This window comes from Eleutherodactylus coqui, chromosome 6 (genome assembly GCF_035609145.1).
Source record: "Eleutherodactylus coqui strain aEleCoq1 chromosome 6, aEleCoq1.hap1, whole genome shotgun sequence".
NCBI lineage: Eukaryota > Metazoa > Chordata > Amphibia > Anura > Eleutherodactylidae > Eleutherodactylus > Eleutherodactylus coqui.
The window spans coordinates 75284084-75356172 of NC_089842.1; positions in this window are offsets into that span (position 1 = coordinate 75284084).

Sequence of the window (72089 nt, forward strand, 5' to 3'; positions counted from 1 at the left end):
CATGGGTGGGTGCCAGGAAGCCACCAGCGGTACATAAATATATCCCATTGCATTGCCCAACACAGCTGAGGTAGTAATGTCATGTTTAATGCAGGTGGGCTTCGGCCCACACTGCATGCCCCAGTCAGACTGGGGTTCTTTAGAAGTGGAAACAGATGCATTTACAACTCCCTGTGGACCCACAGCATGGGTGGCTCCCTGGAACCCACCGGCGGTACATAAAAATATCCCATTGCATTGCCCAACACAGCGGATGTAACGTCAGCTGTAATGCAGGTGGGCTAAAAATTCATTTGATTACACTGTAGGCGAGGGCCCACAAAAATTGCTGTATCAACAGTACTAATGAACATCCGAAAAATTGGCCATGCCCAACCAAGAGGGCAGGTGAAACCCATTAATCGCTTTGGTTAATGTGGCTTAATTGGTAACTAGGCCAGGAGGCAGCCCAGTTAAAATAAAAATTGGTGGAGGTGAAAGTTTCAACGCTTTAATGAGCATTGAAACGTATAAAAATTGTTTAGAAAAATTATATGACTGAGCCTTGTGGGCCTAAGAAAAATTGCCCGTTCGGCGTGATTATGTGAGGTTTCAGGAGGAGGAGCAGGAGGAGGAGGAGGAATATTATACACAGATTGATGAAGCGAAAAGGTCCCCGTTTTTGATGGGGATACAGAACGATGCTTCCATCGGTGGGTGCAGCCTACCTATTGCTTAGGTATCGCTGCTGTCCGCTGGTGGAGAACAGAAGTCTAGGGAAATCCAGGCTTTGTTCATCTTGATGAGTGTTAGCCTGTCGGCACTGTCGGTTGACAGGTGGGTACGCTTATCTGTGATGATTCCCCCAGCCGCACTAAACACCCTCTCTGACAAGACGCTAGCCGCAGGACAAGCAAGCACCTCCAGGGCATACAGCGCGAGTTCAGGCCACGTGTCCAGCTTCGACACCCAGTAGTTGTAGGGGGCAGAGGCGTCACCGAGGACGGTCGTGCGATTGGCTACGTACTCCCTCACCATCCTTTTACAGTGCTCCCGCCGACTCAGCCGTGACTGGGGAGCGGTGACACAGTCTTGCTGGGGGGCCAGAAAGCTGTCAAGGGCCTTAAAGAGTGCTGGCCTGCCTGAGCTGTACATGCTGCCTGATCTCCGCGCCTCCCCTGCTACCTGGCCCTCGGAACTGCGCCTTCGGCCACTAGTGCTGTCGTATGGGAATTTTACCATCAGTTTGTCCGCCAGGGTCCTGTGGTATAGCAACACTCTCGAACCCCTTTCCTCTTCGGGTATGAGAGTGGAAAGGTTCTCCTTATACCGTGGGTCGAGCAGTGTGTACACCCAGTAATCCGTAGTGGCCAGAATACGTGTAACGCGAGGGTCACGAGAAAGGCATCCTAACATGAAGTCAGCCATGTGTGCCAGGGTACCTGTACGCAACACATGGCTGTCCTCACTAGGAAGATCACTTTCAGGATCCTCCTCCTCCTCCTCCTCAGGCCATACACGCTGAAAGGATGACAGGCCAGCAGCATGTGTACCCTCACCAGTGGGCCAAGCTGTGTCTTCCCCCTCCTCCTCATCTTCCTCCTCCTCCTCCTCCTCACCGCGCTGAGATATAGACAGGAGGGTGCTCTGACTATCCAGCGACATACTGTCTTCTCCCGGCTCTGTTTCCGAGTGCAAAGCGTCTGCCTTTATGGTTTGCAGGGAACTTCTCAAGAGGCATAAAAGAGGAATGGTGACGCTAATGATTGCAGCATCGCCGCTCACCACCTGGGTAGACTCCTCAAAGTTTCGAAGGACCTGGCAGATGTCTGCCAACCAGGCCCACTCTTCTGAAAATAATTGAGGAGGCTGACTCCTACTGCGCCGACCATGTTGGAGTTGGTATTCCACTATAGCTCTACGCTGCTCATAGAGCCTGGCCAACATGTGGAGCGTAGAGTTCCACCGTGTGGGCACGTCGCACAACAGTCGGTGCACTGGCAGATTAAACTGATGTTGCAGGGCGCGCAGGGTGGCAGCTGCAGAAATGTGCGCAGAGCCGGCGCACCTTTCCGAGCAGGTCTGACAAGCGTGGGTAGCTTTTCAGAAAGCGCTGAACCACCAAATTAAAGACGTGGGCCAGGCATGGCACGTGCGTGAGGCTGCCGAGCTGCAGAGCCGCCACCAGGTTACGGCCGTTGTCACACACCACCATGCCCGGTTGGAGGCTCAGCGGCGCAAGCCAGCGGTCGGTCTGCTCTGTCAGACCCTGCAGCAGTTCGTGGGCCGTGTGCCTCCTATCTCCTAAGCTGAGTAGTTTCAACACGGCCTGCTGACGCTTGCCCACCGCTGTGCTGCCACGACGCGCGACACCGACTGCTGGCGTCGTGCTGCTGCTGACACATCTTGATTGCGAGACAGAGGTTGCGTTGGAGGAGGAGGAGGAGGAGGAGGAGGGTGCTTTAGTGGAGGAAGCATATACCGCCGCAGATACCACCACCGAGCTGGGGCCCGCAATTCTGGGGGTGGGAAGGACGTGAGCGGTCCCAGGCTCTGACTCTGTCCCAGCCTCCACTAAATTCACCCAATGTGCCGTCAGGGAGATATAGTGGCCCTGCCCACCTGTGCTTGTCCACGTGTCCGTTGTTAAGTGGACCTTGGCAGTAACCGCGTTGGTGAGGGCACGTACAATGTTGCGGGAGACGTGGTCGTGCAGGGCTGGGACGGCACATCGGGAAAAATAGTGGCGACTGGGAACTGAGTATCGCGGGGCCGCCGCCGCCATCATACTTTTGAAGGACTCCGTTTCCACAACCCTATACGGCAGCATCTCCAGGCTGATAAATTTGGCTACGTGCACGTTTAACGCTTGAGCGTGCGGGTGCGTGGCGGTGTACTTGCGCTTGCGCTCAAACACTTGCGCTAGCGACGGCTGGACGTTGCGCTGAGAGACATTGGTGGATGGGGCCGAGGACAGCGGAGGTGAGGGTGTGGGTGCAGGCCAGGAGACGGTAGTGCCTGTGTCCTCAGAGTGGGGTTGGATCTCAGTGGGAGGTTGGGGCACAGGGGGAGAGGCAGCGGTGCAAACCGGAGGCGGTGAACGGCCTTCGTCCTACCTTGTGGGGTGCTTGGCCATCATATGTCTGCGCATGCTGGTGGTGGTGAGGCTGGTGGTGGTGGCTCCCCGGATGATCTTGGCGCGACAAAGGTTGCACACCACTGTTCGTCGGTTGTCTGCACTCTCAGTGAAAAACTGCCAGACCTTTGAGCACCTCGGCCTCTGCAGGGTGGCATGGCGCGAGGGGGCGCTTTGGGAAACAGTTGGTAGATTATTCGGTCTTGCCCTGCCTCTACCCCTGGACACCGCACTGCCTCTTGCAACCTGCCCTGCTGCTGCCCGTGCCTCCCCCTCTGAAGACCTGTCCTCAGTAGGTGTAGCAAACCAGGTGGGGTCAGTCACCTCATCGTCCTGCTGCTCTTCCTCAGAATCCTCTGTGCGCTCCTCCCTTGGACTTAATGCCCTTACTACTACCTCACTGATAGACAACTGTGTCTCATCATCATCGGCCTCCTCACCCACTGAAAGGTCTTGAGACAGTTGCCAGAAGTCCCCAGCCTCATCCCCCGGACCCCGGGAACTTTCCAATGGTTGGGCATCAGTGACGATAAACTCCTCTGGTGGGAGAGGAACCACTGCTGCCCAATCTGAGCAGGGGCCCGAGAACAGTTCCTGGGAGTCTGCCCGCTCCTCAGAATGTCTCATTTTCATGGAGTGAGAAGGCTGGGAGGAAGGAGGAGCAGCAGCCAGAGGATTCTGAGTTTCAGCAGTGGACGGCGCAGAACTCTGGGTGGACGATAGGTTGCTGGAAGCACTTTCTGCCATCCATGACAGGACCTGCTCACACTGCTCATTTTCTAATAAAGGTCTACCGCGTGGACCCATTAAATGTGCTATGAATGTGGGGACGCCAGAAACGTGCCTCTCTCCTAATCCCGCAGCAGTCGGCTGCAATACACCTGGATCAGGAGCTCGGCCTGTGCCCACACCCGGACTAGGGCCTCCGCGTCCTCGGCCGCGCCCACGTCCTCTAGGCCTACCCCTACCCCTCAGCATGCTGTATTACCAGGAATGCAGAAACACAACACTGTAATTAAATGTGCCGCTTATTGGCCTGTGGTTGGAGGCTGAGTTCACTTACGGAACGACAGGAAATAATTTGGCGCAAGCCTGCTGTAACACTTAGCTGGCTGCGTATTTATTTTGAGAAATAGTACCCCCAGCAGACACGGACCCAGAACACTGAGCAGAGTGACAGGCAGGCCAAATAGATTTTTTTTAAATCTTTTTTTCAAAAGGACCACTGCGTATATTCAATCTAATATGTCTTCTGGCCCTGCCTACACAATTCTGTCCCTGGACTGTGTGACGGAACTGCAGTGTTGCACTGTTATTAAGTGCAACAGAGCGGTGATTTCAGAGCCAGGAAATAATTTGGCGCAAGCCTGCTGTAACACTTAGCTGCCTGCGTATTTATTTTGAGAAATAGTACCCCCAGCAGACACGGACCCAGAACACTGAGCAGAATGACAGGCAGGCCAAATAGATTTTTTTAAAATCTTTTTTTCAAAAGGACCACTGCGTATATTCAATCTAATATGTCTTCTGGCCCTGCCTACACAATTCTGTCCCTGGAGTATTACTGCAGGGCGCAATGTTCTGCACGGCCGATATAGCAAAAAAAAAAAATGTGCAACACTGCTAACAGCAGCCTCCACAGTACTGCACACGGTTAGATGTGGCCCTAAGAAGGACCGTTGGGGTTCTTGAAGCCTACACTAACTCCTAACACTCTCCCTACAGCAGCTCCAGCACGATAGCACTTTCCCTCAGCTAACTCACACGGCATCTGAGGCGAGCCGCGGGAGGGGCCGATTTTTATACTCGGGTGACACCTGATCTCCCCAGCCACTCACTGCAGGGGGGTGGTATAGGGCTTGAACGTCGCAGGGGGAAGTTGTAATGCCTTCCCTGTCTTTCAATTAGCCAGAAAAGCGCGGTAACGTCTCAGAGAGGAAAGTGAAAGTAACTCGAACATCGCGTGGTACTCGTTACGAGTAACGAGCATCTCGAACACGCTAATACTCGAACGAGTATCAAGCTCGGACGAGTACGTTCGCTCATCTCTAGTCATAAGCAATGCTGCAGGTCAAGCAAAATCAACAGGTTACTTTTATTGATTGAACAATTGATTGATTCATTGCAAAGTAGCCAAAAGATGTGACAAAGGGAGCATAAAGGTGGATTTGGAGCAACTAGTGAAGAGACTGTAGACATTTTATGCATTTAAAGTTGTGGCTTTTGAAAAGTGGAGATGAAAATCCCCCCCAAAAAAATCAATGCATCCTTATGGCTAAAATAGACCATGTCCTTAAGTGGTTAAAGAGACATTATACATAAATATGAGGACCAGCTTTTCTAAGAGACTGTATAGGATTGTTAAACCCTATGGGGAAATTGTGCTATAAATTCCATACCCAAACATTGCACGAATCAGTGCTGATCATAGTTGGGTTATTGATATAGCTCTTTCAGAATTATTTCCTATTGTGCACAAAGTATTATCCTTAGCATCCAGTTAGCCGTAGTCAGCGACAAGTGATTCAAAGTAAAAAGGTTAAATTGTACAACCATTATTGATATACTAATATTCTTCATTTCTATTTCTGTGTTTTTCAATAAACACCGTAAACTTTGGTTACTCCATCTGCTGCATCGTATCCTAAATCCACCACCAACTGCAACAAATATAGCATAACATGATGGCAATTCAGATAAATGACCAGCAATGTAATACATGAATGGCTTTAGCTCACCATAGCAGTAACTCTCTATAAGAAGTCTACCGTTCAGGGGCTCATAGGAGAGAGGCTAGACCACGCCATATAATGTCCGCACATCCGAAATGGGCATATAGACATGATTTGTCTTTATGAGGAAATACATTTAATGCACACTTCTTACATCGCATCAGTATTATCTGACTTAATTGATTAAATAGTTTCCTTCACATAGATAGACTTCAGCCTTAGTAAACATCTGGTAAAGAATCTGTATGAGGAGCCCATTAACATTCTGCATCCGATGCACAAAACAAGCACTTAAACATGTCATTGAGTTTCAGAACAGTTGCACCGAATGACATTCTAGCTCGTATATTCCACATTTACCTGCGTTCACGATCATTTCCGTTGCTCGAATTAAAAAAACGGCTCTTACCTCACCTCCCTGAAATGAACACAAGCACTTGCCTACGAAGAGAGAGACTATGAAGGACAACGGCTAATAGATATCGCACTTAGGTTTAACGCTGTACATAATCCATTTTTGAAACATAGTCACAAACCCCGGTAATTTTAATTATCTCTGAAACAAATGACTCCTTTTCTAGGACTCTTCGGAGTATAAGCTACTAATTATTATCTATGAGACTAATGACAGCTTTATAATTACAAAAAAAAAAAAAAAAAACAATTTACCTGCAGATTTCAAGAATGACAAATCTGCCAAGTGACTAAAGATTACGCAGGCCTCGTGAGACATATTGGTTTCCAAGGAAACACTTAAAAGTTTAGGATATTTGAATAAATTTGTACTTGTCGAAATTTTCGAAGGTGTCAGATAACTCCATTAAGAGTGTTAGTCACATCGTCATCCTAAAAGAGGTTCGCTTCTTGAGCGCCGTCAGGTATCCCGTGATCCGGTAAGACGACGCGGTGTTTGGACTATGTGTGACTTCATTTCGGATGTCGACCCTAGAGAGCCAAGGAGATTTAATAGTATGCTCAATAAATTAATTCCCATTGAGCCATAAAGCCAAGAGAGATAACTTTCTCAGCAGAAAAGAGCGGAAGTTTTATTTTCTCTTTATCACCAAGTTTTACTGCGGATCTCTCAATACTTTCAAACTGGAACTCACCCAACATCACCAATAAAATGTCCATAAAGTAAGGAAACCTATCATGACAGCCGTTCTTTCTGAATTCAGTGTCAGCTGTCTGCAGTTTGTGGTTATCTTACGCCAACAGGCTTCAATGTGATAAAAAGCATAAATTTTAGTGGGTCAAACTCCGACTTATTCGGAACTAGTCGTATGGTGCTGTATATAAAAAAAACTAGACTGAGCTTGCATCTTACAAATGTACTGTAGGAGCTTCCCATTGACATTATTATGGACTAAATACACTGAGACGCTATAAAATGACCATCCACAATTGCAGCGAATATGGTCTCCTAGACAGTTTGGCCCCTTGAAAATCCATCATTCAAAAAATCTGGTCTGGAGAATGCTTTTTTGGGACTGAACAAGGAGTGAATAGCATCCAACGGGTATATAAAAGGCAATGTGTATTTGTAAGAGGGGCTTGATGAGGCTGTGGTTTTATGTTATAGGTTTATGTTTGTAGAAAGGTATTAGTACATAATGGAAATATATTGTGTTATTTACTTTAACTGATATTGTACCTCCTGGTGCCGGACACACGGGTACATTAATGCCAGAGGGGCTCAAGGGAGCATGTGAGCCATGTAAAAATGGTGTTGCATGAGATATAAAAGATCCAGCAGGGAAATTACGTAATTTAGTAAAGTAGTAGAGAGGGACTCACCTAAATGTGAAAATATTCGCTTGTGCGAGTAAATATTTGTACAAGTGTAACAACTATTTGTAACTGTGCTCACATCTACAAAGATCCTCCTTAGGGCTCCTTCACTCAACCTTGTTGTTACAGCATATTCCGCAAGCGGGTTTTGTGCATGTAATACACTGTACCAATCTTCCATAGGCTCCTATGCTGCCAGTCATACATATTGCACAAAAAACGCATGCAATAAAGATCGCAGCATTCTTATCTTGCCGCGTATTATACACGGAAAGATAGTGCATGGAAATCGGAGGACCACAGAAAGTACGCAATGTCATTGCATACTTGTTGCATGCTGCGTGACTGTTGCATGTGGGATGCATGCAGCAAATTACGTTCATGTGCAGCCAGCCTTACAGATAGTCAAATCAGTCTGATGCCTCCTCTGCCAGGGAGGCCTTTACATATTAGTGATAACTCACTTCTTAAGTCATGTGATGCATGCCAGCCAACAGCAGCCCTCCATCCATTGACACAGATTTCATCCCCTTATTTAACCCAATAAGGACCAGGCACGGTAAATATACGGCGCCTGGTCCTGGGCTTAAAGCACTGCCGATAGTGAAATTAAGGCGGCGCTTTAAGCCTCCTGCTTCTGCAATCAATTAGAGGCAGGACGGGTTATCAGCTGTTAGTGACAGATGATAACCTAGAGGAGAAGGTAGGTGGGGTTTTTAATAGAGATGAGCGAACACGTTCGGCCCCGCCCCTTTTTCGCCCGAACACCGAACTTTGCGAACACTTCAGTGTTCGGGCGAAAAAGTTCGGGGGCCGCCGTGGCAGCGCGGGGGGGTGCGGCGGGGAGTGGGGGGGAGAGGGAGAAAGAGAGGGCTCCCCCCTGTTCTCCGCTACTGCCGCCCGCGCCGCCGCGCATCTCCCCGCCCCCCGGCGGCACCCGGACCTTTACGCGCGAACACTGCAGTGTTCGGCAAAGCCGGTGTCCGGGTGCGGATGTGTCCGTAACGGACACGTTCGCTCATCTTTAGTTTTTAACCATTCCTGCCTTTTCCTTCCCCGTGTACGCAGTGCTCAATGAGCACTGTGTACTAGAAAGTAAAAGCAGAAATGTAGCTTTCACTATGGGAGTCGGGGGGGGGGGGGTCAAGTGACCACTGGGGTTCCCTGCTACAGCAGAGCTGGAGGGTCTGACTAGACCCTGGCCAGCTCTCCCAGTGATTAACATCACTACAGGGGTTGCTTTCCCCTGTAACTGGGGCTCTTATGGATACCCCAGCTAAGTGGGAAAGGGTCAAATTAAAAAAAAAAAATGAATGTCCCCCAGAGGTCTTACATGACGTCATGGTGGACAGAGATAGTAAAAAAACATAATTACATTCAAAAATTAAACAAAATTACAGAATAAAACAACAATAAATACATAAAAAAGAAAATAACACAAAGCCAGCGCCAACCAAAACCGTTGCTATAAGCGCCCTGTAAACCAAAACCACACGTACTATATCTCAAAATGTCCAAAACAAATAGAGGAACCTATTCCCATACTTTACTTTAGCACAAATATACTAAATTTAAAAAAAATATATAAATGTTAAAAAAAATCATTTATTTTAGCATTTTACCCCCTAAAAAATGGGGGAAAAAGTCAGTGAAAAAGATATTTAAAAAATCACCCAATCGTCACGGGAAAAAAAACACAGCAAAGTTAATTTTGGTACCTTAAGAAAACAAAATAGGGCCGTAAAACTGCCACATGGGTAAAATCCCTAAAAAGTATCTGGTCCTTAAGGTACAAAAATAAATAAAGGGGGTACAGGTTGAGGGGCACTTGGGGAACAGTGACCACAATATAATCAACTTCCAGCTGTCAATCAATAGGAAGCCTTATCAGGGAGCGACAAAGAAACTAAACTTTAGTAAAGCAAAATTTGATGAGCTTAGAACTACTATCGGTAACATTAATTGGGACAACATCCTCAAAAATATCAGTACGGAGGAAAAATGGGAAAAGTTCAAAAGGATCCTAATCGCCTCATGTGAGCAGTTCATTCCCTTTAAAAATAAAAGAAACTCAACTAAAAGGAAACCAATGTGGCTCGACAAGACGGTAAGAGGGGCAATAAACGAAAAAAAGAAAGCGTTCAAACTACTAAAGCAAGAAGGCAGCGAAGAAGCGCTAAAATCGTACAGGGAAAAAAACAAAATATGCAAAGATACGATCAAAACTGCCAAGGAGGAAGCAGAAAGACGGATCGCCAAAGAGAGCAAAAACAACCCGAAGCTATTTTTCAACTACATTAACAGCAAAAGGATTTGCAGGCAGAGCGATGGCCCTTTAAAAAACAATGCAGGAGAAATCATTGATGATGACGAAGGGAAAGCAAATCTACAAAACAGTTTCTTCTCAAGTGTATTCACAAAAGAAAAGGAAATGCCACACGAGATACAGGGGAATAAAACGAACCCCTCACAAAACATCTCATACCTAACACAGGAGGAGGTGCGGAAGCGTCTAAAGAAAACTAAAATTGATAAATCGCCGGGCCCAGATGGATTACACCCAAGGATACCAAGGGAACTAAGTGACGAGATAGCTAGGCCACTATACCTAATATTTCTAGACACTATCAAGACCGGTGTAGTACCATTGGATTGGCGCATTGCCAACGTGGTTCCAATTTACAAAAAAGGGATCAAAAGTGAGCCTGGAAACTACAGGCCAGTAAGTCTCACTTCAGTAACGGGAAAAATTTTTGAGGGGATTCTGAGAGACGCCATCGATGAGTACCTCAAGGAAAACAAGGGAATAACTCCTCACCAGCATGGATTCATGAAGGGTCGCTCTTGTCAGACAAATCTGATCAGTTTCTACGATGAAGTATGCTCTAAGCTGGACCAGGGAGAATCTATTGATCTCGTATATCTGGACTTCTCTAAAGCCTTTGACACCGTGCCACATAATAGGCTAATATACAAAATGAGGCAGCTCAGACTGGGCGAAAACGTGTGTACGTGGGTAAAAAATTGGCTCAATGATAGAAAGCAGAGGGTGGTAATAAATGGTGCGTACTCTGATTGGACCATAGTCGCTAGTGGGGTGCCACAGGGTTCAGTTTTGGGCCCCACTCTGTTCAACATATTTATCAATGACCTGGTAGAGGGGCTGCACAGCAAAATATCAATATTTGCAGATGACACAAAATTATACAATATAATTAATACAACGGAGGACAATGTGCGGCTGCAAACGAACCTGGGCAAGCTGGGGGCTTGGGCAGAAAAATGGCAAATGAAGTTCAATGTTGAAAAATGTAAGACTATGCACATGGGCAGGAGAAACGGATGTCACAAATATTCACTTAATGGGGTACCGCTGGGGAAAAGTGATATGGAAAAGGATCTGGGGGTATTAGTGGATAATAGACTAAACTGGAGTAACCAATGCCAGTCAGCTGCTGCAAAGGCAAATAAAGTCTTGGGGTGCATTAAAAGAGGTATAGGGGCGAAGGACGAGAACATCATCCTTCCATTATATAAGGCACTTGTCAGGCCTCACATGGAATACTGCGTACAATTCTGGACACCGGTGCTCAGGAAAGATGTTACGGTATTGGAGGGGGTTCAAAGAAGGGCAACTAAACTAATACATGGAATGACGGGACTGGAATACCCAGAGAGGCTATCCAAATTGAGATTATTTACTCTAGAAAAAAGAAGGTTAAGAGGCGACCAAATAACCATGTATAAGTACATGAGGGGACAACACATGGATCTCTCCCGCAATCTGTTTACACCCAGGACCACGACGGTAACAAGAGAACATCCACTACGATTAGAGGAAAGTAGGTTTCATCACCAACATAGAAGGGGATTCTTTACTGTAAGAGCAGTGAGACTGTGGAACTCTCTACCGGAGGAAGTGGTGATGGCAAAATCCATAGAGGAGTTTAAAAGGGGACTTGATGTCTTTCTGGAGAAGAAGGATATTACAGGATATAAATATTAGGTGAAGTGTCAATCCGGGTATACAGGCAGGTAGGAACTATTAGGGGTTGATCCAGGGAACAGTCTGATTGCCATTAGGGAGTCGGGAAGGAATTTTTTCCCCAAAAGGGCTAATTGGCTTCTGGCCTTGGGGTTTTTTGCCTTCCTCTGGATCAACAAAGTAGGATAGACAGGCTGGACTAGATGGACATTGTCTTCATTCAGCCTTACATACTATGTTACTATGTAAAAAGAGGTGAAATATGCATTTAAAAATTGCAGCTGTGACAAAAAATAGCGGTATTGTCATAGAGATAAGTCATATCTCCCCTAGATTTCTGCTCTATGAAGAGAAACAGGGAGAGCACCACCTGCTGACTGATTAATCAGGTGAGCCAGTAGGTGGTGCAGCGAGTTGAAGTGGGCAAAAGTAACTTGAGTGGGATTTCTAACTCAGGCCTAGTCACGGTGGTGGCTACTTGGCATGGCCATCGCTCTATGCAGTCAATGGATTGCACAAGGATGACTGTTGTCAGCAATGGGTAATAGTTCAACGTGACGCCAGTGCCTTTTATTATGATGGTAACGGTGAAATAAAGAGTCCAGACTGAAGAGCATTTGTATGACCGGAGGGTCACAGTTTTTACTGACTCTTTCAAATAAGCAGAAAATAGCATTTGCATGGCATTTCTAGTAAGCAATAGAAATCTTCAACAGTACTTTGCACGAGGAAGTAACAACAGTTTTTGCATTCCTTAAAGGGGTTGTCCCGAGAAAGCAAGTGGGGGTAAGCACTTCTGTATGGCCATATTAATGCACTTTGTAATATACATCGTGCATTAAATATGAGCCATACAGAAGTTATTCACTTACCTGCTCCGTTGCTGGCGTCCCCGTCTCCATGGTGCCATCTAATTTCAGCGTCTAATCTCCCAATTAGACGCGCTTGCGCAGAAGGGTCTTCTCCCTTCTCTTGGGTCTCGGCACGAGCGGCATTTTGGCTCCGCCCCCTTCTACGCGTCATCGCGTAGCTCCGCCCCGTCACGTGTGCCGATTCCAGCCAAGAATTCGACCGCACAGAGCCCACCGTGCACCATGGGAGAAGACCCGCGGTGCATCGTGGGTGAAGATCCCGGCGGCCATCTTGGTAAGGTAAGTAAGAAGTCGCCGCAGAGCGGGGATTCGGGTAAGTACTAAACTTTTTTTTTTTTAACCCATCCCTTGTGTTTGTCTCGCGCCGAACGGGGGGCCTATTGAAAAAAAAAAAAGCCGTTTCGGCGCGGGACAACCCCTTTAACTCTCTCACTTTGGGTGGATGAGACTACCACACTAAATTATCAGGTCGTTGCATGGGGTGACTATTTGTGGAGGCATGGAGGAACTAGCGTGGGCTTGCCGGAGGGCACACTAACTTCTGACTAAGCAGGATTGCAAATCACTCACGATTACAAGGCCCGCTTTCCTTCCAGCTGCGGGGGGTCTGCGTGACTCAGATGCCCTCTGGTAGGGTGTAAAAAGACACTCCTATGACCAGCTTTACAATTTACTTTCACCATGCCTGGGTTAATACGACCCAGCCTTGGTTAAGCTGTACCTGGGGGTTTGACTTTCCCCACTCCTCCTCTTCAATTCCTTTCTCTCTTCCCTCTTCCTTTCTCTTTTTTCTCTTCTTCTCCCTTTCTATACCCAAGAGCTGACTTTTTATATAAATCCCCTTAACTAATTCTGAGCTAGTGAATAAAACACGGGTCAGATTAGCACTCCACACATTATTATGGAAAGGAACTAGTTTTAAAAAAACTAGTAAAAGGGAAAGTGAAATAACAGGACTTACCTGGTACTTAGTAGGGTTCCACTTAAGGATACCTCACTAGTACCTCCATGTCCCGGTGAACTTGTAGCATTAAAGAAGTCTTCCTCCACGGTCCTTTTATCCAAAATCCTTCAAATCAGGAGAGCTGCTCAGGATACTTGAGTACCCCAATGTCAGGGACTCAATGGCAAGTAGTTCAATGAAAAGTAGAAAAAATACCCAGCGCTTCCAAGGATGGACCTTTAGACTCTTCTTTTTTCAACTTTTCATTGAACCAATTCTGAGCTAGAGGAAGTTTCCAGTACCCAATATCAGGGCTAGTTTATAGTTGACAATACTATTTTCCTATAAAGCTAATATGTCTGTTTTAGCCTAAAGATGAATAGTCGGAGCTGTGTTAGACAATTTTTGCTACATTTGTGGTAAATACACCACATGCGTTCAGTGCAAAAACCTGACAAAAAGATTGAAGATTTCTTCCAAGTATTATTTGTGGAGATCAAGACAAAAGATGGGCACCTCATATCTGCTGCATTGTGTGCTACTCTGGCATCATACAGTGGCTCAATCGCAAGAGGAAGGCAATCCCGTTTGCTGTGCCTATAATTTGGCATGAACCAAAGGATCATCACTTGGACAGCTACTTCTGCACGACCAATCTTGTTGAATTTTCAAATAAGAACAAGTCAAAATTTGTTTATCCTGATAGTGAGTCTGCTCTGCAGCCAGTGCCACATGACACTGAGAATGCAGTGCCAATCCTGCCTGCATCTTGTGCTCCTGAAAGTAACAGTTCTGATGGGGATCATGATGCTGACACATGTTATGAACCAGAATCTCAACAGGGTAAGCCCCACCAGCTGAGCCAATCTGATTTAGATCTAGTGAGAGACCGGTCTTTATCAAAAGAGAAGTCTGAATTGTTATCCTCCAGATTGCAGGAATGGAATGTACTCCAAAAATGTACAACTTCACACTTTTGTGATTGTCATATATACAAGTGCATCATGTTTCAAGCTGGAAAATGAAATTTGTTTCTGTACTGACATCAATGGCCTTATGCTGAAACTTGATTGCGACTACGTGCCTGAGCAGTGGAGATTATTTGTAGATTCTGGCACAGCTAGCCTGAAAGCTGTATGGCTCCACAATGTCAATGAAATGCCTTCTGTTCCCATTGCTCATGCTGTGGTAATAAAATACATACTAGTCAATGGAACTCCTTTTGAAGCTGATAAACCATTCAAATCATAACTGGAACATTTGCGGTGACCTGAAGGTTGTGGCACTCCTGTTGGGTCTAAAGACATGTGCTTTCTGTGCCTATGGAGCAGTCCTGATGACAGCAATCATTATAAAGTGATGCAGCGGCCATCCAGAGTTGGACACACTTCTTAGGTCTACCAGATGGAGGTGTTGTCCTGCCTCCTGAGTCTGCTTCTGTTTCTTCCAGCATTCACAGGGTTTCTGTGTCTGGCTCTTCCACCCAGCTGGTGGTGATTTGCAATTATACTTCTATTTAACCTCCCCAGACCACATACTTGGTGTTGTTGTGCATTTCCTTGTATGACGCATGCGAGCTGCTGCTGCAGCTATCCTGTCTGCATCCAGTTCCCTGTGTATGCTTAGCTAGATTATACTGTGTATTTGGGTGAATCCAGCTTTCTGTGTGTTTTGCTGCAGTTTTCTTGTTAGCTATCTATTCCCTGTGTCTGTTGTCTCTGTATAGGACTGTCTCCTGCCCTCACCTTACGTCCACTCCTCACTCCCCCATATCTGCTTGGCTCAGTGCAACTGACTCTGGATTCCTATCCTCACCAGGTAGGTAGGGAAGGCTAGGAGTCAGAGGTAGGAAAGGTGGCCTGGATCTCTCCACCTTCAGGGGTATCTCCAGGTAAGGGATATTTTAGCCCATCTGAGTTCAGGATCAGGTCTGTTCTCATCATTTGTACCAAGTTCCAGCCTGTGCGCAGTCTTCGCCTCGGTGTCAGCTGTCTATCCTACTGGGTGGTTTCACTTGATAGTATGACGCAGCGGATCCACAAACACCTCGTAACAACACTGTCAGATACAATGTTCTACATGCATCACTGCTTTTAGTTTGGCTTCCGATTTGGTTTTTCCAAACTTGTCCTTCAGATACTGAAAACAATTTCCATTATGATCCATAGCCACAACAACGTTTTTCATTAGGCCCAGATTAATGTGAAGTGGTGGAAGGTACACTTTCATTGGATCAACCAGTGATGAGGAGAAGTCCAGGGATATACCCTACAACTTGCAGAGGGATCTCCAGAACTTAGAAGTAAATTGTACTCCTCTGTCCGATACAACATGTTTAGGAAAGCCGTGGAGATGAAAAATGTGTTCAATAAACCTCTCAGCCAGCTACCCTATAGAAGGCAGACCAGGCAAAGGCCCCAAACGAGCCATTTAAGAGATGCGGTCCACCACTACCCATATGACCGTACAGTTGTTGGAGAATGGTGGTTCCATGATGAAATCTATTGCAATATGTTGCAATGGTGTCTCAGATATGGCTAATGGACACAGGATGCCAACGGGTTTTGACTTCATCATTTTGTTTTGAGCACAAGAGGTACAGGCCGACACAAACTCACGAATATCTTGACTTATGGATGGCCACCAGTACTGCCAATGGATGAGTTTGTTGGTCTTTCGTAGACCAAAGTGCCCAGCTAACCTGGACCTGTGGCCACAGGCCAAAACCTTCCTCCTCTTTGCCTTGGGTATGAAGGTTCTCTCAGGTGGCACATTTCTTAACTGGGCAGGTGCCACGGTTAACAACCTAGCGGGATTGATAATGTACTGCGGGGTCTCCTCTGTGTCATCACAATCAAAGGCTTAGATATTGCATGTGCTTTGATATTCTGAGCAGCAGGTCAGTAATACAAAAGGAAATCAAAGTGTGCGAAAAACAAGGACCATCGAGCCTGCCAAGGGTTAAGCTGCTGAGCGGTCTGCAGGTAAGTCAAGGTTCCAAGGTTCTATGGTCCCTATAAGTTATGATAGGATGAGAGGCTCCCTCTAGCAAATATTGCCAGAACTCCAAAGCCATTTTAATGGCCAACAGCTCCCAGTCCCCGATGGAGTAGTTTAGTTCTATGGGAGAAAATGATTTGGAGAAAAACCCTTAGGTTCTCTTTCTGTCAGATGCGGCTTTTTGCAAAAAGACAGCCCCTGCTCCAGATGAGGATGCATTGACCTCAAGAAAAAGTTGTTTCTCCTCCTCTAGTCAATGTAAAACCGAGGCATGTAAATGTCTCCTTAAGAGCCTGGAAGGCAGATTCTGCCTCTGGAGGCCAGTGCTAGGCATTTGCTTCCTTTCTCGTGAGAGCAGATATAGGCGCCGTCAGAGAAGACAAATGCGGTATGAATTGGCTATAGAAATTGCCCCCCCCCCCCCAAAAAAAAAATAAATAAATAAATTGCTGAGTAACTCAGCCTCATCCTTCGAGACTCCATTTGAAAACCGCCGACACTTTCTCTGGGTCAATCTCCAAGCCTTGCTGTGAAACTATGTAGCCAAGAAAAGGAAGCAAATCTCATTCAAAGGGGAACTTCTCTAACTTTGCGAATAGACGGTACTCTCTTAAACACTGAAGAACTGTGCAAACCTATCTCTGGTGAGTGTGAATGTCTGGTGAGAAAACCAGAATGTCGTCCAGGTACTTGACCACACACAGATGGAGAACCTCCTGAAAAATATAATTGACAAAATTCTGAAATACAGCCGGAGCATTAACTAATCCGAATGGCATTACGAGGTATTCATAATGCCTGTCACAGGTATTAAAGGCCATCTTCTACTCATCCCCCTGACAGATGTGGATGAGATTACAGGTGCCATGTAGGTCAAGCTTGGTAAAGACCCGAGCCCCCCGTAAACAATCAAATAGTTCAGATATCAGTGGCAACCGATACTTGTTCTTTACTGTGATAGCATTGAGCCCTCGGACATCAGCCTGACAGGACAATTGTAAGAACGGTACGGGGGCAGATATTCAGCCTCTCTCTTGCCAAAGACATCTGCAAAGTCCTGGTATACCTCTGGAATGCCCTGGGGATTTGAGGATAAGTGGGCAGTGCATACTGGACAAACAGGACACAGGCACCTGAAGTGATAGGTCCCTCCCCACTAATGCATTTAGCCCGTTTTCCAATTCAGAGAGGGATTATTATCCCGGAGCGAAGGTAAACTCAGAAGTAGTGGACTAGTGGCCCCAGGAAGTACCAAGAAAGAAATCATCTCGTAGTGGAGAGTGCCAACTCTTAGTTCTAAAGGCTCTGTAGTCCTCTGGATGACCTTAGACAGGGCACTGCCATCAACCGTAGTAATCACCAGAGGGCTCTTGAGATGCTGAATGGGAATTTGATGCTGGTCAACAAAGTTTTGCTGCAAAAGGTTCCCGGCGGCACCTGAGTCAAGAAAGGCTCCCACAGGAACCTGGACAGGATCAAGTTCACCGGTAGAATCAATCGGGGAGAGGAGACATCCTCACCCAGGGCCACAAGAGATGTGGAAGGAGCTCAAAATGTAACATGCACTGATTCACAAAACCTTGACAAAGTCCGGGGTCTGCCTCATAGCGAGATGGCACCACCAACTAGGGTCCAAGGCCAGAAGCAGTGCCCACAGACGGAACTAGTACAACGGCAGCTGCACTGGTAGAGGGATCTCTTCTGATCTTGCGCTATCCACATGACGTATGGGTACGTCCAGTTGCGGGAAGTACCCTGCCTCCAGGACGTACCCTTACATCATATGGAGGCAAGGGGTTAAATATGAGCCTTAGGGCTCAGTCATAGGGGCGCCGATCTGCCTGTGTTACTGCACGATAAGACCACTCCACTGCAGGTGCGAACGACTCTCCGCACCAGCCGGAAGAAAGAACACATGGCCGGCAATGGAGCTGGTCATGCAGAGAGTCGTCCGCACGCAGTGCGGCCCTCTTATCATGCAGAAACACGGGTGGATCGCCGCCCGTGTGACTGAGCCTTTAAGAAGCAGCTAGAGAGGTCAGTGGCTGCTGTGCCTGTTAGGCAGACAGATCTGAGTGAGCTTATCCTTGGGCAGTGAGGGCGGTTTTCTTTTATTTTGGGCTGTTAGAGAGAAATTCTTTAATGTATTAGTTAGGCCGTATTTATATGGCCATTAAGCTTGGTGAACTCTTTCCAGTCCAACATGAACAGAACTCTCACGGAAGATGAACCCATGTCCATGTGTTGCGCAATGCAAGTTGTGTCTGAGAGTTTCAAGTGCAACACACATTGGTCTGTGTAAATACGGCCAAAGGGTTTGATTATGAGTGCATTTGCGCCTCATATTACGTGTACAATATTTTCGTGGTTAATGATTTCAATGTGTTCATTCATATTTAATGTGATGGGTGATCAGGTGAAACAAGTGTGGCATGTAGAGATGAGCGAGTATACTTGCTAAGGCTAACTACTCGAGCAAGTAGTGCCTTAGTCGAGTATCTGCCCGCTCGTCTCTAAAGATTCGCCTGCCGGCGGGGGGGGGGGGGGGGGGAGCAGCTGGGGAGAGCAGGGAGGAACGGAGTGGAGATCCCTCTCTACCTCTCTCCCAACTCACCTGTCACCCGCGCTGGCAGCTGAATCTTTACAGACGAGCGGGCAGATACTCGACTAAGGCACTACTCGCTCGAGTAGTTAGCCTTAGCGAGTATGCTCGCTCATCTCAAGTGGCATGTTCTATCTTTGTGCGTATTATGCACTGTAGAAGTCCATCAAAATCAAGGGGCGTGCGTAAATACTCACAAAATACGGATGAAACCTGCGTATTTGCTACGTATTTATGCACAAAATCAATTTCATTCTGTGCATTCTTTTTTTCCGCGTGCACAAATTTGTTGTATTTGCACACACAAAAACACGCTAGAACGTGCGTATTTACATGGCCCTTAGTGCTGGACAGACCAGACTGCTTATTTCCTGTTAACATTTTTTTTTGCAAAAAGAAAAAAACGTGTGCTTTGACTCACAGAAAGGGTGATCACAAGCTAATTCCCTCACAGTTGGTGCTTCAGAGGCACGCAACACAACACATTTAAAATGGATCATATGGTCAAAGCTCTTGTGAAAGTTACCATAGCACAACAGATCACCAGGAGGACTTGCTAAAACTGTGATAGGGTTTAAGAGTGCCTTAACCAATGGGGGCCCGCCGGCTGTGGGTAGCACTCAGGGAGGGCTGTTACCTGGGGAGCCAGCAGCCAATTACAGACTGTGGACTCCCCAGGCGCACACTGCAACCTTCCACTGAGAGACTGCAGGTGTGATTGGTCATACCTGCAATTTGTCAGTGCACTGCCAGCCACGTGATTGGTCCGGCCGGCAGTGGCTGATAGCAGTGAAGTAGAGCAGAGTCAGCAGAGCATGGTACAAGGAGCTATGTACCACATGTATTCTTGTATGTATAGCTGGTATAAGTTACACTAGTAGTAGATATATAATTATATATAGGAGATATCCAGGTTATAATAACATGGTCCATAGCATTATATACAGGGAGATGTATAATTTATACCAGCAGTACATATATAATTATATACAGGAGATACCCAGGTTATACCAGCATGCTCCATATCACTACATACAGGGGGATGTACATCTTCCTGTATATAGAGATATCGACCATACTGGTATAACCTGGTATATCCCTATATACAGAATGTATAGTTTATAGCAGCTGGACATATATAATTATATACAGTAGATACCCAGATTTGCAGTGCTTTCACATCTGCACTAAGGATTCCGTTTTCCTGCTCTGTTTGGGGAGCAGGAAAGGGGAATCCCGGTGTCCAAATGGCTCCATCATTGAATGGAACCAAACAGCGCTGGATGGACCTAATTGACTATAATGGAGTCTGTCTGCTTTCTACCCAGCTGCCAGCCTTTTGGACAGAAGAAAAAGAACTGGAGGTTCTGACATTGATGTAAAACCGGTCGTAAACCAGTATGGCTGATATCACTGTATACAGGAGTTGTATATACATCTCTTAGTATGTAGTGATGTGGAACATACTGGTATAACCTGTCATGCGCAGTCCACATGTTTTTTTTCTTTGCTTATGTGTCCTACACGTCACTTTGCAACGGCGTGTATGCACACCACCTGTACACAATATAATTGCATATGGGCAGCATTGATTACCCACCCATAGAGAACAATGGGCTCTCTCACATAATATTCTGCAAAATAGAATATGCCATGTTCTATTTTGCACTTGCGTATTAGACAATTTCTACTTGCAAATGTGAACAGAACTGCGTAAGGCAATGTATTTGATCGTCTGTGTAATACACATTAATCATACGCTCGTGTGAGCTTGTTCTAAGGGGCTACAAATAAATTTTCACGTAGATCATGTATGTAAATGTGTTTTGCAGCTGTAGGCAGCACGGTTTAGGTATGGGTACCGATACAGGTGGGAGGGCCCTGAGTTAAACTTTTGCACCTGGGCCCCTGAGCCTTTGGTTTTGCCCCTGGTACCGGGAAACATGTAAAGACATTTGCTGGTGAAAGTGATGATGAAGTTGCAGGCTTAGTGAAGCCTAAAGGACATATCTTTGTGCCAAGTAAGGGGCCTAAATAATGTTACCGATGTCAAGAGTTGGTCCATATCACTACAAACTGTCCAGCAACTGCTGAACCAATGCAATATGATGTTACTTATTTGAAAAACTGCATGTCTATGTTAATACAGGTGATATGTATGGCTGCTTGTGCAGATGGGCTGGAGTGACATCTGTTTGAGTTGTCAGTGGACAACAAAAGTGTAGTTGCTTAATTGGACTCCGGTAGTGTGGTCACACTGGTTAAGGCCAGCCATGGTGGTTCCTCTGTTAGTCTGACAGATATTTGCTGCATATTGTGTGCATGGGGACACCCATATCTACCAAACTATCAATGCTTGTATCACCACACCCTATGAATCTGTCTATCGTAAGGTTAGGTTGGTCTCCACATTGATGTATGATATTATTGTGGGGAGGGATTTCCACCATCTCTGGAAGTTGTGGGGAAACAATTTGGTAGCAAAAAGTGATGCACCTAAAGCTCCCGTGACTCCAGATATCAGCCCCGAGCCATTTGAAGCTTCCCCCCCCCCCACATGATGTTAATGGGGTATTAGACGGGGAGGTATGCCTGACCTAGAAGTAAGAAAAGAGGACTTTCAAAGTAGAAAATATAAAAGTAATAAACGGGGTACATGTGGACCCTAGCACCCAACTTACTTTCCCTTATATGGCTCTTGAAAATGATTTCTCATATCAATTTGATAAAAAGGGGAAGAAACAGTGCAGCAACTAGTTGTTCCACAACCCTACAGAAGAACCATTTTGGCTTTGATACATGAACACATTATGAGTCGCCATTTGGGGGTCCAGAAAACTACATGAAGGATACTGCACAGATATTTCTTGGAGTTTGACATATCAAAAGAAATTCTTAGAGATCAAGGTACCCTATTGAAGGTAATGAATGCGCTATATAAGATGTTCGAAATCTCACAACTATGTACATTAGTTTATAACCCACAACCTGATGGTTTGGTGGAGAGATTTAATAAAACTCTCAAACAAATGCTTAAAGAGGATTTGTAATTAATAACCAATCACAGCCATTCAATGCGAGCCAAACATACCAAAAAGCCCAACATTGGTCTCATCACACCATAACACGTTCTCCCACATACTTTTGGTAGACTTGATGTAGGTTTTGGAAAAATATAGATGGGCTTGGAGGTTTTTCTTTGCTAGAAAAGGCTTCCATCTTGCCTCCTTTCCCACAGCTCAGACAAATGAAAAATACGCAAGATGGTTGTCACATGCACTACACAACCAATACTTGCCAGAAACTACTGCAGCTCCTTTAATGTTGCTGTAGGCCTCTTTTTCAGCCTCCTAGACCCATTTTCTTCTGGTCTTTTCATAAATGTTTAAGGGACATCAAGTTCTTGGTAATATCACCATTGTGCCAAATTTAATCCACCACTTGATGACGGTCTTCTCTGTGTTCCACGGCATCTGTAATACCTTGGAAATGTTTTGGTTTCCTTCTCCTGTCCGAAACGTTTCCACAGTCAGATGCCTTTGATGTGCTGCAAGCTCTTTACAGCTTTTGCTGAAAAATACAATGAAGAAAATGTCAGAAAAATCATCTTAGAAGAGCTGAACTTTATATGGTGTAAATCAGAATCCCTGTATATCATGGCAGCGGAGTAACTGATTAATATCTAACATGAGTTTAAATGTGATAGGCTAAATCTGAACACAACCACATCCCCAAATATAAGAGGGTGTTGACATTTATGTAACCGTGTTATTTTAGTTTAGTAATTTTTACTTTTTCACCCTTTAAAATTTTCAGTTTGCTTTGCAATGGAATTGAACAGATAATTGGACTCATTGAAGGTGCAAAAAATGTGAAATTACTCATCTTTGCTGGATTTTTTAACATGACAAAAACATAGAATTTTAACAGGGGTGTGTAGACTTAAATCCATCAAATGTGATATATACTTTTTTTTTTTTTGTTAAAGAGCATATGGTGCCCAGAAGATGATTTTGAAACAGAGGTGCCAAAGTTTGTACTTTTGCACCAAAAGACTGGGTGTTAGTTCCTATCCCTACTACAGAAAATAATCTTTAAGGCTGGATTCACATAAACGTATATCGGCTCGGTTTTCACACCGAGCCGATATACGTCGTCCTCATCTGCAGGGGGCTGGAGGATGGAAGAGCCAGGAGCAGGAACTGAGCTCCCGCCCCCTCTCTGTCTCCTCTCCGCCCCTCTGCACTATTTGCAATGGGGAGAGGTGGGAAGGGGGTGTGGCTAATTCGGGAAACTTAGCCCCGCCCCACCTCCTTTCATTGCAAATAGAGCAGAGAGGCAGAGAGGAGACAGAGAGGGGACGGGAGCGAGCTCAGTTCCTGCTCCTGGCTCTTCCATCCTCTCCCCTGCAGATGAGGACGACGTATATCGGCTCGGGGTGAAAACCGAGCCGATATACGTTCATGTGAATCCAGCCTAAGCCAAATGGCCTGGGCTTTTTGAAGTAAACGAAAAATTCAGTGAAGTGAACTATAAAGTGTATCAGGCAGGTAACAGGAAACTGGAGCAGATTTATCATGTGAATCTAGACCGGATATCCCTGTCTACAGAAGTGGCTCCGCCTATCCTGAATAAACCGGTACCACGTGTAAAGATAGTCTCTGTCTGATATACAAAAGAAATACGCTAAACAGTTGGTTATTTATAAAAAAGAGTTCTTTTCTGAGAAACCAGAACAGACAATGCTCATAAAACATGGCATTATAACAGAACCTGGGGTAAAGGTAAATGTCAAACCTTGCAGGATTCCTAAGGCCCGATGAGAGGCAATCTCAAAAGAAATAAAAGCTATGTGGGAGCTAGGGATAATTGAAGAGTCACAGAGTGAATGGTCAAGCCCTATTGTGTTGATTCGAAAGCCTGATGGCATATATGGAGCTGCAATGACTTTAGAAAGTTGAAAAGTGTTTCTAAATGTGATGCCTATCCTGTACCACGAGTTGATGAACTGATAGAGTGACTGGGTACAGATTGTTACATCATGACATTAGAGCTGTTGACCAAAGGATACTGGAAGATACTCTTGACTGATTTTCTACACCGGATGGTTCACTCTAGTATGTGAATATGCTATTTGGACTACATGGAGCCTCTGCAAACTTTCAGAGACCTATGGGCATAATGTTAAGACCTCACCAACAGTATACAGCTGCTTATCTGGATGGCATTGTAATATTTAGATTGGACTGGGAGACACACCTAGCCAAAGTACAGGCAGTGATTGATGATCTGAGGACCACAGGCTTGACAGCAAACTCCAAGAAATGACATATTGGGTTGGAAGACCCTAAGTATCTTGATTACATAATCGGGAGAGGAGTGGTCAAACCACAGATTCACAACGTTAAAGCAATCGGGATTGGCTCCCACCAGTTAGTAAAAATCAAGTCACAACATTCTTGGGAATCCCCAGCTACTATAGACAGTTTATACCCAATTTTACAGATATAGAAGTCCCCCTAACTGACATTACTAGAGGAAACAAGTCAGTCATGATAAAATGGAATCTGGAAGCTGAGGAAGCATTTCAAGCGTTAAAATGAGCTCTTTTAGCTATTTGTTCTCATCTGATATTGGCAACTCATGAGTGTAAGACAAAGTTTGTGGTACAAACCTCTGACACAGGCGTCAGAGCAGTTTTGTCATGAACTACTAATAGAGAACAACACATGGTGGTCTACATGAGCAGAAAATTAAATAAGCATGAAAAAAATGCAATTGTGGAAAAAGAATTATTAACGCTAAAATAGGCCCTGGAGTTCTTTAAGAATTATTTACTGGGAAAGAAATTTAAATTAGACACAGACCACGCCCCCTCAAGTGGATACATTTAAATAAGGAGCAAAATAGTAGAGTCACCAGGTGGTTTTTGGCTTTACAAGCCTACAATTTTACAGTAGAGCATTGTCCTAGATGTCTGCAGGGAAATGCATACTGTTTGTCAAGGCTACACTCCCTCGCAGTAACAATTGTGTTGGGTGGTGCCGGGATTGCTGCCTTGCTGACAAGTCTAGTGCTGGTTTTGAAGATGGTTCTATGTCTTCTGGCTCAGTGGGTGTGGTATTACGGAAGATGTGACATGCTTAGTCGCACCTGTGGGTAATTAGCATTGCTATTTAACATGAATGGATACTGAGCTGAACTGATGTTGATTGTCAGTCTCTCCCTGGCTAAGCTTGCAGTCAGAGCTTGGTCCTGGATTGCTTAGTTACCAGCTGCATCTCAAGCTAAGTACAGCATTTATTTTCTTTTCAAATTTTGGTATTCTTGTTTTCTTTCCCTCTCCCATGTAGGGTCAGCTAGGGGCCAAGGCATGCGGTCAGGGTCGTCCTTATCAGGACGATCACCCTGCTTTCAGGCAGGGCCCTTCCCAGAGTTTGGTTATGTAGGGACAGTGTTTCCCATATTTTGGTTCTATTTCTTGTTTTGTCACTTGTTCTTTTGCGTTTGTGGGAGATCTGTGGGTGATAGATCCAGTGCGTCCAGGTTGGACACAACAAGTTGCTTAGATGGAGTGGTCTAAGCAGAGAGGGGGGTATGTGACCAAAAGTAGAGATATGGTCATAGAGAGGAGTTATTTTTCTGTTCTATGTAGAGAAACAGGGAGAGTACCACCTACTGGCTGATTAATCAGGTAAGCCAGTAGGTGGGCACTTAAGGAGCAGCTAGAGGGGTCAGTGGCTGCTCGGCCTGGAGGACAGACAGATAGTCTGAGTGAGCTTATCCTGGGACTGTAAGTATGGTTGCTCAAGTCTGTTATTTAAAGCTGTTACAGAGGAATGCTTTCGGTCCAATGTCCGTGGGCAGAACCTGCTCAGGTATCCTACCTAAAGAGAAGCATGTTCGTCTGCAGGTGAATTAAAGGATGTGGATTTGTTTTGCGGACCTTTTTGCTCTGGAAAAAAAATCGCAGCATGCTCCATTTCAGTGCGGTTCCCACATGGATGGTTTTCATTGAAGTCAATGGAAGCCATTCGATCCACGGCCCATGCGCAATTGGCATTGCGGACGGGCCGTGAATTCTGCGGGAAAGCAGGAGTTTAAGAAAAAAACACAACTATACTGCACATGTGTGGCTCTTCCGCACACATTCGCAGTGAAGATCTGGACAGGGACGCACGGTTCTCGGCTGCAGGCAGGGTCGGATTCCGCTGCGGCCTCCCTGTGAACATGAGGCGCCTTAATGTATTAGTTAGTGCCAGACAGACCAGGCTATTTATTATACTTTTTGTTTCTTTTGCAACCGTGCACAATAAAATTTGCATTTGTCAGTTTAAACTGATTTTTGGCTGCTGACTGTGTGGAGAAAAGATGTGTCCTTTGACCTACAGGAGAGGCGATCCCAAGCTTATTCCTGCACAGAGCATAAGAAGATCTGTGTCAAAATCTGCATGTGACATTTGGATTTTGACGGACCTTTCACACAGGGCAGAATTAGGTTGTGGACATTTCTGCATCACAATGTTATCCCTATGGGGCTTTAATTCTGCACCTGTTAAAATCTGTAAATTTTTACTTCAAAATTATATTCCACAGCGGAAAGGTTTTGCTGCAGAAGTAAGGACATCTGCAGATCTCTGACATACAGCAGATATAATTCTGCAATTAAAGTCTGCAGAATAAAATGCAAGACATTCCACAAGACGTTCTGCAGAACACATGCTGCTGTTAAATAGGCAACAAAATCCGCACTAACTAACAAAAAACGCATCTATGCTGCGTCCTTTTGAAAATTCTGTCCCGTGTGAAAGGTCCCTAGTGCAGATTTCACTCCCCTTAACTAACCGCTGCCCATTCTGCTGCAGAGAGTTTGCAGTATTTCCACTACAGGTGAATAGTGTTGAGCAAACCGAAACAGTCAAGCCCTGCTAGAATTTTGGTTCAGGGCAAACCCGAAGCTCAGGCAGATTATTTTGTCCGAACGCACTAAGATTTCTTTTATTCTTTTCCTCTAGAGAAGGAAGAAAAGAATTAAGGAGACGCATGGGGGTTAAGTGGTTAGCAATGTTGGTGACTTAGGTTCAAATCTGACCAAGGACAACATCTACAGGCAGTTTGTATATTCAATAAATGTATAAGGTAATTATTATTACGAAGAAACCCACACAAATGCATGGAGTCCAAACCACTGAGCAACCATGCTTCTGGAGGAGAAGATCTTCTTCCAGAGGAGGAGAAGCATGCTGGCTCAGTGGTTAACACTGTTGCCTTGACACACTTGGGCCCTAGGTACAAATCTGACCAAGGACAACATCTGCATAGGGTATATATCAAAGTGTTTGTAGAAACCCATGCAAATATCCATGCAAATGTTGTCCCATTTGAACTTAGGACCACAGCAAATTACCGTATATACTCGAGTATTAGCCGACCCGCGTATAAGCCGAGTCAATAAGTTTTACCACAAAAAACTGGTAAAACTTATTGACTCGAGTATAAGCCGAGCTATACTCAAGTATATACTAGGTAAAGAAAAAATGCAATACTCACCTCCCAGGCGGCGACTGTGTCCCCGGCGCGATGGTTTCCCTGCAGCAAGCTGCTTAAGAATTCTCCCCGCTGTCAGAGCTGTCTAAGTAAGTGTTGTAATTGGATCTAGCGCCAGTCAATCACAGCCGGCGCTCGATAAACCAATCACAGCCATTCAGTGATGTAATTCTCAAATAGCTTGCCGCACCACCGAGGAGACCATCACGCCGGGACACAGACGCAGGCTGGGAGGTGAGTATTGCTGGGTTTTTGTTGTTTTTTTTTTTTTTAACCTCACTCGAGTATAAGCCGAGAGGGGCTTTTTCAGCATAAAAATACTCGAGTATATATGGTAATTCGGAGTGAGACAACTTTTTTGCCAAAATTCAGCAAACTTTCCAAACTTTTGCCAAAATTGAGCTGTACCAGACTTTACAAAACTTCGCTCATTCTTATGTATGAACATACACTAAAAGTGGTGCAATGAAACCCACTGGATACTAAAGCTGGGGGAGTCCTCTGCTCAATACCCCTCTTCCCTTCCACTCCTCAGCTACAGTTCAGTTTTTCTTCACCCGCACTTGGATCTACTTCAGTCTTTCTTCAACTATAGAGGAACAAACATCTGTGTTTTCTGGCTCTTCCATATTTTGTATTTTAATGTTTTGTAAAAAATGAAAGAAATGACCGACAACCGTTTTCCAGAACCTGCTCTATTTCCTTTGCACAATGGGCTTTAGTATAAGTCTATAAATAACTAGCAAAACATGAAATTTTTAAATAAAAATCTAGCAGTTTAATAGTGCGCCCCGAGGCAACTCTCTCCCAGAAATTTGGAACAAATAACTGGAAATGTGCTTTAAGTTGTGTAAGAAGCCGGTTTCTAGTAATACTTTGAAAACCTCATGGATCAAACAGCCTGTAGACTCCAGTGGTGATCAGTGTGGATGTATAAAGAATGTTTTGTTAGCATTGCTGCTCTGTCATGCATGATGTGGTCTGTATAAATGACCATCAATATGATTATTATACTTCATTATTTGCTAGTCCAACTCCTAATCCTTTTGTTTAAAGCAAGTAATAAAACATGAAAATCCTGAGCCATAACCTCAAGCACTTAGACAAGAGCTACCAAATTATAAAAGCCTCATTAATGCACAAAGAAGATGTGAAAAATGTAATATAAAGGTCCAGTATCCCTATGACAATGTTTCCTGTCAGAGAGTCTGGGAGCCCAGCCTTGTCTAATGGACATTGTGTGAAGCCAAACCACCCCCTACTTTATAGTAATTGAAGATGGCTTATTTGTGTATACTGTCCCATCAAAAGAACCCCTTTCCATATGTCCTATTTAGTGTTAAGCAAACTTTTGAAAAGTTTGGTTTGGCCGGTTTGCCAAATTTCAGTTTGGTCCAAATTAGTTTGAACCGACCTGGAACCAATACCCCTAATCTCGGTATAAAACTGTCTAAAAGCCATAAAACTCTCCTTCTCCTCCAGTAATAGTGCTTTAATTGTGGCCCTCATATTCAGTTATTCCATCCTAACCCCACAGTAAAAGTGCACCCTTTGTGGACCCCACACTAAAAGTGCTCCCAATGTGGCCCCACAGAAGCAGTGCTCCTCTTGTGGCCTCACAGTAATAATACTCCTCTTGTGGCCCCTATAATAACAGTGCTCCTCACCTGCCCACACTTTTGTAGTGCTCCCTTCGTGGCCCAAACAGTAAAAATGCTCCGCTTCTGGCTCCCAATAGTAATAGTTCACTTCTTGTACCTCCACAGTAATAGTGCTCCCCTTGTGGAGCCACTTGTCCATCAATGTGTGCTTCTTCCACCCTCATTCTCTGTCTCCGGCACATCAGAGCAATAGGTACAATGTTAGACAGACCAGAAGCTGCGTCACCGAAGGGACAAAAGGTTTCAATAACGACTTGTGAAAAACCCTATGTACCCTCCGAGTAGCTGGCAATTCAAGTTCATAAGCCAGCGGATTCACTACCTGCGTAATGACAAAGGGACCCACGTAACGTGGCGCCAGTTTCAAGGACGGAACCTTCAATTTGAGATTTCTAGATGACAAATACAACTCTTGTCCCACCCTGTAAGGTTCAGACACCGACAGACTCTTCCCACTATGCAACTGCATACGAGCCCCCGTTGCTTCCAGATTCTTCTGTACCTCTCTCCATACTCCCTGCAGCGCATCTGTTGCGACATCAGCTGCAGGACAGGCAGACGAAGTGGAGATAGCTGTAAGGAAGCAGGGATGCTGACCATATACGCAATGGAATGGAGACACCCCAGCAGAAGAAAAAGTATGGTTGTTTAGCGCAAACTCTGCCAGCAGCAGGAATTCTGCCCACTGATGAGCCTTTTGGCTAGCAAACAACCGTAAATATTGCACCAAATCCTGGTTCTTCTGCTCAGTCTGACCATTAGTTTGCTGGTGGAATGCTGACGAGAAGGAAAGCAGGGTTTCTACAGAAAGCTCGCCAGAATAGCGCAACAAACTGAGCCCTGCAATCAGATACAATGTTCTCGGGAACCCCATGTAGACGAATGATTTCTTTTACAAAAATCTTGGAAAATTCTACCGCGGTAGGTAACTTCTTTAGTGCCACGAAATGAGCCATTTTTGAGAAGCGGTCCACAACAACCAGGATCGTGGTGAACTTCTGAGACTCAGGTAGATCAGTAATAAATACAGATAAATGCATCCACGGACGAGAAAGCCCCGGTAACGGTCTCAAAGGTCCCTCCGGATGACGCTGCCGACTTTTACTGCGTGCACAGACAGAGCATCCTTTAACAAAGTCGCAGATCTCCCGAGAAATGCCAGGCCACCAGTAGTGTCTAGTACATAGATCCAGAGTCCTCTGAACCCCTGGATGGCCTGCGAGAACAGATGCATGAGATTCTTTAATGACTCTGAGACGCAAGGTCTCTGGCACAAACCATCTGCCCTCCGGCACCCCCGAGGGAGCGTCCTGCTGATCATTTTGTAGACATTTTGTATACCCTGTCTATGTAAGCGCTGCGGAATATGTTGGCGCTATACAAATAAAGTTTATTATTATTATTAGACGAGGGACGAGATCAGATTCTACAGCTGCCACCACCACCCCAGGTGACAAGATATTCTCAGGAGCCACTGTCTCACTTTCCAGCGAACCAAAACTCCATGAGAGGGCGTCCACCTTCACGTTCTTCTCTCCTGGAATATAAGTAACGATGACGTTAAACCTGCCGAAAAACAACGCACACCTGCTTGGTGAGCTGTGAGTCTCTTAGCACTGGCAAGATATACCAAGTTTTTATGATCAGTATATACGGTAATGGGATGCCTTGCCCCCTCAAGATGGTGACACCACTCTTCTAGAGCCCACTTAATCGCTAATAACTCACGATTACCCACGTCGTACTTCCGTTACGCCGTACTGAACTTCCGCGAGAAGAACGTGCATCGGCTATACCCAGCTCTCCCACTGATTTCCTGAGGCAATACAGTCTCCGCCCCCACCTCAGACGCATTGACCTCAATGAAGAACGATTGCCGTGCATCAGGCTGTACTAGTACTGGGGCGGCAGTAAATGCACTTTTGAGATGACTGAAAGCCTCTACGGCTTCTGGTGACCATCTTACCAAGCCGGCCCCGTTCTTGGTAAGGTCGGTCAGGGGTTGAGCAATAACCAAAAAATTCTTAATGAATTTACGGTAAAAATTTGCGAACCCTAGGAACCACTAAAGAGCTTTCAGGTTATCCGGTCTGACCTATTGGGAGATTGCTGCCACTGTATCAGACTCCATTTGAATCTCTTTGGGTGAAATCACATAACCAATGAAGGCCACTTGTTTAGTACGAAAATTGCATTTCTCCAACTTGACAAAAGGTTGGTACTCGCGCCAACGGGTCAGAACCAGCCTCAGGTGCTGCACATGAGAATCCCAGTCTGGGGAGTACACCAGAATGTCATTGAAATATATGACCAAGAATACCCCCAGGAAGTCGTGGAAGACTGCATTCATAAATCCCTGAAACACAGCAGGGGCATTACAAAGTCCGAAGGGCATGACCAGACATTTGAAATGTCCTAACGGGGTGTTGAACGCAGTCTTCCACTCATCTCCCTCTCAGATGCAAATTAAATTGTACGCCCCCCCCTTAAGTCCAATTTGGAAAACCAGTGGGTCCCTACCACCTGATTCAATAAGTCAGGAACCAAGGACAAGGAGCACTGGTTCTTCATAGTAATTTTATCCGAAGCCTGATAATCCACACAAGGGCTCAATGTGCCATCCTTCTTCTCTACAAAGAAGAGACCTGCCCCGGCCGGGGACCTGGGCAGCCTGATGTGTTGTTTGGCCACAGACTCTGAGATGTAGGACTTAAGGGCTTCGTGCTCCCGCCCCAACAAATTGAAAATGGCTCCCCTTGGGATTTGACTGTCAGGGATCAAATGACTACCACAGTCCCACTCCCTATGGGGAGGCAAAATCACAGACCGTTTCTTGGAAAATATGTCGTGGAAATCAGACAAATACTCAGGAATAAATATGGCATCTGCTGAACACATAGGTATAGTAGCTAAGTGACTATGACAGGACAACCCCCAATGTGTCAATTCCCGAGTGGACCAATCAAGTCGGGGATTATGCAGTGCCAACCAGGGGATACCCAGCACTACATCAACAGACATCCTCTCCATTCCAAGAACGACAGATTCTCAGAATGGAGTACACCCACAGTGAAATGTACCATGGGAGTCCTCCACTGGACAACACCCGCAGACAGAGGTGTGGAGTCAATGCTAGTGAAGCGTATGGGCGTCTCCAATGCCGAGAACTGAGCCATCAGGGGCTTGACAAAGCTTAGACTAACCAAATTAGCGGCAGCACCCAAATCAATAAAAGCCTGACCGGACCAAGTGAAATTCCAGAAGCCAATATGACAGGGCACCAACAACTTAAGGAGTACCTGTGATCCAAGGACCCTCCCGACAGTCACCTAGGATCTGAAGTTTTCCGCCGGTTCAGGCTGATGCTGCATCCGCTTCTGAGGACAGGTTGGTACATGATGTCCAGCTTTCCCACAATAGAGACAGAGACGCTGCGTCATCTGGAACCGTCACCGTTCCTCGGGACTTAGCTGGTCCACTTCCATAGGCTCAGCACCAGAAGTTGGCCTGGGAGAAGAGGGAGCAGGTCTGCTGGGTTCCCTATCTTTGCGGGCCTGATGTCCCTCTTTTCTAGATCTCAGCCTTCTGTCAGCCTTGACTGCCAATTCCATTGCCTCATTGAGTGTCACAGGAGCAGGATGGGAAATAAGTAGATCCTTGACAGCATCAGAAAGACCCAACAAAAACACATCCTTAAGTGCACTATCATTCCAAGAGGTTTCACCAGCATACTGTCTAAATTTAGAGCAATAGTCCTCTACCCACTGCTGCTCCTAACGAAGGGACATGAGATGAGATACCGCCAAACCTGCACGGTCCGGCTCATCAAAAAAACCTCCAAGTTCCTGAAAAAACAAATCATCTAACTGCAGGCAAGCCAAATTCTCAGGTAAGGAGTAGGCCCATGTCTGGGAGGAACCCTGAAGTAAGGATATAATCAATCTCACTTTCTGGAACTCTGAGCGGGGCCGGAAGTACACTCTACATGCCTGCTGAAAAACAAAAAACATGCTCCTCTCGCCTGAAAACACCTCCAGAAGAGGACACTTGGGCTCAGGAATGGAAGGGGCAGCAGAAACATGCACTGAATCCCGCTGCTCCTGGGCCACCATATGACCAGACAGCTCTTGGATCACGACCACTAACTCCTGCAACTGTTTTGCGAGGGTACTCATGGCCTTCATTGGAGTGTGAAAACAAAACCTGCTGGGCAATTTTAAGGGCCAGTTATTATGTTACAGTAATCTACCCTGAATACGCCAGCCCGGGTTTCCCTGGATCTTGCCCGCAACCCCTGTCCCTGCCTACTTGCCTCCACTCCTGGCAAACCCCAGGCGGGCAACTGGGCAGCATTCCCTACACTATCTAGGGACCAAGAAGGAGCGCTGGCGTACCTAGATGAAATGGGTAGACTACCGACAGGACAGGCAGATGAAAACAACCAACACAATACTGATAGTACCAAGGCAGATGGAACAACCTGGCAGATGGTAACAAAATAGCAGACAAGCTGACAAAGGCAGGAGACCTACAGATGCAGACTAGCTAGCAACCTGAGGGAAACCAATAACTGGCAGTGATTGCAGTCACTGCTAGACTTTTAAACAGAAGCCTCCGCCCAGAGGCGGAGAGAGTGAGACAGCCAACTCCCCATAGCACATCAAAAGGGAGCTCATGCATGGCAGCTGCACTCCCAGGTGCGCGCCCGCACGGCGCCACCAGGACTGCCGAGCGCGCGGACCGCGACACGAGCCACTAGCACCACGCCGGCACAGCACCCGGACCCCCGGCAGCCAGACCACAAGTCAGAGGGACGCGCCCTGTCTGCGGGACCCAGCAGAATGCCGCCTCGGGAGGAGCCGCAACCGCTGCATGGTAAGGGAGGGAAGAGGAAGAGGGCAAATCAGCAGGCTGTCAGAGTGGCTAAGCAGGGACACTGTAAAAGCTGTGACATTATCATTATCAATACATTATCTCAATGTGCTAGCAAGACTCTACACAGTCTGAAACTTTCATTACAACCACTGGATAGCCACACACAGACACACAGAGGATAGACCTCTCCTGATAGAGTATCACAAAATCATGTTTTTTGGGTCAAAGCTGGTCATCTCTCGCCATGCATCTTGGGATATGTCGAGCAAAGAGGAAAGATGAAGATAGACTCATCTGTGATAGTCTAGCTCTAAGGTGTAGTGTTAGTGTCGCTTTAGCTCCCATAATGCATTATTCTCTGGTAACAGAAAACTTGCAAAATTCAGAATTTAGCTTTTTCTTTGAACAGAGAAGAAAACATCATATAGCTCCAAATCTATGCAAGAAAAATAAAGCACAATATTTCCATTTTATGTAAATTGAATATATGGAAATTTGTAGCAAGTGTAGCTGTTTTCCTTTCATTTTCTAGGTGGTTGATTGTAGAACAATTTGTAGAACTGTACTTATCCAGTGTTTTTAATTTCCTTTCACACTCATCATTTTTCCAATTTAGTGGGTTTTTTTTCTGTGAGGAAAAAATGGAGAAAATGTGTTGGAAAGAGCAGTAAAATCAAACAGAAGGTATAGAAAACAGTACCGGAGATATACTACGCAGTGGAATTCCTCTAATCTGTCTTCCAATGATGTGGAAAGCCTGATAATCACCGGCACAGAACTGCAGAGACGTAGAAATAACAAATTAGGAGCTTTGAAATGTAATCTATGCCCTCGTGCCAGAATTCTGGTGGGAAAAAAAGTTACAAATTTTGGCACACAGCACATTTATACAAAAACATCTAAAAAGTTTCATTTTTATGCTGCTCTTGTCCATTATAAAAAAGAGTAAGTGGGGCTCAGAAAAAAGGCAAACCTCTCAAGGCTCAAAAAGTACTAAAATTTTGCATAAAAATGGCATAGATTATAGCAGGACCCCATTCTTCCACTTTCATATGTTTTAACAGAGCAGTACAAGCTTTAATTGTGTAATTGTGCTCTTAGCAGAACCTCTTTAATGAATTTAGTAGCTCTTTCTCCAGCTCACTGCTGCTGAAGACTGTCACAAGGTCCCCAGTTTTTAGTAAAGCCTCCCCCTTTGTCTCTTTAGAAGAACGAAATTATAAGGACATGTTCACATGTCGCGGGTAAATTACCATATATTCCGGCGTATAAGGGACTGGGCGTATAGGGCGACCCCCCAACTGTCGCCTTATACACCTGGAATACAGTGTAGAAAAAAAAATACAGTACTCTCCTTCCCGGGATTCTGCGGCGCTGCTGCAGGCTGTCGCTTCCTCCTAATCCCCGACAGAGCATTGCTTTCTGGATGTGGGGCTTGAAATCCCCGCCGCCAGAAAGCTAATGCTGTGATTGGCTAACTCACGCGCCGTCAGCCAATCACAGCCATTCAATGACATCATTGAATGGCTGTGATTGGCTGACGCCACGTGGCGTAGTAGATTAACATTTATCTTGGGCTTCCGTCCTGAAGGTTCAGTACTCTTATATAAAACTTGATTGTAAGTTCTACGCAAAAGTTATAGACAGTTGTGAAAAAAATGCTGCAAAGTAAGAATGCTTTCCAAAACAGAAGATTTAATAGTTTATTTTTGTCAATTAACAAGATGCAAAGTAAATGAACAAAAGAGAAAGGGACAATTCCCCCCCTTTCCCCTTCAACAATTAACTATAATCTGTGGGGAAATTTTGCAAGTCTTCATCTTCTCTGCAGCGCCACCACAGGAGAGATGAAGCATTACACAGTGCCTATTCAAATCAATTGGTTATTTGTGTAATGCAGGACAAGACATGTCCTCCAGAGTGAGAGATGCTCTTTGTAACCAATTTCTACTCTGACCAAGACATGGGGTTCTTGACCACCTTTGAGTAGATCTATCTACCCTGCTAGTATAGGTGATAAATACACTGAATGGAAACGTTATTACAGGCACCAGCCTTTTCAGGATGGCATTTCCCTGTATGGAAATTGGATCTGTGACCATGGAGTGCAGCATAAAATGAAGTGACCACGTTTTCTTTGGATCAGTTTTGGTGTGAATCCACATTCGAATGGGATTATGGGAAAACCCAGAGATCTGAGTGAATCCAGTGAAGTCTGGTCATCGGTGTCAGATTAACTGGGGCCAAGATTACATACACTGCCAACCTTGTGGGGTTTTCTCATGCAGCAGTGTAGAGAGTATACCGAGAATGATGTTGATGAAAAGGGGTCAGAAGAGGATGTCAAGAATTGTTATAATGAACAGGCAATGCACAGTCAAGCATATTACAGCCAAATTAAGAGGCTGGTGCACCAACTAATATGTCCAAATGCACAACTTGTCTTTCCTTAGCACGGATGGGCTATAACAGCAGACAACCAGCTCCAGTGCCACTGTTTAGGAAAATCAGAGAGGCGAGACTCCAATGGGCAGTAGAAAAAAACATTTCCTGGTCAGATAAATCCAGATTTCTGTTGCAACATGCTGATGGGAGGTCAAAATTTGGTGCAAGCAGCAAGAATTGATGAACCCTTCCTGTCAGCTGTTAAGAACATATCAGTACTTCCATCTAATTTGGGAAAAGTACAAGACGCTCTCCTGTACGAATGGGCCAATATTCCTGCAGAACAATTTCAATACCTAATGGAATCTATGCCACTATGAATAGCTACAGTTCTGAAGGACAAAGAAGGTCCAATGTGCTACTAGATGGGGGTCTCGAATAAAGTGGTCATTCAGTGTATATAAATAATTCTATCCACTGAACGACCACTGAATCTTAATTATAATTAAAAGAGAAATTAGCCAGAAAACAACTCAAGTATGTGAATAAAGTTAGTTTAGTCTCTAGTAAAAACTGTAAAAGGAAAAAGATACACCTATGCCGACATGTAGACTGATACTACAATTCCAGGGAGACCTTCATTCCCCATTTATCCAGCCACAAATGGCCCAAATTGCTCTTTTTGAGAGTAGTTGAATACATATTTTCAGCAAAAAGTCTTGTAAAGCATTGATCTGTTTTGACAGTGGAGACTGAGTGTTCGGCAGTGACGGTTTTCTTGGCTCTTTAACATATGTTCTCTTACCCTTGGGGCTGTTTATTTGCAATGTTATTACTATTTGCAGTGGTACGTTTGACTTGCTTGCATTGTGAGATTATTAGGATTGTTATCATAGCACTGGGAAAAGGATGGCTTTGCTGAAAAATGTGTATTGCCAGGCTTAGAAAATGAGCTCTATGAATAGTATTTTTTTTCCTCCCTGTTGTTTTAGCTGAAAATAATGCCATTTTTTTAGTACAATGAATTATTCTGGGGAGATTTTGTTGTAGGGATTAGTAATACAGAGGAGTCCAGGATTGATTAAGACTGATTGACGCAAGGTAACTGAGTGAACACAAAGACAAGAGCCAAAGACAGTTTAATGAGATGGCTCAATCACACTGTTATATCAGACAGACAGAAGTGATATATTCTGTTCCAGCATTTAATAGAGGAACATAAGGACAGACGAAATCTAGATGCGATAGAGGCTGTTTTACATGAAACTGCAAAACGCACAAAGGAAAGAAGACTGGTTTAATGAAGCTGGCTCTCCAATCTGGATGTGAAATAATACATTTTCAACCGCTCTACTCTATATTTCATAAACACGACATGACTATGCGGATAACCTTCTAATCAGTGGTGCCAGCATTTGGCTTTGCACATTGCAGGTATTTCAAAGGGTTTTCCAAGACTATCACATTAAAGGGCTTTTCCTATCTAGGAGTTCTACCCTGTATGGCCACTTTCGCCCTGCTGTCTGCCGTTTCCAGGCTCCCAGGGGTGGCCAAGTTTTATGAAAACTACGCTACTTTCCGTAACTCCTATAGAAGTGGATGTGAGCTATGCTGTTTCTACTTCTCACAAGTTAAGAAGATAGCGTAGCTCACTTTGCAACACTTTTTGATTGGCTGTTTCCATAAAACCTGCCCACCTATAGGAGCCTGGGTGCGGAGGTCAGTGGATGAAGAGTGTCAGGATGGGGTAAGGCTCTGAGATGGATAAATACCTTTAACACTTTCTAATCCAATTTTGGATTCAGGGTTTCCTAAAAGGCTTTCTCTTTTTGCTGTTATACAACAGTGCCATCTCCTGGCTAGAGCCAGTGTGTGTGCACCAGAGAGGCTCCGACAGTGGAGTGGCTGGCAATAGGCGGTAAGAATACCCTGTTGGACGTCTTCTGACATTGGAGCTGAACAAACTTCAATCAGAATGTAGGAAGATGTTGGACAGTGGATTGGAAAAGATTAAGGGCTAATCTATAGTATAGGACATCAATGATTGATCAGTGTGATCTGATCTCTAGGCTGCAACATAAAAATGAAGTATTTGAATAGGATTAACAACTACAATACAACAACCACTCATATGGATGAACTACTGTGCCCCTGTAAACAATTAGGGGTTGTGGCAGTCTCAAACATATATAATGCATTCTAAAAACTAATGTTATAGTCCTGAAGAACCACTGAATTAAAGTGAACCAAACCAGCAGAACTCTGTTTTGGGTCAATCTTTGCTAAAAGTTGGGTTCAGCATGAACCCAAACTGAGCTTTAAGCAAAGTTCTACCTACAATAGGGTTCTACTGGTTTGCTCAACACTAGTAATGAAAACTGTTGTATAACACTAATAGCCATAACAGCTCAGAGTGTTATACAGGGCTATTGTGACTCTTTTACAGTATTATATACTGGTTTTAGGGGTTTTGGTGAACTTTCGGTCTAGTTAAAACTAATTTGGACGAAACTTTCTGCAAAAGTTCAGTAAACTAGCCAAACCGAGCTTTTCAAAAGTTTGCTCATCACTAATCCTGAAGAAATCCTTAATAATTAGCCAATCAATCTCCATGTACAATCTTTATCAATTAAATGGCTTATTCTCAGTAGTAAATTTGAACATGGCAATGTCCTATGATGCCACCTTTTCACCAAGTCAGTTCTTCAAAGAACTGTTAAAACTGTCCACAAACTTACTGAGAAGTGGAAACATCTCAATGTAAATTGCGATCATGCAAGCTCAAGTAGTGGGACTTATAAGTGAGTGCTTAAGCATGTGTCATCTAATATGTGCCTGAGTTCAGCTTAATACCTCACTACTTGGTGAAAACTGCTCCTGGAAGTAAAGTGGGGAAAAGAGGCTCATTTAGAACATCAAGGACTGAGTTTTCTTGGTTGGTCAGCTACAAACAACCTTGAGATTACCATGTACAATGCCAAGCCTCAGCTGGAGTAAAGGAGAGTAAATTACACCACCCCTGGACTCTGTGGAAGAGGAAATGATGAAAGTTCATCTAGCATTCTAAAAAAAACATTGGGAGCTTGGTGGATATTAAGAGATGTTTTACTCGTCAAAGATAGTGCCAACTGTAATGACAGAGGTAGTATAATGGTGTGGAACCATTTTTGATGACTTGTACAAGGTTCATTTCAGTGAAGTACTTTTTTTTCTACAGCTTGTAATTACATGCTAGAACATATGCCAAGATTGGAGTGGAAGAACATGGCTGGTCTACACAGTTCTAAACTGAACCTAATTGAGACCTTATACAAGACCCAGATTTCAGCAGCAGGAACTCAAAAAACTAAACATGCAGTTCCAATACACATGGAATCTAACAAATTGGAAAAGTCGTTTTTTCCACACTAACTTAACCTTATCACAGCTTGAATTCTGTTAAGATTGGCACAACTTTGTGCTTTAACTGGAATTTATATATCAGCTCTAGTGACCGAAGAACATGCATAACAATGTGTTTACTCTGCTCTTATGTATATTACTACTTTGGAACACATAATATATTTCCAGTATTACCAACATTACCTGAAGTGAACATTTTGATCTAACATCGTTCCTTTGCAGGCAGCTGCACTACTAAACTTTTTCTGAACTTTTGATAATATTTTGGAAGTTCTAAACTTTATAAAATTAAAAGAATATGTCCAAATTTAAGTACGGTACCATTCTACAATTTATATATAGATATTTTCTATATAACAAGTTGCATGACTTTGTAAACCTATTCTGGCAAATTATTAATACTGTCTTAAATTTAGACATCTTAGAACTAGAGTAGATGCATTAAAGTTCTCATGGGCACTCACGTTGCATGATGAATTTGATGCATCTTTAAACATTTTTCTTTAATGTTATTATGCTACCTCTTGGTTAGCTTACTTTAATTTTTTGTGCAAAAACTTTAATACAATTTGGCATATGCCCTTTTTCTAAACTATGCTCCTTTCCCCAATAAACCAAGCGCCCTTATCTAGCAAAATACAGAAAATGCCTAAAACACATAATAAGTATAGTGTAAGCCGTGTAACTAGATCTTTGGCATAAATTGAAATAGAATTCCAGTATATTTATGGGAGCTTAGGACATTTCCCCAATTGTCTTTATTAGAGCCCAGAGCTGCATCCACTATAATGCCATTTGATATAGAAAACACTCAACAACTTAGTCATCAGATCCATCCTTGGCAGCTTAGCTGACCTCTTTTAATACAGTGAAATCGTTAATTTTTTATGCATCACATTATTGTACAGTGTTTAGTGTAATGACTACGCTTTTCAGAATTCAAAATACTTGAGAAAACTATGTATAGACACTGAAAACACTGAACCAGCAAGGAATATTGGGAGATTACAGCTCTGAAAGTTGTAAATGCAGCCCTGGGATCTAATACAATCTGGAATTTATGGTTAATACAATACAAATAATACAATGTACTTACAAAGAGCACTTAGTATGGGAGTTTCCCTTTTGAAACCTCGACACCCAGGAGGTGTCATTATGTACATTATGACTATGGGCATCCGGAGCATTGATCCGCTGTTCTGTGATGTCAGATAGCGGCTTGAAAAAGACCTATCACATTGAAATGTTGCCTGTAGATCTGATTAGGGAACAATAAAGATTACTTGATTTAAAAATCTCCACACCATTTATGCTGCCACATCCTACTACACACTCATCAGCTGGTCTCTCTCATGAATACATACAAGCTCAGCTCCTCCTCCTCTCTCTTCTTTCAGAGGCTGTGTAGCATACCCACACCCACTCAATACTACACAGCTATTTCTCATCTATCTCATCATTTCTCTGTGTAGCTGCGGGTCTGGTTCCCCTTTCCTGCTGATAAGAGTAAAAAAATTACAGCCCTTAGTAATAGTAGCTTTCTCTGCTCTCACATTTACAGCAGGAAAGCAGGTCAGGAGAGGAGTTAGTCAGTTTACTCTGAGTGGAAGAATTTGCTAAGATTTCAGTCCCCCAGTCCACAGTGCCTTGGGAAACAATACACACATAGACATTAAATAATCAGAATTTTTTGAATAAAACCAATTACAAAACAAAAATTAAAATTACAAAAAATGTCATTTCCAAAAACATGTTGGTTTAAAAAAAAAGGTAGACCACAACGTGTACATAGCCTTTAAATCCTAAACAATAAAACGATGTTCAAAAGTATCTTTGAAGGAGTTGTGCCAAGATGCACAACCTCTTCCCTGAATACGGGGCCCAGGGCAAATAGTTGATTGTCCAGGTATCACTCTCAGCACCCAGAGTAATCAGCTGATTTTGCTGTGAAACTATATGCTAGATGCATAGTTGAATATATCACTATTTAAAACTAATACAAACAGGTAGGATCTTAAAAAAGTTTGAACTAATAGAAAAAGTTAAAGTAGCAACCAAGAGTCAGCAAAGATCCATGGTTTGTCTACTACAGAGAGAAAATGCACTGAACAAAGACTAGACATATTCATAACCGACTGAGCTAGTCCGCCATGGTAATACAGTGGCAGACTTGACAGCCATACGGAATTTATGGAGCTTGCACTTGGGTGATATACTGTGTTCTTTGGAAGCAAAGACTAAGAGCTAATTTTGTTTTTCTGAAGAAGTATAGTAATAGGAATACAGAGCAGACGGAATCTGTTAGTTCACATAGTAACACACCAAATTTACAAAGCGCACTGAACTGACTGTATCACTCAACTCCGTATTCATCTCCCTTTCTTCTGCCTCACTTCTCCCTCATCCTACTTATTCACTCCCACTCATCTTCTGAAACGAGCGCCTTCGTCTTTGCCTTGCTAATGTAGCCAGCTAATTGAACTCATCAACCAAAATCAACCGAGGAACTCGAAGAAAAAGAAAGAAACAAAACGAGTCGGAGAAAAGTGAGAAATAATTTCTGCGTTCCATGCTAATTGGCAGTGATTTTAATGAGGTTCAGTAAAAGGTCTACATTAACGCTTTCCAGATACAAAACGAAGCTTCTGTCTTTCATCCGGAGCCTGTAAGGTATACAGAGTAGTCAGCATGGCAATTCATAACCTGCCCTCACAGTCCTCTTCTGCTCATGGTAATGTTAAGACAAATTTTTGCGTATCATTATAAATTGTAATCTCCATTATGAATACAGTTGTTCTGGGAGGATAGTGGATTCTTTAATTATCAATTATTGCTTTGGAAAATGTAATTACTAGCATCACTACAACATGAGCATTGTCTAAAACATTGCTTCTACCAGTTGGAAGGAGGTGTCTCAGAGGCACCATGTTGCCGTCAGAAGATTCAACTTTGGTCCTTGCAATCGATAACCTTTTTCCTTCTGGGATAAAAAGGTAACTCCACCTCAAATGAGTAATTACTGTATTTCTCACTTGGTTTAACCTTGTGCTGCCATTTTAGAATTTAATAAGATTATTAGAAGATCCAACAACATTAGAAACCCGTTGTTTGAATTACTTCATCTTTTGATGATCAAATAGTGATCCACAGCCTCGTAGTAAAAATGCCAGACCATAAAGAGAAAATGCCACACCATGATAATTTTTGCTTCAGCATTATGCAATTTTCAGGGTACGTTGAGACAAACAAGTTATGCAAATTGATACAGTTTCAGGTTAATCGTTGTTTTTTGTGTCTGGATAAAGATGAAGGAGTGAAGATGCCTCTAAGATGCCAGTGAGAGCCATTTCATTATACGGATAAGTTCATTAAAGGTTTCTTTGTAGGGCTATGTACTGCCTGTTGGTTTTGCATTGCATCATGGCTAAAACTCAATGAAATGCCACAACCGTAGATAAAATTTTGGAAATAGTGGGCAGCAAAATTTTTATGTAGTGGGACTGGAGCATTGAGAAGAACCACACAATGCGCAGTTCAACTCAGCTGGCGCCATGCAGTAGTGGCTCAACATCCACATCTGGTGACATTCTGCAGAGCGTACAGACAGATTTGGATGCTCCAATATTGACGATTACAGTTTTGAAGATTGGCTGAGGCAGGTTTGTGATTTTGTGATTTAGCCATCCATTGTGAAAATTGCCTCTCACGCCACATCATCATCGCGAACGCCTGCATTGGTATTTCTCCAGGGCTACTTGGCATGACAAATAGTGAAGTGTGGTGTTCAGTGATGAATTAAGATTCTGACTCGGTAATGATGATGACCAAGCAAAGGGCTATTGGCGATCTGGCAATTGAGCTATTCCTTTCACCATTTTGGGCACCATATAGCTTTTCAATAGTCATGGTTTTGGATGCCCTCAGCATCAATAGCTGGTCACCTCTAGTACGCATCAGAGACACACGGATGGCATGCCATTATGTTGAGGATGTGCTGTAACTAGAGATGAGCGAACGCGTTCGTCCGAGCTTGATATTCGTGCGAATATTAGGGTGTTCGGGATGTTCGTTATTCGTAACGAACACCATGCGGTGTTCTGGTTACTTTCACTTCCTTCCCTGAGACGTTTGCGCGCTTTTCTGGCCAATTGAAAGACAGGGAAGGCATTACAACTTCCCCCTGCAACGTTTAAGCCCTATACCACCCCCCTGCTGTGAGTGGCTGGCGAGATCAGGTGTTCGCCTAATATAAAAGTCGGCCCCTCCCGCGGCTCGCCTCAGATGCGGTGTGAGTTAGATGAGGGACAGTGCTGTTTATACCGGAGCTGCTGTAGGGAAAGAATTGGTAGTTAGTGTAGGCTTCAAGACCCCCCAAAGGTCCTTATTAGGGCCACTGATAGCTGTGTGTTGGCTGCTGTTAGCAGTGGCATTTTTTTTTTCTCAAAATCGCCTCTGCAGACCGTTGCACCTGGCATTAGGGACAGAAGTGCTGCATAGGCAGGGAGAGTGTTAGGAGTGAGTGTAGCCTTCAAGAACCTCAACGGTCCTTTCTAGGGCCATATTTATCCGTGTGCAGTACTGTTCAGGCTGCTGTTGGCTGTGCTGCATTTTTTTTGGGCTTCTCAAAATCGCCTCTGCAGAGCATTCCACCCTCCATTGATACTGCAGGGAAAGAATTGTATAGGCAGGGCCACAACACAGTTATTATTCATTGAATATACGCAGTGCTGCCTTTTGGTGGGAAAAAACTGAAAACAAATCAATTTGTCCAGCCTCTGTCCGTCCTTACGGGCGGTGGAGACGTGTGAGCTGCGTGAAGAACAGTGCTAAATCATACGCACCCAGCTACGCTTTACTGCTGGCTTCGCCATTTGCTTTCCTTAATTGGGAAAAAAAATACCTGCTCTGCCAGAGTTATAATAACTCTGCTACCCTCACGTTCTGTGACACATAAGCAGGGACACAGCACAGTTATTAAACTTCTCATGTTCATTGAATATACGCAGTGCTGCCTTTTGGTGGGAAAAAACTGAAAACAAATCAATTTGTCCAGCCTCTGTCCGTCCTTACGGGCGGTGGAGACGTGTGAGCTGCGTGAAGAACAGTGCTAAATCATACGCACCCAGCTACGCTTTACTGCTGGCTTCGCCATTTGCTTTCCTTAATTGGGAAAAAAAATACCTGCTCTGCCAGAGTTATAATAACTCTGCTACCCTCACGTTCTGTGACACATAAGCAGGGACACAGCACAGTTATTAAACTTCTCATGTTCATTGAATATACGCAGTGCTGCCTTTTGGTGGGAAAAAACTGAAAACAAATCAATTTGTCCAGCCTCTGTCCGTCCTTACGGGCGGTGGAGACGTGTGAGCTGCGTGAAGAACAGTGCTAAATCATACGCACCCAGCTACGCTTTACTGCTGGCTTCGCCATTTGCTTTCCTTAATTGGGAAAAAAAATACCTGCTCTGCCAGAGTTATAATAACTCTGCTACCCTCACGTTCTGTGACACATAAGCAGGGACACAGCACAGTTATTAAACTTCTCATGTTCATTGAATATACGCAGTGCTGCCTTTTGGTGGGAAAAAACTGAAAACAAATCAATTTGTCCAGCCTCTGTCCGTCCTTACGGGCGGTGGAGACGTGTGAGCTGCGTGAAGAACAGTGCTAAATCATACGCACCCAGCTACGCTTTACTGCTGGCTTCGCCATTTGCTTTCCTTAATTGGGAAAAAAAATACCTGCTCTGCCAGAGTTATAATAACTCTGCTACCCTCACGTTCTGTGACACATAAGCAGGGACACAGCACAGTTATTAAACTTCTCATGTTCATTGAATATACGCAGTGCTGCCTTTTGGTGGGAAAAAACTGAAAACAAATCAATTTGTCCAGCCTCTGTCCGTCCTTACGGGCGGTGGAGACGTGTGAGCTGCGTGAAGAACAGTGCTAAATCATACGCACCCAGCTACGCTTTACTGCTGGCTTCGCCATTTGCTTTCCTTAATTGGGAAAAAAAATACCTGCTCTGCCAGAGTTATAATAACTCTGCTACCCTCACGTTCAGTGACACTTTAGCAGGGACACAGCACAGTTATTAAACTTAGATTATTCATTCACTAAAGGCAGTGGGGCCGTTCGTTTTCCAAAAAGTGCAAAAATTATATTTGCCCTGCAGTCTTGCGCCAATTTATTTCCTGCCTGTGAAATCAAATCACTGGTAATACAGCATGCTGAGGGGTAGGGGTAGGCCTAGAGGACGTGGACGCGGCCGAGGACGCGGAGGGCCAAGTCAGGGTGTGGGCACAGGCCGAGCTCCGGATCCCGGTGTGTCGCAGCCGACTGCTGCGCGATTAGGAGAGAGGCACGTTTCTGGCGTCCCCACATTCATCGCCCAATTAATGGGTCCACGCGGGAGACGGTTATTAGAAAATGAGCAGTGTGAGCAGGTCCTGTCCTGGATGGCAGAAAGTGCTTCGAGCAACCTATCGTCAACACGCAGTTCTGCGCCGTCCACTGCTGCAAATCCGAATCCTCTGTCTGCTGCTCCTCCTTCCTCCCAGCCTCCTCACTCCACTACAATGACACCTGCTCAGGAGCGGGAACACTCCCAGGAACTGTTCTCGGGCCCCTGCTCAGATTGGGCAGCAGCGGTTCCTCTCCCACCAGAGGAGTTTATAGTCACTGATGCCCAACCATTCGAAAGTTCCCGGGGTCCGGGGGATGAGGCTGGGGACTTCCGCCAACTGTCTCAACAACTTTCTGTGGGTGAGGAGGACGATGACGATCAGACACAGTTGTCTTGCAGTGAGGTAGTAGTAAGGGCAGTAAGTCCGAGGGAGCAGCGCACAGAGGATTCGGAGGAAGAGCAGCAGGACGATGAGGTGACTGACCCCACCTGGTGTGCAACGCCTACACAGGACAGGTCTTCAGAGGGGGAGTCAAGGGCATCAGCAGGGCAGGTTGCAAGAGGCAGTGCGGTGGCCAGGGGTAGAGGCAGGGCCAGACCGAATAATCCACCAAGTGTTTCCCAAAGCGCCCCCTCGCGCCATGCCACCCTGCAGAGGCCGAGGTGCTCTAAGGTCTGGCAGTTTTTCACAGAGACGCCTGACGACCGACGAACTGTGGTGTGCAACCTTTGTCGCGCAAAGCTCAGCCGGGGAGCCAACACCAACAGCCTCACCACCACCACCATGCGCAGGCATATGATGGCCAAGCACCCCACAAGGTGGGACGAAGGCCGTTCACCGCCTCCGGTTTGCACCCCTGCCTCTCCCCCTGTGCCCCAACCTGCCACTGAGATGCAACCCCCCTCTCAGGACACAGGCACGACCGTCTCATGGCCTGCACCCACACCCTCACCTCCGCTGTCCTCGGCCCCATCCTCCAATGTCTCGCACCGCACAGTCCAGCCGTCGCTAGCGCAACTGTTGGAGCGCAAGCGCAAGTACGCCGCCACGCACCCGCACGCTCAAACGTTAACCGTCCGCATCGCAAAATTCATCAGCCTTGAGATGCTGCCGTATAGGGTTGTGGAAACGGAGTCCTTCAAAAGTATCATGGAGGCGGCGGCCCCGCGCTACTCAGTTCCCAGTCGCCACTACTTTTCCCGATGTGCCGTCCCAGCCCTGCACGACCACGTCTCCCGCAACATTGTACGCGCCCTCACCAACGCGGTTACTGCCACGGTCCACTTAACTACGGACACGTGGACAAGCACAGGCGGGCAGGGCCACTACATCTCCCTGACGGCACATTGGGTGAATTTAGTGGAGGCTGGGACAGAGTCAGAGCCTGGGACCGCTCACGTCCTACCCACCCCCAGAATTGCGGGCCCCAGCTCGGTGCTGGTATCTGCGGAGGTGTATGCTTCCTCCACTAAAGCACCCTCCTCCTCCTCCTCCTCCTCCTCTGTCTCGCAATCAAGATGTGTTAGCAGCAGCATGTCGCCAGCAGTCGGTGTCGCGCGGTGTGGCAGCACAGCGGTGGGCAAGCGTCAGCAGGCCGTGCTGAAACTACTCAGCTTAGGCGATAAGAGGCACACGGCCCACGAACTGCTGCAGGGTCTGACACAGCAGACCGACCGCTGGCTTGCGCCGCTGAGCCTCCAACCGGGCATGGTCGTGTGTGACAACGGCCGTAACCTGGTGGCGGCTCTGCAGCTCGGCAGCCTCACGCACGTGCCATGCCTGGCCCACGTCTTTAATTTGGTGGTTCAGCGCTTTCTGAAAAGCTACCCACGCTTGTCAGACCTGCTCGTAAAGGCGCGCCGGCTCTGCGCACATTTCCGCAAGTCCCACACGGACGCTGCCACCCTGCGCACCCTGCAACATCACTTTAAGCTGCCAGTGCACCGACTGCTGTGCGACGTGCCCACACGGTGGAACTCTACGCTCCACATGTTGGCCAGGCTCTATGAACAACGGAGAGCTATAGTCGAATACCAACTCCAACATGGGCGGCGCAGTGGGAGTCAGCCTCCTCAATTCCTTTCAGAAGAGTGGGCCTGGTTGGCAGACATCTGCCATGTCCTTGGTAATTTTGAGGAGTCTACCCAGGTGGTGAGCGGCGATGCTACAATCATTAGCGTCACCATTCCTCTGCTATGCATCTTGAGAAATTCCCTGCAAACAATAAAGGCAGCTGCTTTGCGCTCGGAAACGGGGGCGGGGGAAGACAGTATGCCGCTGGATAGTCAGGGCACCCTCCTGTCTATTTCTCAGCGCGTACAGGAGGAGGAGGAGGAGCATGAGGAGGATGAGGAGGAGGGGGAAGAGACAGCTTGGGCCGCTGCTGACGGTACACCGGCTGATTGCCTGTCATCCTTTCAGCGTGTATGGCCTGAGGAGGAGGAGGAGGAGGAGGAGGATCCTGAAAGTGATCTTCCTAGTGAGGACAGCCATGTGTTGCGTACTGGTACCCTGGCACACATGGCTGACTTCATGTTAGGATGCCTTTCTCGTGACCCTCGCGTTGCACGCATTCTGGCCACGACGGATTACTGGGTGTACACACTGCTCGATCCACGGTATAAGGAGAACCTGCCCACTCTGATTCCCGAAGAGGAAAGGGGTTCGAGAGTGTTGCTATACCACAGGACCCTTGCGGACAAGCTGATGGTAAAATTCCCAGCCGACAGCGCTAGTGGCAGAAGGCGCAGTACCGAGGGCAAGGTAGCAGGGGATGTGCGTAGATCGAGCAGCATGTACATCCCAGGCAGTGCAACAGTCTTTAAGGGCCTGGCCAGCTTTATGGCTCCCCACCAAGACTGTGTCACCGCTCCCCAGTCACGGCTGAGTCGGCGGGAGCACTGTAAAAGGATGGTGAGGGAGTACGTAGCGGATCGCACGACCATCCTTGGTGACGCCTCTGCCCCCTACAACTACTGGGTGTCGAAGCTGGACACGTGGCCTGAACTCGCGCTGTATGCCCTGGAGGTGCTTGCTTGTCCTGCGGCTAGCGTCTTGTCGGAAAGGGTGTTTAGTGCGGCTGGGGGAATCATCACAGATAAGCGTAGCCGCTTGTCAACCGACAGTGCCGACAGGCTAACACTCATCAAGATGAACAAAGGCTGGATTTCCCCAGACTTCTGTTCTCCACCAGCGGACAGCAGCGATACGTAAGCAATACGTAGGCTGCACCCGCGGATGGAAGCTACGTTCTCTCTCACCATCCAAAACGGGGACATTTCTGCTTCATCAATCTGTGTCTAATATTCCTCCTCCTCCTCCTCCTGCTCCTCCTCCTGAAACCTCACGTAATCACGCTGAACGGGCAATTTTTCTTAGGGCCACAAGGCTCAGTCAAATAATTTTTCAGAACAATTTTTAAAAGTTTCAATGCGCTTAAAAGCATTGGAACTTTAACTTGAACCAATTTTTCGTTACACTGGGCTGCCTCCAGGCCTAGTTACCACTTAAGCCACATTAACCAAAGCGATTAATGGGTTTCACCTGCCCTCTTGGCTGGCCATGGCCAATTTTTGGGATGTACATTAGTACTGTTGATACAGCAATTTTTGTGGGCCCTCGCCTACAGTGTAATCAAATTAATTTTTAGCCCACCTGCATTACAGCTGACGTAACCTCAGCTGTGTTGGGCAATGCAATGGGATATTTTTATGTACCGCCGGTGGGTTCCAGGGAGCCACCCATGCTGTAGGTGCACACGGAGTTTTTAATACATCTGTACACTTCTAAAGAACCCCAGTCTGACTGGGGCATGCAGTGTGGGCCGAAGCCCACCTGTATTACGCACAACATTACTACCTCAGCTGTGTTGGGCAATGCAATGGGATATTTCTATGTACCGCCGGTGGCTTCCTGGCACCCACCCAAGCAGTGGGTCCACAGGGAGTTTAACCTACATGTGTCCACTTGTAAAGAACCCCAGTCTGACTGGGGCATGCAGTGTGGGCCGAAGCCCACCTGCATTAAGCACGACATTACTACCTCAGCTGTGTTGGGCAATGCAATGGGATATTTTTGTGTACCGCCGGTGGGTTCCAGGGAGCCACCCATGCTGTAGGTGCACACGGAGTTTTTAATACATCTGTACACTTCTAAAGAACCCCAGTCTGACTGGGGCATGCAGTGTGGGCCGAAGCCCACCTGTATTACGCACAACATTACTACCTCAGCTGTGTTGGGCAATGCAATGGGATATTTCTATGTACCGCCGGTGGCTTCCTGGCACCCACCCATGCTGTAGGTGCACACAGAGTTTTTACTACATCTGTACACTTATAAAGAACCCCAGTCAGACTGGGGCATGCAGTGTGGGCCGAAGCCCACCTGCATTAAGCACGACATTACTACCTCAGCTGTGTTGGGCAATGCAATGGGATATTTCTGTGTACCGCCGGTGGGTTCCAGGGAGCCACCCATGCTGTGGGTCGACAGGGACTTCACAATAGGGAGTTGTACCTGCCTGTGTCTATGAATTAAAAAGCCCGGTCTGACTGGGGCATGCAGACACCTTGACAGAATGAATAGTGTGTGGCACATAGGTTCCCCATTGCTATGCCCACGTGTGCAGCTCCTGATGGCGGTGGCACAGGATTCTATTTCTCATTGCTTCTGTACAGCATTGTGGGCTATCGCTCCGCCACTTTTAAAGAGGGACGCTGCCTAGCCGTGCCAACCTCTGCAGTGTGTGCCTGCGGTCCCTCGTCATGGCTGACGCAATTCTAAATAGACATGAGCGTGGTGTGGCATGAGGGCAGCTGAAGGCTGCCCAGGGACACTTTGGTGTGCGCTGTGGGGGGGAGGGGGGGCGGTTGGTCAGCATGTAACCCAGGAGAAGTGTCAGTGGAGTGTCATGCAGGCAGTGATTGTGCTTTGTTGGAGGTAGTGTGGTGCTTAGCAAAGGTATGCCATGCTAATGAGGGCTTTTCAGAAGTAAAAGTTGTTGGGAGGGGGGGGGGGGCACTCTTGCCGGTATTGTGGCTTAATAGTGGGACCTGTGAACTTGAGATGCAGCTCAACATGTAGCCCCCCGCCTGCCCTATCCGTTGCTGTGTCGTTCCCATCACTTTCTTGAATTGCCCAGATTTTCACACATGAAAACCTTAGCGAGCATCGGCGAAATACAAAAATGTTCTGGTCGCCCATTGACTTCAATGGGGTTCGTTGTTCGAAACGAACCCTCGAGCATCACGGGAAGTTCGTTCCGAATAACGAACACCCGAACATTTTGGTGTTCGCTCATCTCTAGCTGTAACCCGTCACAATGCCGTATCTTCATGGCATACCCAATACCATTTTCTAGCAGAATAATGCACAGCCTCCAGCATGGCAGGGAAAGAATGCCTCCCTCTGCTGTCTGAATCATGTGGGGGGATGGAGTTGGCAGGACAGAGCGGGCAGCGCTGCCTGCTGAGAAGGGCTGAGGGATGTGATTATGCAAATTATTCGAGGTGGTTTGGTCAGCTGCAGCAGGGCCCCTCACCACCCTTCTTATAAACCGCCACATAAAATGACATGGAGAGCCAGATTCGACCTGTGAGCCTTCAGTTTGACACGTGGTCTTAGTGATTTCTTGGCTGGCATGATCCCCTGTCCCCCTTCCTCTTTCTATAGATTGGTGTTTCGTCTGACATCCAGGTGTTATCTGCCATTACAGCAATATCTATATCCGTAACAAAAAAGGTGATAATGAATTTTAGTGGAATTTTTTGAACATTATTAAAATTATGTGTAGATATTCTTTATGTATTCACTAAAACCCATGTACTGTGGGATAATCATAAGCGTTTTTTAGCTATCAAGTGGGTTTTGTCATTAGTATGGTTTGCTAAAATATAGGTGTAAGCTTATTATAGCTATTGCTCCCTAGTGGAGACTATGCAGGGAATCTGCGCCAGTGTTACTAACAGATTGGCGATACAGGATGGGCAGGCATGCACACTGAACACTTTGAGGCAGGAGGGAGCAGTTCTTCTCAGAACATGATGTCAGGATGTTAGCACGGAGGCTTGTGCATGCGCAGTGCGCACCTCTGATGCCGGGGACATACGCAGAGGAGCGGCAGGACGCCGTCAGAGACACTAGCACTGTCCACAACACCAGGATGTCAGATGGAGACATAGATTGTCTAGGATATGGTACTGATTGCATAGTACACACGTTTGTGGGTTGGTCTGTAAGGGAAAGGGATGTAACTGCAATAATGCTATTGGTGGTGGTGTCTAATGCTTTTAGTATTTAAGTGATGTATTTGACTCTGTATGTTATGCTTGAAAAAGACCGCATGGTGGTCGAAATGTCGCATTTTAGCATGGAAAAGTAAAGATCTTTTTATATCTTTTGCACCATACTACTGCTGCCACTAAAGTTTGTTGTCTTGGATTGCTATATGGGGATTTATTGTCCATGGTCGCCGCAGCAGCTTTGCAGAGATATTGCCTTTCCTGGTAAGGGTGCTGGAATTGAGTCCTGCTGGTAACCTACTTGTGACACTTATTAGTCCAGCTTTAATGACAGATCTCCTTTTGAGACTTAGACTGCAGGGTCTATGTACAGTGATATGTAGCTGAAGAAGGTAAATGGTGCATACCATACTTATTGAAAAAATTACCAAATATGGGATTGACAAGGTAACTGTTAGGTGGATTCACAACTAGCTGAGTGATCATACTCAAAGAGTGGTCATAAATGGCTGCACATCCAAGTGGAAGAATGTATCAAGTAGGATACCACAAGGATCTGTCCTAGGCCAAGTGTTGTAAAATATTTTTATACCTGATCTGGAGGAGGTAATTGAGGGGAAACTGATCAAATTTGATGACGACACAAAGCTAGGAGGGATAGCTAACACTACAAAAGAGAGAGAGAGAGAGTATTCAAAAAGATCTAGAAAAACTTGAACAGTGGGCAGTAACTAACAGAATTGTATTTAACAAGGAAAAATACAAAGTCCTACATCTGGCCAAGAAAAATGAAGAAAGCATATACAGAATGGAAGGAATTGGGCTAAGCGGCACATGTGAAAAAGACTTGGGTATACTAATAGATCATAGACTGAACATGAGTCAACAATGGAATGCAGCAGCCAAAAAGGCAAACACAATTCTTGGATGTAGTAAGAGAAGCATAGAGTCTAGATCATGTGAGGTAATTATCCCCCTCTACTCTTCCTTAGTCAGACGTTATCTGGAAGACTGTGTCCAGTTTTTTTTTTTTTCAAATCCATTCTTATTGGAATTTTCATGTATTTATAAAGACAGACAGGTGAAGTCAAAAGATTAGCAGGTTGTCAAGCTTATTACAAACATATGAAACATTATGAACCGAAGTGCTCACCCCGGGGGGGGGGGGGGGGGGGGGTTGGTGGGGGCCAAACTGCCACATCCGGGTGAAAGCCAGTCATGGCCCCCCCCGGGGAGCATAACCGCTGGTCCGTAACAGGGTGACGGACCGCCAACAAAGACAGGACAGTGGGGGGTGGGGGGGATGGGGTGGAGGGAGCGGGGGGAGGGATGAAGGGCTTGGGTAGGGAGCGAGGTGGTCACCGTGGTTGTTGGTAGTTTTGCACGAAGTCTAGGAGGCCCTGCTTGATCGCAGTGGCTCACAGGGGTCAGAGTAGGAGCCGACATTCACGCCCCCGCCCGGCCCACCACGCCCAACCGAACCAGGACACCCTAGTCTGAAGGATTAGAATTTGTTTCTCAGCACTCGCCAGGGGGACCAAATTTTATGGTATTTATGGTGGGTTCCATTTGACCAACTGACCAGTTCCTCCAAGCTAGCAATAAGGTCAACCCTGTCCCTCCACTGCAGCAGCGAGGGAGAGGTTTGTTGGCGCCAATGTAGTGGGATAAGAGCCTTGGCTGCGTCAATGAGGAAGGCCAGAAGTTGGTGTTTAAGTGGGTGGAAGGCAGAGGAGGGCTTCCACAGGAGAACCAATTCCGGGGAAAGTTTCAAAGATGGGGATAGCATCTTCAAGATTACCTCAACGTCATTCCAAAAAGGGGAAACCAGCGGGCAGCTCCACCACAGGTGTAGGTAGGAGCCGGTATCCCCGTCACATCTCCAGCACCTTCCATGCGGGGCCAGTGCGTGGTCAAACATCCATTGCGGGGTCCTGTACCACCTCGCCAGGAGCTTATAGTGGCTCTCCTGGGAGGTGACACAAAGGGAGAGGCCAAAGGCCGTCCGCAAAATCAATTTAGTGTCACTCTGGGAGAGGGAGATGTGGAGCTCTCTCTCCCAAGAGGTCAGGAAAGCCGGTTTTGAAGATGAGGGGGGTGAGATAAAATGCTTACGTAGAAAAGCTATTTTCCTGTTAGACCCCCTATCTCTCAGTAAGGCTGATTCAAAATCAGATCTTGGTCTAGTAGACTTGAATTTTGAGATGAAATCCCCAAGTACTTTGGTTATGTGAAGGGACTGTAATGGGTGGGGAGTCCAGCAAGGGAGAAGCTCCCGGACAATTTCGCTAGGAGGCCTATGTGCCAAAACCTGGATATCACTGATTTTCTTATCTTTGAAAATACTCCAGACGTCGGCAGAACACGGGTCAAGTGGCAGATCCATAATTCTATATAGAGAGCTCATAGGGGCACAGGGGGATGGAGAAGGAGCCAAGCCCTCTCTCATGCTGTTCCAGGCCTCGAATGGGCCTCTAAGTAGGGGGTCCCCCCTTGCCCTCCTCAAACCTCCCCTGTCCGGATACCACAGGTCCTCTCTGAGAGTTGGGCCGTAGGTCCTCTCAGCTAGGGAAAAAATTATGCCATCTCCACTAGGGAGAGCTAACTCCATCCAGTATTGGAGCTGAGAGGCTAAGTAAAAGTCCTGGACGCATGGCATACCGATACCGCCCTCGTCAATCCTCTTAACCAGGAGGCAGTTTGCTAATCTGGGTCTTTTTCTTTTCCAGACGTAGTCTGAAAAGATTGTACGGATGGCCTTAAAAAATCCATTGGGGAGATGAATTGGGAGAAGGCGGATTTGGTAAAGGATCACTGGCAACACATAGGATTTTAAAACATTTTTCCTGCCCAGCCAGGAGACCAAGGGCTGGTCGTAGGTACCCAGCAGGTTTTTAACTTTTATCAGGAGCGGGTCAAAGTTGGCAGAGAACAAGTCCTCAGTCCTTTTGGTAATTTTTACACCTAAAAAGTCAATCCGGGTTTCAGACCAAGCAAAGGGAGTTGAGGTTCTAATGACTCTGCTTTGGGGTAAGGGAATAGAAATGTTAAGGACAATGGACTTCGAAAAATTTGTTTTGAAATTTGATAAGGAGCCGAATTCCTCTAGGAGCCTGACCAGGGAGGGAAGGCCCGAAATCGGGTTGGTGATCAGAAACACGATGTCGTCGGCAAAGGCAGCCAGCGACATCTCTGCTCTATTGATTTTCAGTCCCTGGGTCTCCGGATCTTCTCTAATTTTTTGAAGGAAGGGTTCTAATGTTAGGATGAAGAGGGAGGGAGAGAGGGGGCAACCCTGGCGGGTGCCGTTTTTGATGTTAAAGGGAGGAGACAGGGAATCATTAATTTTCAGTCTGGCATAGGGCATAGCGTAAAGGGAGAATATTGCTGAGACGAACCCCGGAGGGATGCCATAGTGCAACAGGACCAATTCCATGTACCCCCAATCCACCCTGTCAAATGCTTTTTCCGCATCCGTACTTACTAAAGCCAGGGGGATACTATGGGTCTGGGCAAACCTTGAAGCGTGTAAAAGTTTTAAACAATTGTCTTTACCCTCCCTCCCTTTTATGAAGCCGGTTTGTTCTACATTTATAAGGATTGGGAGGTGAGGCTCTAGTCTTTTGGCTAAAAGCTTTGCCCAGAGTTTTATGTCCTGATTGATCAATGAAATTGGCCTGTAACTACCACACCCCTCCGGGTCCTTGCCCTCCTTTAAAACCAGGGTAATGTGGGCCTCCTGAGCCTGCTTCGGTAGGGGGTTGCCCTGAAGAAGGGAATTAAAAAACTCTGTGAGCCGGGGAATAAGAGTTTGTTTAAATGCTTTGTAGTAGGTAAGAGGGAAGCCGTCAGGGCCAGGGCTCTTCCCAGGAGGGCAGGAGGACAGCAGATCTTCTGTCTCACGCATAGTGATAGGGATTAATAGTTCTTCTGCCTCTGCATCCCCAATTTTTGGGAGCTTCAGTTTATTAAGAAAGGCTTTAATCCTGTCTCTAGAGGAAGCTGGGGCCTCAGGGGTATTAGAACACTCCAGATTGTAAAGCTGAGAATAAAAGGCCTGGAATTCTTTTGCAATCTCAAGTGTCGAGGTGACTTTGGATCCCGAGGAGGTGATAATAGATTTAATAGAGTTTCTAGAGCGGGCCTTCTTAATCATGGAGGACATAAATTTACTACCCTTGTTGCCCTGGGCATAGATTGTGTGTTTAAAGTGGAGATGTTTCTTGTTAAACTTAGAATCTAGGGATAGTTTGAGGTCTTTTCTAAGGGCAATGAGTTCGTCCAGGTTATTTTTCTTAAGGGAGGACTTGGCGGATTGTTCTAGTTTAGAAATTTGTTGGAGTTTTTCATCAATCTCCCTCTGTTGTTTTTTCTTGGCTCGTGAGCCAAGAGCGATTAGTAAGCCTCTGGAGAAGGCCTTATGGGCCTCCCACACTATCGGGACCGAGAGATCTGGTGTTTTGTTTAGTTGGAAGTATTCTACTAATTGAGCATTGATTTGTTCTCTATCACTCTCTAGGTCCAGCAAAGAGGGGTTTAGTCTCCATCTCCACTCCCGGGGGGTAGATAGAGAGGGGCCAAGTTCGACATGCACTGGTGCGTGGTCAGATATGGTTATGGGGTCGATGCTAGCTTTTTGGACTGCGGCTAATAGGGAGGAGGACACGAAGATATAGTCCAGGCGTTGGAACGAAGAGTGGACCGAGGAGTAATAAGTGTAATCCTTAGTGGAGGGGGATCGGTATCGCCATGCGTCCACGACCCCCAGATCCGCAAGACTGCGAGCTAATCTCCTCAGCCTAACCTGAGATACCTGTGATCTGCCGACCGACGAGTCCAGTAGGGGGCAAAGAGTGACGTTAAAATCTCCCCCGAGGAGGATAGGGCTAGTAGCGAAATGTCCGAGAGTCTCTAGCTGCTTAGTCAGCCACGGTGCTTGATCCTTATTAGGGGCATATAGGTTGGCTATGGTCAGTTTGGTATTGTTTAAAGTGCCCCTCAAAAAAAGGACCCTGCCCTCTTCATCGGAGTACTGAGCCTCACAGGAGAAGGTGACGGATTTATGGAAAAAGATGGAAACACCCTTAGAGGATGACGTTGGGTGAGAGCTATGGAACCCTATTGGGAATTGCTTCCCAGGTAGGGAAAGGCATTTACTCCCCTTAAAGTGGGTCTCCTGTAAAAAAACCACCCTAGAGCCATACCTTTTTAGAAGGAGACTGAGGTGATGTCTCTTGGAGGGCGAATTCAGGCCCCGGACGTTGAACGTGGTGAGCCGAAGCGGGCCGGGCATGGAGCTCCGGTAGACGTGTCGAGACTGTCCAACTAGCGAAGCTGAAAGAAATTTTTGTTAGTTGGTCACGTAGTTTAGAAGAGCTCTGAAAAGCCACGGAAACCTAGTGGTTTGAGGTTTAGAGAGAAGGAGGGTGGGAAGGGAAAAACACTAGGAAGGTGGGACAGAGTTGGGAAAGGGAAGACAAATGTACTTTTTGAATAAAGCAAAAGAAATCCTTAATCAACAGGTACTGTTAAAGGCAAACCTGAGAAAGGCTGGGTTGCCTTTGGGTGGAGGCGGGTCACCAGAGCTGCCAAAAAGCAGAGGGCAAAACTGGTCACACAGCCTGGGAAGGTAGGCACCCAAAGGAACCCTAACATTTAAAGGACAGTCAAATAATGCAATTGCAAACCATAAGTGCAGAGCAGGTTAAATAACGTTTAACAGAGAGCAGGGAAGTAGTACAGGCAGATCAATAACCAGAAAGAGGTTGAAGCCGGAGGGAGGAGGGAAAGTCCTTGCGGGTGAACACCATTAGCTGTGGAAGCTTCCACAGCTTGTCTCATCCGCGAGAGAATTTAAGCCGGGGTCGGACTGGCGACAGGAATCAAGTGTCCAAATTCGGGGTGTCTTTGTTCTTTTTTTTCTTGCTTCTGGGCGATTTGGTAGAACTTGCCTGCTGCCAGGACTCAGGAGGCGTCAGCCTGGGAAGCTGGGGAAAATCCGGGAGAGGGAGCCAGGACGGGATATCCATTGGGTCTAGCTCCAGGAAGGCCCAAGAGTCCCTGAGATCCTCTGGGGATCTGATGGAAAGTCTGCGGCCCTTGTGGGTGATACCCAGGCCGAAAGGGAAGAGCCAGGCGTATCTTATGTTCTTGGCTCTAAGGGCTTCCAGCAGCGGGCGAAGGAGGCGACGCTTTGTCAGGGTAGATGGGGCCAGATCCTGAGGCATCTCCGTATCTTAAATCCTTCCGGGATCTAGCAGCCTTCAGGATGTCAAAGGCGTCTTGGAAGGACAAAACTTTGCAAATGATGTCCCTGGGAATATCTGTGGGCGAGGAGGGGGGGGGGGTCTGAGGGCCCTGTGAATACGTTCAATCTGGACCGAGTTGGCTCTTTCCGCTCCCAATAGAAGTTGAAAAATCTCACCAGCAACTTTGGGGAGGATATCCATAGCCCAGGACTCGGGGAGGCCTTTAATGCGGATATTGGAGCGCCTGTTACGGTTCTCCAGATCTTCCTGCATTAGTAATGCACGGTTGAGATGATCGCGCTGTTCTTCTAAGGCTTTGGAAAGGGCAATCGAGTGGTTAATGACAGAAGCTGTAGAGGTTTCTAAGTCCTCCACTCTGCGCCCCATGTGCTTGAGATCGTCCTTTATCTCGGCCAGATCGGATATAACAGGGTGCAGGGCGCTATTAATCAGCTCCCTCATGAAGCTTTTAGTGATTTCTTCTCTTCCCTCCCCGTCGGAGAAATCATCCCCCTCTGCCTCCTTACTGTTAGAAGCTGCAGCATCGTGGGCCGGCGCCATCTTGGTGAGCGGGTGGGGAGAGCGGGCGCCGCGTTCTTTGAAGAAGCGCTGCATCTCCGTCTGGTTTTTTTGAGGACGAGGGGTTCCCTGCAGGTCTCCGGTCTTTTCTCTGCTGCTCTTCCGCATGTCCGCTCAAAATAGCTGCTGTCGGGTCCGGGAAGGGTGCCGTGCCGAACGGAGCTCTCTGCTCAAGCGGCCATCATGTTCAGCGGCCAGGCTCCGCCCCCCGACTGTGTCCAGTTTTGGGCATCACACTTTTAAAAAAGACATAGACAAACTGCAGCAAGTTCAGAGAAGAGTTACCAAGATGGAGAGCGGTCTGCAAATCATGTCCTATGAGGAACGGTTAAAGGTTCTGGGAATGTTTAGCCTGCAAAAAAGAAGGCTGAGAGGAGACTTAATAATTGTCTACAAATATCTGAAGGGCTGTCACAGTGCAGAGGGAGTGGAACATGTTACCACAGGAGGTAGTGAGTTTTCTTTCAATGGAAGTGTTCAAACAAAGGCTGGACAAATATCTTGGAGGTCCCTCACAACTCTACCATTTTATGATTCTATGATTGTATGAGCATTTTTAATATAACCCTATTGCAAAAATGATTGTCTGTCAAAAATGCATGCCTTAAAGTGAAAAATAACTGGCCCTCAAAAGGTGTCCAAAGCCTTCAAATATCACAGTATAACCCCAAGTCACTTAAATTTCAGGGATATCAATCTGTTCAGTTAGGAAGCTGCTTTGGTGCAAACAATTTCACCTGCTTTGGTGCAAATGAAAGGGACAACTGGAGCAATGAAAAGACAACAGCAAGACAACCCCCAAAAGGAGACAATTGCTCTCTTCTTATTTTTCCTGGTTCATTCTTCTTTAGTTTTGAGTTTGCTGGTGTTCTTGCCACTACTGGTACATGAGGAGGTACCTGCAGACCAATCACGTTGTAGATGTTGTTCTGCTCCTCCAGATATATACTCTTATGTGCTGTTGCATGATGATTTGCTGGGTCCCCCAGCACAGGCTCAAGAGCATGGAAGAGATAGCAGGACATGAGCCATTACATGAAGAGAACTGGACCAGGCCAAAGAATGGCATCAACCCAACATCAGGACTGATATCTGCTCCTTTGTACAGGAGGAACAGGAGACATGCTGCCAGAGCCCTACAAAATGACCTCCAGTGGGCTACTAGTCTACATGTTTCTAACCAAACTGTCAGAGATGAAGATGGCATCATGGCCCAACGTCCTGTAATGGGACCTCTGTCACAGCCCAGTACTATACAGCTCGATTGGCATTTGCCAGCGAAATTTTTTTTTGATGATTTGGAATCCAGCCAGTGGTTTTTCCTCTTACTATTGATGTTTTGTTATTTCGCTCTCAAGAAATTGCCCATTTTATATCAGTACACAATTTTCAGCTTGAATCTTTTGTTCATCAAGATCCAATGTGTGATTTAAGTGTTCCCAACATTTTTTTGAGCAATATATTTTTATTAGGCCTTCTCAAAGTTCTGGGTCAAATACTATACCATCGAGAATGAATAATGATGTACAGATGTAGCATACGTTAACTTGACATTGAACCCATTGATAATAGCAATGTACTACAATACTGTAAATACATTATCATGATGCACCAGTCATGTTAACGATTGCTATATCCAGTGTCGGACGGAAATACCTAGGACCCACCAGTTAAATTTATTTTGAGAACCCACTAAGCAGTTACATGCAAATATTACCTGTCTGAGATGTAGTGTGTATTGTAGGGGGTGAACATGCCGTGCACCATTCATGTGGGGATGATGAGGGCCCACTCTTGACTCAGGGCTGATTGGGGATTCACCTGTTTCCCTTTTGGACAGTCAAAGCCTGGCTACATCTTTAATATTGATTTCCGTTTAGTCCTGTGGAAAGGTGTGGGAGGATTTCTCAGTCTGACTCCTGAGACCAACAGAGGTCTTCTCAGAAGTAATGCTAGTGGTAAAGTGTTGGTGGGATGTCATTTATACATACACATCTACAAACCTGGTACTTGGTGACTACATTGATCCCCACAGGAATATAAGAACCTATTATAGTCATTTGTTGATACTTAACCCCTTAAGGACATAGCCCTTTCTTGATTTTTGGTTTTTCCTTCCCATTTTCAAAAGAGCATAACACTTATTTTCGCCTTAATGTAGCTGCCTAAGGGCCTGTCTTTTGTAGCAAAAGTTGTATTTTTCAGTGTTACTATTTAGTACCATATATATAGTACTATATAGTGCCATATAATTCAGTGAAAAACATAAAAAATTTATAAGTGGAGTGAAATGGGAAAAAAAAAACAATTCTACAATGCTTGAGAAGTCATATTTTTACTGTGTACACACTGCGGCAAAAATAACATGATAACTTTATTCTGTGGGTCACTACACTCACAACAATACCGAATTTAATTATTGTAGGGTTTATGTTTTTTTGCTGTACTACTTTTAAAAAATAAAGTATGTTTGAAAAAAATAGTTTTCTGCCGCCATCTTCTGACCATCATATGTTTTTTTATTTCAGTTGGTAAAGCTGTGTGGGGGCTCATTTTTATGGGAGGTACTATAGTTTCTATTGGTACCATTTTCGAGTGTATATGACTTTTTGATCCCATTTTATTAACATTTTTCTTTGAGGTGGGGTGACCAAAAAAGTGCAATTCTGGCATTGTGTATTTTTTTCTGACAATGTTCTCTGTGTGGGATAAATAATACATTACTCTACTTTTTTTTTAGTCCCCTTATCAGACTTCAACTTGCGATCGTTTGATTACTTACATCATATACTGAAATACTTCAGTATTGCAGTATGTGGTATTTCTGATAGCATTCTATAAAGACAGACCACAGGCCCATCTTAAAAGGCAGAAATACATGGCAGCCCTGGGGTCATTCAGATGGCCCCTGGCTTCCATGACAACCAAATGGCACCTCGTTATCTTATTGACAGTAGTATGCAAATGGTTAACAGCCACGATCAATGTGAATGCTCATCGTGGCTGTTGCTGTCAGGTGTCAGACGTCAAGGACTGCCGGAACTCACTGTGTATAGAGTGGTATCAGCTTCCAATTCTGCTCCATGCAAACACCGATGTTCCCAGGACGTACATGTAAGTCCTGGGGTGTAAAGGGGTTAATAAGCTTTTGTAGGATTACACTATGATGGCCTATTGGATCGTATGGGTCTGACTCTTAGCAACCCTACTGATTAGTTAGCCATTTAAAGGGGCTACAGTGCTTAGGTGAGTGTTGTGCCCTCTTCATTGTTGGCATTGCTTCATATATCTGCATATCATACAATTAGTAGAGAATATGTTGGGTATTACAGCGTTGTCCCATTCACTAAGCCTTTGGACTTTATTTGATCAGGGGCATTACTACATAGACTACTGTTATATACTGCGCAAATCCCATTGCTGTTTGCTAGCTAACATTCTGGCACCTTCTGCATCCATGTAGCCATCATGCCATGTCAATAGACCTCCTGTGCAGTTTTCAGCATTCTGCACCTGCAAGTCAAAATTTAATTCCTCTTTGGTCCTGGTTTCTCCTCGTATTCACCTGTATTTGATGCATTGATTAGTTCTCTTATATATATCCTGGTATGTTCCTTATTCCTGGTCTGGTGATCAAGGTTCTAACTCGATCTATTTTCTAGTCTGTTACTTCTAAGACTATGATTCAAAGTCTGCCTCTCCCTGCCTTGCCAAGTCAACTTAGCTGCTCCACGTCTCAACAAACCAAGTCAGCTATGATACTCCACACCTTGCCAACCAATTCAGTTATGCTACCATGTATCCCAAAAAATAAGATACGGTCTTATATTAATTTTCACCCCAAAAGAAGCACTGTGTCTTATTTTTTGGGGAAGGGTGGGGGCTTATACTCACTTGGTCTGCGGCGTGGTGATGTGGCTTTGAATACTCTGCCTCCAGCAAAGCGAGCGCTGTGATTGGGTGTGATGTGGATGAACCAATCGCAGCCATTCAGTGATGTCATTCACTGAATGGCTGTGAATGATCAAAAACGGTTCTCCACACTTTACAAAGCCCAGTCTTCACTGTAATTCTACCTAGCCTCGTCTCCTCAGCTGTGCTGCCAAGCCATACCGCAGCCGCTAATGAGGTCATGACTTCAAGGATCCTCCAGTACCTCCTGCTGGCATGTATCATAGCAAATACAGTACATAGGACCTCTAGTAACGACAGTAGTGGGTCTCACCTTGTTGCCAGATGCCACAACTGCAATAATGCAAGAAGCATCATACAATGTTTTACTTGAGCAGTAACCATATTTCAGATCCTCAACACAAAGGACAACTTACAGGATAGAGCTACACTACCACAGTGTTTTATTTCCCCGCAATGAGGAATTCAGCACCCAAGTTGTTTCGTTTTGCCCTTGGGCCCTGCCTGTTGTTATGCCCATTGCTTCTGATAATGTTTTCCAATACAGAAATTCTTTATAAATATATGTAACTACTATGAAACTTGCCACAAACAACATGGCTCATCAAACCTGCAACTGTCCATTCTACTGCCGATATGGAAAAAGCAGGCAATTGGTGAATTCTGCTTTAGGATTTGAACCTCTGCCGAGAACCTCTCTCATACTGCAAAGATAGCCGGGAAGCAGGATTGCTGTGGAAACCCCTCAGAAAAATATATGGTTGCAGCAAAAAGTTGCTCTGAGTCTGAGAACAACACTACCAGAGAAGCAGTATCTCTTGAGAAAGAGATGGGTGCTGTAGAGGATATTTGGAGCCTGTGAGTCCTGAGGTATCTAAGGTAAGTTTGGAGGCAGGTATTTGCCAGCTGGAAATGAAAGAGGGAGATGACAGTGGCTGTAAGATTTTTCCCTATACCACTGCACCAAGATGGGTCGATGTTCAGCGTTGACAAGTAATGAAAGCATCCCATATACAGAGGATGCAATTCAAACAGGGGAACAGATAGCTGTTTTGGCTGTATTCCCATGTTGAACACCAAGTCAGTTGGCAAGACGGGACAATTGTCAAATTTAATTCATTGCAAGGATATGGCTTGATAAAAGATCCCAGGAGAGAAGATAACATATTTGTAAGACACTTGTGCATTATTAAAGATGGAATAGTCTCTGAATTACAAGACTAGAGTGAGCGAGAGGGTCTAGTTTACATGAGTAGAGGACCCAAAAGGAGCTTGGGGTGTGGCTGTCTGTAGGTCAGAAGAGCCAGATTTTTTCCCAAAGAAAAAAGATTGGCGCTATGGGGAACAATGAACAAAATTGGTGGCACCAAAGACTTTTGGACCACCAACTGATAAAGTACATCCAGACTGGGACTTATTAAGTAATGTCAATTGTAAAAACAAGAGTCAACTAGAGGAAAACAAGGGATCCTTGCCAATCATACAAGAAGATAAACCAGTGAGCAAGTGAGATCATAAGGGCATGGAGGAAGAGTCGTCTGTTATGGGGGGACTCCCACAGAGTGTCCAAGACTGGCATTGAGTCAAGAAGTTGTACCTCAGTGAGTCTGTGCCAAAAGAGGCATCTGCGCAGGTCTTCCCTAATCTCAGCCTGCAATTTAATCCCACTGCTTTCATAGAAGATAGACACTTAGCTTTGCCTTTTTATAATGCTGGTGTGGGAGCTTTGTATTTGTATTGGCATTTAAGTAAGTTTAATTGAAAAGCAATTGCTTTAAGTAAGCATCTGTGTTTAAGGCAAGCCATTGGAGATGACGACAATAGTCAAAGAAAGTGAAATGTAATTGATGGAATAGAGAGAGAGAGAGAGAAATTAGTGATATTGTGAGGACACTTCAGTTCTTACTTCTGATGTGCTCGAGAGCAAAAAAGAGCTGAGCCCTCTCAACATCTGTAGGTCCATGCTACTCAAGTCTTTGACCCAAGTTCCATCGTATTTACAAAGACTGTTCGGTAGTTGTTGTCTGAATTAAAGCATTCATTTCAAGTGAAGAATGTCAACTTTAATTACTTCCCATCAAACAACATGGTTTGTCAAGCCTGTGACTATCTGTTCTACTGCCAATATGGAAAAGGCAGTCAATGGGAAAATTCTGCTCTAGAATTTAAACCCCTGCCGAAAGCCTCCTTCATGCTACAAAGGGTGCCGGAGATCATGATTGCAAGGGCATGGCTTCATGGTAAAAGGGGTGTGTCCTAAATGTAACATGGTACATAAACCCGTGTAAATTAAGCAAACTATTAGGCAGTATACAGTCAAATGGCAGCGTCTAAAGATGGGCCAAACACATCATCCATCAAGAGCTACTGTGCTGAGCTGATGCATTTTAAGACTGTCTAGCCTGAGTTTACACTAAATAATAGAGATGAGCGAACGTACTCGGTAAGGGCGATTTCGCAATCGAGCACCGCGATTTTCGAGTACTTCACTACTCGGGTGAAAAGTACTCGGGTGCGCTGTGGGGTGGGGGGTTGCAGAGGGGAGTGGGGGGTAGCAGCGGGGAACAGGGGGGAGCCCTCTCTCTCTCCCTCTCCCCCCCACTCCCCTCTGCAACCCCCCGCTCACCCACAGCGCCCCCGAGTACTTTTCACCCGAGTAGTGAAGTACTTGAAAATTGCGGTGCTCGATTGCGAAATCGCCCTTACCGTGTACGTTCGCTCATCTCTACTAAATAACTCTTAGATAATGTTAGTAAATCTGCCCTAATATGTATTACAAACAGCATTTCCATTTTTGGTACATATTTGATGAGATGACATATCAACTAATTAGAAAATAAAAAAAAGTAACCGTTTCCCATTATATATATGAGTCTGCCCAGAGGCCTATGTAAAGTATAAAACGATTAGATTCTCTTAAAGGAATAACTTAATGACAAATAGCAACAACCTAAAATAGACAAAGAACAAGCAAGAGCGGAGAGGCACAATCGGTTTATTCAAGATGGGGGACAGAATCTTAGATTATGTGGGTTAAAGAAGTTCTATCCCTAAGGTGTAATGCCGCTGAGTTTCAAAGTGAGTGAGCTTTCTCTTGAGTTTGTTTTCAATCACTTTTATCTGGATTGACAGCATGGAAACTGTCAATCTCCACCATTTATCCTCTCCTCAATGGAGTAATCTTCAGGGTGCAGAAACATGAAACTGGGGGGGCGTCTGTCATTCCCTTTGGGATTTGCAATCCTTCCTTCCTTCTGCACCGTGTGTGCTTTTTCTTTTTTTTTTTGGTCGTTTGCTCACAAAGAGGAGATGATCAGCTCAGAAAGAGTCAGAGATTTTGCGAGGAACATTAATAATTCATGTGCCTACAGAATGCAGCCGGCTCGCTCTTATCAGCAGATAATTCTGCCCAGAACAATCCCTGATTACATGTGTTTATTGTGCCCTCCAATCCCCTCCGTAACCTTCTATACAGAGATTTATTATTCATCAGCTACTCTATAGCTCACTATATAGATAGTGTGCATGACACCGTCATACTACATTCATGATGTAAAGAAAGTCTTCCTTCCCTAGGTTGATGTATGCGGCTCATTAAAACACAATTGCAAACAAAACGGAAAATCCTAAAAGGCTGATACTGCTTGTCTTTCCAGGATCCTATAGTGTTTAATAGGTATTGCTCAACTAAAGTAGCACTAATGCTGTATAATATAGTACCTATTACAAGAGATGTAATCTTAAATGTCATTGCTGTGGGGGTTGGGAAGTGTTAGTTTAATTCTACTTAGAGAATGCTTCATTGTGATTTCTTAAGGGGCCAGTCCATCTAAAACACATTTTTTTCATTCATGCACCCTTGATCTGATTGGCTGTCACACTCTGGGGATTTCCTATGTAGATTGTAGTCACTTGCATGCAGTGCAGCCTCCTGTCTGATGCTTATTAGGTACCATCTGGGTTCTGAGATTTCTCCCCAATGACTTCTTTATTCTCTGCTAACATTCCCATGATGCATTAGCATAGCATCCCATGACCAGCTAGAAGAACAGTACCATATCTGCCTGCCAGGAGGACAGTGCCATTACTATGTATATACTATATTCACCTAAATAAACTGCAGACCATAATTATACAGTCATGGAAGATGAGCTGTGATCGCCTTCATTATAATTGTGTAACAGGAGCCTCTAATCATTAGCAGTAACTGTGATTAGTTTAATTCCCCCCTCTGAAGAGCTTGTGTGGTAGAGTGTTTGAAATATCATTACATAGTAATTATGCTGACTGAAAAACAGACTTCTCAAGTCAACATAAAGCCAAGTAATTATTAGCTGGTCAGAATGAGATCACATGACCCACCAAGAAGTTTTATTTAGAAAGAATAACTAACTAAGGTAATACTAGCCAACTTATATATGCTTGGGAACAAGTTATAGAATTAAAGGGGTTGTCCCGCGCCGAAACAGGTTTGTTTTTTTTTTGCATAGGCCCCCCGTTCAGCGCAGAACAAACCCAAGGGATGTGTTGAAATTTAAAAAAAAAATTTTACTTACCCGAATCCCCTCTCTGCAACTTCTTCCTTCTCTTCCTCCAAGATGGCCGCCGGGATCTTCACCCACGATGCACCGCAGGTCTTCTCCCATGGTGCACCATGGGCTCTGTGTGGTCCATTGCCAATTCCAGCCTCCTGATTGGCTGGAATCGGCACATGTGACGGGGAGGAGCTACACGATGACACGTAGAAGGGGGCGGAGTCAGAACGCCGCTCGTGCCCGACCGACCAGAAGGAAGAAGACCCTTCTGCGCAAGCGCGTCTAATCGGGCGATTAGACGCTGAAATTAGACGGCACCATGGAGACGGGGACGCCAGCGCAGGGAAGGTGAGTATATAACTTCTGTATGGCACATATTTCATGCACAATGTATATTACAAATTGCATTAATATGGCCATACAGAAGTGTTTAACTTAACTTGTCATCGCAGGACAGCCCCTTTAATTTAAAAAAATCTACAGGTGTGGCCTGAAGAGTTTTTTCAGGAATGCTTTGGATAGTTCTTCAATATCCGATTGATGGGGGTCTATCGCTTGGGAACCGATCAGCTGCTTGAAGTGGCAGTTGCAATCAGGTGAGTACCATGACTGCTTCACTGCATACCAAGCAGAGCACTGTACATTTCGTAACAGCAGTGCCTGGTATAGCAGTTCAATCGCATTCACTTGAATTAGACTTAACTGCTCTCAGGGCACATGATGAATGAACGTGACGTCACCGGTTTGAGAAGAGACCTCAATGCTGCAATAGCTGATCGGCAGAGGTATTGAGCAGCTGATACCCACCAGTTGGATATTATATGACCTATCCTAAGGATAGGTCACCCATACCAGTGTTTTGAAAAAGCCTCTTTAACATCTGTTTTTAAATCAAATATTGAATTATATTGTAGAGGGCTTGACTGGTTCAAGCAAACAGTAATGGAAGCAATAATGTTACAATAGTGCAGTGTAGAAGAGTTCCTGTGAGTTCTAGTAACAGGAGAGAGGCTTCACCGCTCTGTACACAGCAACCACTCCGGACGCTGAAGCTCCACATTCCCTTGCAGGGACTCCTGCTGGGGGTAAGGTTATGTGAATAAGTTGTAGCACTGTATAAGTGTCACCCTTTGCTGGCCAGATGGCACTGCCAGGAAAGAGAGAGGGAGAGATGCAGTCAAGCGCTGGTTCAATTCCCCGCTTCCCTGCCTGACCAGCAGCATGGAGCAGAGAGAGTGTAAGAAGCGCACAGTGCCTTGTTACCAAAGCCCAGGTTGCTGGGGAGGCTCCACCCCCTCTACTGATGCAGCGCTGACCCAGCTAGCCCATCAGTGCTGGCCACACACGCAGGAAAAAATGAACAGCGCTAGGCCACAGATAAGCTCTGCCCACTTCCCTGAAGTGTGGGAGAAGAATTCTTGGTGCAGAGGGCACAATGAATATTAAGAAAAGCTGCTGCATCACAGTTGCAGATGCACCTTCAGCAGGACAGCAGCACGGACCAGCAAGCCAGGTCTTAAAGTGGTGATGGCCGTCACAGAGGGACTTTGTAGTGGGTAGTTTCCCTCTGTCGAGGGAGAGGTAAAAGGGCTCTGATGACCTAGGGGCCAAAGAAGGATGGAGAGGCCAAATTGCTGAGGTGAAGTGTCTCGCAGCTCATGGCAGGAGAGGGAGTTTCTCCCATGAGCTACCACAGTAATGATGCAGAAGACATGCACTGGACGCTTTAAAAGGCCTGTGAGACTGGGATAGCGCTGACAAAGAAAGAAGAGAAAGGCAAAAGCAAAATGTGTTCTAAATGAGTGGGAATATACTGCTATTCCTGGGAATGCATAAAGGCAGGAGGAATCTAAGGAACCTTCTTGCGTTTTTTTGCATATGTGAAAAACAGAGTGAATACATGCACGAAAAAAAGCAAGAAGGTTCAACAAATTTGCATCACCAGTCTGTGTCCCTTTTCTTTCTGGCTCCTGGAGCTCAACGGAATCTCATAGTGTCATCAGCCCCCTCCCCCCCTCCAGGAAGTTGTTCTAGACATTGGACTTCCAGTGCCTAGTGGCACATATGGCTTTCGCTGCGTCTTTGTTATTCCTTCTGGAAATTTCTGATTAAATTGACAGCTGTTTGTTTCCATTTGGGGGGTGTCTCTATAAAGCCTGACATTCTCCAATTATCCACACTGTGTAGAGAGGGGTCCCCTCGTTGATGATTGCAGATTATGTAATTGTAACACTAAAGGCTACAGTTCACAGGAAACTGCCAGATTCCACCCTTTTTTCACTGTGAATAGATCAAAAACGTTTATTGTTGCCTCCACCCATTCTCTGCTTGATTACTTCAGCTCACTACTAATTGGTTTTCCCCTGACTAAACATTCCCATCTTCAATCCATCCTGAACACTATAGCCAGGCTTATATTTTTGTCCACCTGCTACACTGATGCCTCCACCCAGGACCAATCACTACACTGATTATCTGTCCAATATACAGAAAAATGTATACTCCTCACTCTCATCCATAAAGCTCTCCAGAGTGCTATTCCATCCTATATCTCTTGCCTCATCTTTGTCTACCATCCTACCTGACCTCCCTGCCAATGATCTCAGACTAAGTTCTTCTTCATTCCAGATGAGCCACTCCCCTTTTCAAAACTTTTCCTGAGCTGCACCAGTTCTCTGGAATGCGCTACCCCAGGCAATCAGGTTAATTCCCAATGCCTAGTTTTATTGATGCCAGAAGAACACATCTTTTTAGGGAGGCTTATCATATTCTCTAGTATAGTTCTTCTAATTTACCATGCTTCTATATTTGCCCCTTGGGAAATTTATACAATAATGTACTTATCTGCATATACACAGATACAGGCTGGTGACTGACTCATGCAATTTTATATATACTACCCTATTTATATAAAATATGGCTTGACCATTGTACAGATCAAACATTGCTACCTCATGTGTAACCCCTATTTCCTCATAGATTGTAATTCTTGTGAGCAGACCACTCACTCCTATGGTTTGAACTGTCTTTTGGTTTAATACTCCTATGTTATATCCTACTTGTCTAAATACTGGCACTATATAAGTAAAGTAAGTATATAAGTAAAAATTGTTATAAAGAAGGGTATCTCTCTTTTAGTTGGCTTTCAGGGACCCGTAGGCTTGTAACTGCATCTCCTTTCACCACAAGTCCACTCACTCTACTTAGCGGTATTTATATGCCTCAGGGCACCCAGTAATCACTATGCGTTGGACACTCTAATGCAAAGGCAAAGGATGTCCCACTGCTGAGACCACTATATAGGCTAGATTCACATCTGTGCCAATTCTACCAAAATTTCTAGTACAAATAGCACAGCATGCAGTGCTGTTTTTTTCTGGCAAAATAACAGACATTATTACAGAATTCAAATTAATAAGACAATGATGTCCATCACTGTTGGTGTTTGCCATATGACAGATCCAGCTCTCCCACCTTTTCAATCTTTGTTCTCATGTTAGAACAGAAAACCAGAAATGATTTGAAAGGGTCCTTTTTGAGTACCTTATTAGCCACCAAACCAAAGGGCCCCAAACTATAATGCTTTATTCATAGTACTGGGCTCCCTACATGGAGAAGAGAGACCCTATGGGCCCCCTAGGGCTCCTGGGCCCTGGTGCAACCACATCCCCTGTAGTTACATAAGTGCACCAAACCAATGCTCAGGGAGCCCTGCCTGTAACATTTCTGCACAAAAAGTTGACCAAGTACACCAAGTTTCAGTGAGTTAGCTTGCTTAGATCAAGAATAGAGTTGAGCAAACATACTCTGCCGAGCTTGATGCTCGTTCGAGTATTAGCGTAACCGATGGTGCTCATTACTCGAACGAGCATCAAGCAGTGTTCGACCTCGCCTGTTTTGCCCCCTCCCCGCCGCGACGCAGCGCGTGTCAATGGCAAATTTTTTGTCTGGCAGGGGAAAGAGAGAGACGGACGAAACTAGAACAAAAAAAAAAAAAAGGGGGTCGGCACCCGGCGTCCCACATACAAAAATGCTTGAGTCTCCCATTGTAGTCAATGGGGTTCGTAACTTGAGTAGAGCTCTCGAATTTTACGAAAAGCTCGACTCGAATAACACGAACCCGAGCATTTGGGTGCTCGCTCATCTCTAATCACGAACAGTGGCAACACAAACTTGGAGATTTTTTCGAAATGACCTCTGCAAGGGAAGAATGATTTTTATGCCAATGGCTCTAGTGCCTCAACTAATCTATACA